This window comes from Miscanthus floridulus, chromosome 18 (assembly GCF_019320115.1).
Source record: "Miscanthus floridulus cultivar M001 chromosome 18, ASM1932011v1, whole genome shotgun sequence".
Lineage (NCBI taxonomy): Eukaryota > Viridiplantae > Streptophyta > Magnoliopsida > Poales > Poaceae > Miscanthus > Miscanthus floridulus.
The window spans coordinates 108545988-108616226 of NC_089597.1; the positions used below are offsets into that span (position 1 = coordinate 108545988).

The window sequence follows — 70239 nt, forward strand, 5'->3', positions numbered from 1 at the left end:
TCCAAATTAAATCAAGTACTTGGGTTCACTAGCTCATGAACAAATTCATATACTAACCACTAGATCAACTAAGCATTCAAGCAATAGTGGTAGGCTATGAATTTAAACATTTCATTTGTTATGCATGATCCTATAAAGCATGTACTATATGCACTAATCGCATACTAGTAAGGGATGAAATGATCATGCACATTACAATGATCCTTTGCTATGTTGGAGTAGAGGATAGTTGCATAGATTCCAATTTATTACTCCAATAGCAATGTGAAGTCCAATTATAAGCTTGGTGAAGACCAATAGATACAATTTTGAATTCCATTCTTCACCCATATGAAATGAATACCACTTATGATCAAGTGCACTATCTTGTTGTGGTTAACTTGCTTCATCTTTTGATCAATGCTTGCATGAGAGAACTATTTGGAATACCACTTGAATTGCCATGACTAGCTCTCTTTTGGGTGTTGCTTGCTTTTCTTGATCAACCCTTTTGATTGCTTCAACTAAGCATCTCAAATGTCCCTCGGATCACCACTTACATGTTAGCCTTCTAAGTACCACACTTGGTTTACCTACACATAGACGGCAAGCCCCTACACTTAGAGAGAAGTGACATCTCTCCAAAGAACCATTCTTGATACTCACTTAAAATAACTTGATTGATTGATCCAAGTGATGGACTTAACTTGATGAGTAACCTTGATTCCTTATTTTAAGTTCTTTTTTTCTACCAAATGATTTCTAATAGTCACTATAACTTAAACTTTATCTTCATCTTGAGTTTGATCTTGATCTTTCAATTTGAGTACCAAATATGTGCAAAGTACTCTCCACAATCAAATGGCCTTGTACTCTTTGCTTGTCATGCTTCTAGATCATCTCAAAACTAAACTTAGGTGCCTCAATCACTTATAAATATGATTCCAACTTGAGGACCTTTCAATCAAAGTGACTCCAAATAAATCCAATAATTGTCACTTTTCTGGCAGATTCTGTATTCTTCAAAGAAAAATGCATATCTCCCAAAGCACTTATCCAAATACCACAAAATTTGGTGGAGATGTGATTCACTAAGTTATCTAGAAGCTATGAAATTTTGAGATTTATTTGAATTCTATATTGCTACCAGATTTCAATTCTTCCACCACTGTTACATGCTGAAACCTGCTGCACTATAGCTAACAAGATCCTCTCCAAAACTGAAGCATCTCTTATCCAATTCTCATAAAATTTGTACATAATCTTATACCATAAGTCTAGAGCATGTACACCAATTTTTATGTCAATCCAATAAGTTTTGATCACTCAAACATGGCTAAGATCATAGCTCACTTAGATTTTCAATATAGGACAGATTTGAATCACTTGAGCTATACTTCATCAAATGTGAATCAAACTTGAAACCAACTTGTTTGAATATTTTCACAAGATATAAATCCATTCAATCCACTTACTAAAGGTAGTCTCATGAACATATCCATTCATATCAATCCAAACTTGATCACTAAGCATTTAATCCATTCAATCATCATATAGCAAGCAACATTGTATATTTATCCAATTCAATCAACTCATATGTAGCCAAATGAAATGATCAACAAGAGATATACCTTGGTTAGCTTATGATCATCCAATTAGCAAGCTTTAACTCAAGTATTTTTGCAAGCCATCAAATAATCCAATAAATCACCACAACTTGAATATGACACTTGTATGTTGATAGCACTTTGGATTTCACTCAATTTTCACTTGGCATTGGGTTTGGATGTGCACTAAACTTCATAACTTGACTCAACATATGATGATCAATAAGAAATCAATTGAATCAAGTCTCCAATGTCGATGGTACCTACAATCAATCATCTACTTTTTGATGGTACCCAAACTAGTTTTGATCCTCTCAAGTTAGGAGCAACATACTTAGGCAAAGCATTAATATGAATAGCGTGGTGTTTTGCAATAGCAACCATAGAGGTACCATTACCATCCTTCCTAAGCATAGAATCATCATTAATTGAAATAGACTTAGGAGTGTTACCTAGGGGACATGAATGTGCCATGTGTCCCCTTTTCCGGCATGAGTAGCAAACTCTCTTTGATTGAGCCTTCTCTTCCTTGCTCATGTGTTGCTTCTCATTGCCTTGCCTCTTCTCTTTTGCTTGAATATTCTTATCAAGCTTGGTAGAACACTTTGAGGCAAAGTGTCACATATCTTTGCACTTGAAGCACTTGATGTGAGCATAATCTTTCTTTTCATCTTGATTCTTGCTCATCATCTTGGCATCTTGATTAGGACTTGGATGACTTGCTCTGTCTTTACCACCTGTTCTTGTCTTCTTCTTCTTCATCCCCAAATCACCATCTTGATGGTTGATCTTGACTTAAACTTGGAGTTTAGCTTTTGGCTCAACTTGAGGCTTTAGTTGAGGCTTCATTTGTTGCTTCACCATTGCTTGGTTGGGCACATAGAGGTGAGATGACCCCATGTGCGGCACTTGAAGCACTTGACATGCTTTAGCCTCTCTTCTTCCTTCATCAATTTGAGCTTCTCTTCATTGGGGCAACCATTTGCAAGATGTCTCACTTCATAGCATTTGAAGCACATGAAATGAGAGAGCTTCTCTTGTTCTTGCTTCTTCATCTCTCTTTTATATCTTCTCTTGCCCCATCTCTTTCCCTTGATCTTGCTCTTGTTGAAGCCAATGCCACTCATGTCATTGTGGCTTTCTTGATGGTTGACTTTGCTAGTCTTGAAGACGACACCACTCTTGTCATCAAAGTTTCTTTGAGTCTTCAACATATGCTCAAAGGTTACTTGAGAGTTGTAGCACCTCTCTAACTTGTTGCTCAAATTCTTCACTTCATTTTTGAGCTTATTGTTCTCCTTCAAAAGGTTAGTCTCACAAGACATAGAAGTAGAACAAGCATCTATATGTGAAGAACATGGCATTTCTAATAAATCATCACAAGAGGTGGATACATGCTTCTTGCCTACATCACAAGGGTTAGCAATAATATGTGATTGATCAATTTACCCATGTGATGAGCTCTCACTAGTTTTAGTTTTTCCATTGGAAAGCTCCTTAGTGAGAAAAGCATAGTCTTGTACCAAGTTATCATGAGTAACACTAAGTTCCTCATGAGCCAATTTTAGCTCCTCATGTGAACAAGTAGTAACATAAAGTAGATGCTTTTGTTGTTCACATGTGTTTTTTAGAAAAGAGTTTTCATTTTTCAATTTCTCGGTTTTAGCCATCTCTTTTCTAAAGCTCTGATCATGCAACCATATCTATCTAGAAGCTCCTCATATGAATCAAGATCAATCACATTTGCATTAGATACCTTAGTGTCACCTTATGACATGAAGCAATGTGATGTAGTTGGAGAGCTTGAAGAAACATCATTATCATAGCCCGAGCATGATCCATCATTATCACCATCAAGTGTGCATGGAGTAACATCATCATTGGCATCACTTGTGGCATCATCATCAATCTTGTCAAGTGATCTTGTGGTATGATCAACATCATCATCACTTGACCATGAGGTGGAGCAATCTTCCACAATCACCAAATTGTGGTCAAGCTCAACACACTCATGCACCTCATCCTTGGGTTCCTCCTTCTTGAACTTGCCATCATCCCATGTGGAGGAATCACCGAAGGTGTACTTGATTGATTCCCATATCTCACGAGCGGTTCCCACATAGTTTATCCTTTTCATTAAATCAAAGCTCAAAGCATCCATTAGATAACAACAAGTATGTGCATCAAGTTCATAGAGAACTCTTTGAGCTTTGGTGAGATTTCTCTGATCCAAGACATGGGTGAGACCACTAGTGACAATCCACCAAAACTTAGGTCCCTTTGCACGAAAATGATCAAGCATGTGATTTTTCCAAAGTGCAAAGTTTGTGCCATCAAAAATATGTGTCTCACAAACATCTATCCCACTAGATGCCATCCTCTCGGGTCGGTAAAGACCACAAATAAGAGACCTTACTCCGATACCACTTGTAGGGTCTAGATGGTGGACTAGAGGGGGGTGAATAGTCCTTTCTTAAATTTAATCGCGCCGGCTAACCGAAACAAATGTGGAATTAAAACTATTGGTCTAGCCAAGACTACACCCCTATATCGAAGTTCACAAGCACCTTATAAAGATCCTAATTAGACAACAAAGGTGCTGGGCTAGCTAGAGCTCACGTAACCAATTTTAGAAGCAAGGTCACACAAACCTATGCCACTAGTACTTCAAGCAATGAGGGAGCTCCTACACATGCTAATAAGCTAAAGCACAAAGCCCCTAGGCGCACTAGCAATGCTTAATAATAAGGCAACCAATGCCCAATTAGAGAGCACAAATACTTAGCTACACAAACTAAGCAATGTGACTAACAAGGTTACACATACCAAATTAGCCACGTAAGGGAGCTACTTCTATGCTACACAAGCAAGAAGGTAACTAGTGAGCTACACAAGCTAACTAATTACAAGAGCAACTACACAAGCACAATGTATATGAAATGTAAATACATGCTTGTGCAACGAGGATGCAAACCAAGGGGAATACAAGGATGACACGACAATTTTTATCTCGAGGTTCATGTGCTTGCCAACACGCTAGTCCTTGTTGAGACAAGCTCCAAGGTTGTCACCGGTCCTCTTGCTAGTGGTGACCCACAAGTCACACTCTCCCACGTGGAGTGCTTACCACAAGCTCTAGCACTTGACTCGGCCGGACCACCTGTCGCCCTTCGCGTCTCGCTCTACTAGAGTTGCTCTTCATGGCTCCCACGGGGCGAGCACAATGCCCCTCACAAAGCTCTTCTCTGGAGCACCGCACAAGCCATCTAGGAGGTGGCAACCTCCAAGAGTAACAAGCACCACCGGCTGGCAATTCAATCACCTAGTGTCACTCGATGCAACCTCACAATGCAATCGCACTAGAATCGCTCACTCACTCGATCGGATGAACACTATCAAGCTAGAGTGAGTTAGAGGGCTCCCAAGCACCACCACATAAGTCATCAAGGCTCTAGTGTGCTCAGCTATCGGCCAAAGGCCGACCAACACTTCTATTTATAGCTCCACGGGCTAAAATAGTCGTTACCCCTTTACTGGGCATTTTTTGGGACGACCGGATGCATAGGTCATGTGCACCGGACACGTGTGGCGACCGGACACGTCCGGTCACTGCTTGACCGCCACGTGTCCCATTCAAATGAAGTAACTATTGCCGCCCAACGGCCCTCTCTGACACGCTCTGACGCGATGCATCAGACGCACCGTTAGAAAACGACTAGAGGCGGGAGACGTAGTATCTAGTCGACTCCAGAGAGCTCCTAGAGCCGCTCTAGGTCGACCAGACACGTATGGTCACTCCCAGCGTTCGATCAATTATTGCGCTGAAAACCTAAGACTTGCTGGTTCACACCGGACACATCCAGTCGCTCTCTGCAATCCTACTTTGGGCTATATCACTTTGACCTGACATTGAACAGTAACTCGTTAGCGTCCAGTCACTCCACTGAGCTAAAGTCCGGTCACCTCGGCAACTCTGCCCGCGCCTGGCTAGAATACCGGACACGTCTGGTATTGATATCAGACGTGTCTGGTCACGTCAGGAACATTGCACCTAACACAGTATCGGACGCGTCCGGTACTCATATCAGACGCGTCTGGTCACCCCGTGACCAGCGCATTCAACTCCTTTTCTTCACCAACTTCTTCTCCTTTGCAAATGTGCCAACACCACCAAGTGTACAACATCTTGTGCACGTGTGTTAGCTTTTCACAAATATTTTCAAGGAGTTAACCACTCAACTTGCCGCACCACTCGATCCTAGCAATGATGCAAAGTTAGATCACTCGAGTGACACTAGATGACCGATATGTAAACAAGTTTGCCCCTCTTGATAGTACGGCCATCTATCCTAAACCCGGTCATAAACTTCTCTACACACCTATGACCGGTGAAATGAAATGCCCTAGGTTATACCTTTGCCTTGCACATTCCATTCCATCTCCTCCATTGTTGATGCAACACAAGCACCAACCAATCACCAAATGATATGTGTAAGGAAAATGGACCCTAGGCCCATTTACTTTGGATTTTAGTGTTTGATGACCAACGCAACCAAATTAGACTAATAAATTTGCAAGTGATTGTTTTGTAGTTCAATAGGATGCAAGACGTGACTTGGACAAAGGCAACATGATGATCCGATGATCAACACCTTAAGCAAGACCTTAGGAGCACAAGAGAAGACCCAAGATATCAAGCAAAGTCCAAGCACGAAGATAGGAACCAAGCCACACGCAAGATCGCGAAGAAACAAGCTCACAGAAGTGACCAGACAATGGACCGGACGCTGGAGGAAAGTGACCGGACACTCCGATCAGTGACTCGACTACAGTAGGCGTCAGCAGCAGCGACCGGACGCTGAATAAGCAAAACAATCGGATGCACCGATGGCACTATTCATCAGTCCGACAACACATTCAGCATTGATTGGACGCTGGAGGCAAACTGACCGGACATGGGACAACAACGTCCGATCGAGTACAGAGAGGTTCCAGAGCGGCGAAAATGCGACCGGACGCATCCGGTGGCATGTGACCAGACGCTGTAGCGTCCGATTAGTTGATCGCGGCTCTAACGGTTGGGACGATCGGACGTGTCCGGTCAGGACGTGATTAGGGTCCGGTCAATAGCAGAAAAGCGGGATTTTGTCCCCAACGGCTACTTTCTCAGTGAGGCTTATAAATACAACCCCCAACCGGCCAAATAAGCAAGTGGAGCTGATGAAACATACCAAGGGTGTTGATACACCATTTTAGTGATCTCCACATGCATAGTGCTTAGTGATTTATTAGGTGATTAGCATAGGTGCTTTACGAAGTGCTTAGGTTGATTAGACCACCGCTTATGCGCTTGCTCTAGGTTTATGCCTAGTGTTTAGTGAGGTTTGCATACCTCTTACCACTTGATGCTTGCGCGCACCATTGTTGTACATCGGAGGGGCTTGTAGTCTTGTGAGATCACACCAACAGTGTTTGTGGTGTGGCCGCCACCGTGTACCGGAGGGAACAAGGCCCACGGTGTTTTGGCCGGAAGCTTGATAGTGAATACGGTGGGGAGCATCCGGGAGAGGCTTGCCGGAAGGCACGTCGGAGACCCACTTGCGCGTGGGGAAGGCCCGAGGCTATCCACGGAGTTACTCGACCGGGAGCTTGGCCCTTGCGAGGGATTCCTTGCGAGGGGCTCCAACGAGGATTAGGGGGAAGCTTGCGCGCTTCTTGATACCTCGGTAAAAATTCCGGAGTCATCGACGGGAGTTTGCATATGTCTTCCTTGCTCTTTAGCTTCCGCATTTACATTGATTGTATTACTCCTTTTGCGGTAGAGATAGCAACACACTAGCAAAATCATAGTTGCACATTTAGATAGTTTATCTTTTGCATAGGTTTTGCGAAAAAGAGGCCATAGTTTAGAAGTAGATTTTTAAGTCGCCTAATTCACCCCCCTCTTAGGCGTCACGGTCCCCTTCAATATGATCCACTTCATATCATCACGTGACCGTATTGGTTCATCGATCTTGACTTCACTTGCTTTTCACCGTTGCCTTCGCAAGTCTTGCTCAAGCTTCACCGCCACACGGTCCATCACTCCAAAGCCTCCGACTTGCCCTTCACGCTTGCAACCGGTCCATCAAGCCAAGTCATGTCTTGATCTTCTCCACCTTGATCACATGACTCAATGTCATGTCTCATGTGCAATAAGCTCCTTCATCATCACATGTGTGAGCTTTACAACATCTTTGAGCCATCATCACCGTCATGGCATATGTTGCTCACACACATGTACCTGTGGACTAATCACATGTGTATCTCACTTAAACACATTAGTCCACCTAAGGTTGTCACTCAATTACCAAAACCAAACAAGGACCTTTCAAACGACGATCTCGTCGTGGCAATCACCGAAGTCATTGCAGGAAACATGACGCCGACCGAAAATCATCTGATTTCGCCGGAAGATTTATTGGACGAAACCCTAATCAACTAGATAGAAAACTACGGGGGGAAAAGGATGGGTCCCGTCCCCTTCTTGTCTCCGACAGACGCACCGGAGAGGAAGGAGATGGGCCCTAGATGTGGCGGCGGCGGAGTGAGGAGCGGTGGCGGCTCTGTACGAGGCCCTAGACACACAGTCGATTAAGTTTGAGGACCTAAACGGACGATTTACAAAATTAGGGACCGAAATAACACATCCAAACAAGTTTGAGGATTTAAACGGACAAATTCCAAGCTTAGGGACCGGATGACATAGACAAACAAGTCTAAGGGCGGCTAGAGAATTTTACTCTATACAAATTATTAAAAAAAAAACCAACACCAACCCATGGAATGAACCCATTCGATCCGAACAAATAAAAAAGAGAGTCCAGTCCAACAACAACCCAACCCAATTTTCTATTAAATCCAACTCAATTATCCCATTGAATCCCCTAAAAAAAAACTATCCCATTGAAAATATAAGCCAATTCTCACCCGTCCAATATATACTCACTTGAAAACCTAACCCACTATCAGTCCTAATTAACATACCATCAACACGTAACACGTTTCATCAGTTCCATATTTTCATCGTTGTAACACAAAATTTACCTATCGTCCATTGAATCATGGATACCCTGCGTGTGACACCAACACTTCAACAGTTTTATAGACTTCATTCAGTCCCCTAATTGTTTTTTTTAATAAACAGTCCTCTCATTGTTGGTACAAGTACAAACTGCTCTAGTCTTCTTCAGTTCTTCTCCATCCAGCTCGCTCTTGGGTTGACTCCAGCACGGTACTCCACGAGACGAACTGGGAGATGGCACATGTGGATGCCTCAATCTGAATACTGGTACCCAGCGGCAAAGGTCAACCAAATTATAGCTTTTCTTTTTATCTTTTTTTTTCTTTCTTAAAATAATCGTATTCTACGCTGTTGTGTCCAAGTGTAAACATAAAGTCCGGTGTCGGTGTATGCTACATAGCTTCAAGTTTATCTTTTTTTTTTTCTTTCTTAAAATAATCGTATTCTACGCTGTTGTGTCCAAGTGTAAACATAAAGTCCGGTGTCGGTGTATGCTACATAGCTTCAAGTTTGTCAAGCATGCTCCAATCTCATCAGAAGTACAAAGCCTTTGTATCTGCAAGCGAGTAGCATCCTAATTGTTTCGAGTTTTCGACAAGCATTGCCCCTGGCTCCCTGCAGTTTAAAGGTACTTTTTTCGATGAAATTTCAGCAAAGTCGGCAATGATTTCCTGCACGAATCCATGAAGTTTTCAGCAGTGCATATCCGAACACAAGCGTTAAATTTTTTTCTCGAATACGTAAAAATTTTATGTATAATTGTATTAAGTAGAAGAGTTTAAGCATTAAAATTCAATATAAGCAGCCACGGAACATGACTAAATTTTTGACATATCTCGATAACAGCCCTCGGACAGTATCATCATGCGTTCGCGGGCAAAACAGGATCAACTAGTGACATGACCCGGACACATCAATACATATGGTAGCTTGCTAGACACAGGAGCGAACCGAGCTCACCGAAACACAGGCACATAGCGTCATAGCCTAAACAACCTATACATTGCCACGCGCACCTCATTTCCAGGCCGGGTACGAGTTGTCCTGCCGATTGTTCCTGAACGCGCAGCACCCGACGGAGTAGACGACGATGAGGAATATCAGGAAGATGATGTTGACAGTGGCGATCTTCTTCCAGTCGTTCTTCAGGTTGGCGAGCACGCCTGCCTTGCAGGCCATGCAGTCGTAGCAGAGCACGGTCTGGTCGTTCGACCATGTGGTGCAGTCGGGGTCATCAGTTGTAGTGTTGAAGCCAGCGGGCTTGATCCAGACAGTCTCGCTCTGGTAGGTGAAGTTGCAACCTGTTGGTGGCTTGCAGCATCCAGACTGGACATAAGATAGGTTTATTAGCTGCATAGAAATCAGTTTCTTTATGGAATGAAAATGTGTAAAGTTCAAGCAAAATGTTTCAACTGGGTGGAGTATAATATTGCTCATGGCTGTGAAGTGATCATATGGCAAGGTTAACAGGCTATGTTGGATTTAGTAAATTACAAGAATGAAAACATCAATGATATATTATTCAGCTACACATTCGCAAGGGAATTGTCAATGGAGGGACATTGCAGGAAAGACATAGAAATTACTAAATTAGAATTCCAAATGTCGGCTAACAGCTCAGACAAAAACACTATCATACAGAGCAACATTTCCAAGGTTGCAGACAAAACTCAAAGAACTCCTATATTTAGTGAACATTTGGCTCATGAAGTCAAGGCTGAAGTAGACACATTTCAATTATTTAAACAAGATGATGGTCTGCATGTAAAAGCACACCTGCTGCACAAACCAATAGTATGATACCCCTACGTTGTAGTGCAACAGCTTACAATATAACCATAAATGGCAGAACACCATATAAGAGGTATTGTAACTAGCAGTACACCATACAGTTGCAGATAGTAATCAGTACATGTACTTATGAAGGCCAAATTAAGTGTAGCACCAGTGGACTGCAATTAAACACAGGGAGGGGTCTACATATTATGGTACTGATAAGGAAGGTCAATCAAAATTCAAAAGTCATCATCATTTATTGGTAATTCACAAAAGATAACATGGCAATCTAAAGCAAACATCCTTCAGAAAAGGAAGACTAAATTCAGCAAGTCATCATATCTCATTAATAGACAAATGCCAGATGTATAAAATTTCAGAAGAGAGCTTTTTACCATCCTCAGAGATATAAAAAAGAGGTACTACAATTATAACTTGGAGTTTGGTATCCAAGTCGAGTTTACAATCAGTACAAGGACCATACAAATTTCTTCAGAAGAACAACGTGCGCCCCAGATGCAAAAGAACAAATGACCATTCACCAAGGCAGTGATTTTTATGGAACTATATCACATTGCTCTTGCTTCATCAGAAAATGTATTACATGGACGTGCGATGAAATTCAGTCGCATAGATTTACCAGAAACATCAATGAAATTCAGTCGCATAGATTTACCAGAAACATCAATTTATTAGTCACTATCTAAAGACTTGATTGATCTTTACCAACCAACTGGTATAGCCATGCAATACAATCAGAATTTGCTATCTGAATCTATAGCCAAATAACTACAGCCACACTCAATGATAATTGAAGAGGAACTAGGGAATTAATCGACAACGCAGCATATGAGTAGTGGGGGTACAGTTTGCCCAAACTGAAATGCCCATGGCATAGATTCATCAAGAAACATCAACTCATTGGTCACTGCCATGAAAACTTTTATATTCTTTACCAACAAATTGGCATAACGGCCCAATGCACTCAGAAACTGCTTCATGTATCTAAAGGCAAGCAACTGCAGCCACGCTCAAAGATAATGCAAGTGGAACTGACAAATTAATTAACAATGCAGCATATGAATCATGGGGGTACATGTTCAAACTTGTGAAAAATGGAATCTAAACTATTCTTGTAGGGGTCCTAGGCAAAATTCACCGAACAGTACCAACTCCATGTGCACTAACAGATATGCCAGTCGCCCATCATTATAACCTTGTAAACTCTAACAGAAGAACTTGAAATCAACGTTCACACGTTTCTCCGCAAATGACGCGAAATCTACAGGATTATGATGATTGATGAGATCTATGATAAATCGAATGAATCTACCAAAAAAAACCTAATCATTAGAGGCAAACTGTTTAAGATAAACTTCCTCCACCGAAAGTGGAATGCAGAACAGGATCAGCAATTCGGTACAAATTCAACAATCCAGGAATACTTAGAACGTGGAGAACTAGGCAATCGGTGTATGTACCTGGATCGGGGAGAGGTTGCTGTTGACGAACTGGGCGACCGTCTCCTTCCTGGACGCGAGCTTCTGGCAGACCTTACCGTCCTGGAGGCAGCTGCGGATCTTGGCCCAGTTCTGCGAGTTCTCGACCCTCCTCTGCAGCCAGGTGGAGTAGTCCCCGAGGCGGTACTCCTTGTACCCCCTGCCGGAGACGACCCACCCGGCGCCGCGGTTGGTTACGACGAACGCGAAGACGGTGAAGGCGAAGAGGAGCAGGATGAGGAGGAGGAGCGCGAGGAGGTAGAGCCAGAGGAGGCAGGAGGCGCGGCAGAGCGCCCCCGCGAGGCCCGCGAGGGAGAGCACGAGGAGGAGCACCCCCAGCGCGATGACGGGCCGCTCCAGGAACCGCTCGCAGTCGGTGGTGGACGCGCGGTGGCTGAGCCACGCGCCGCCCCCCAGCGCGACGACCGCGAGGACCAGCACGCCCGCGTTCAGGAGGCCCAGCAGGCCGTTGCTGCACCGCACCATGGCGGCCGCCGCCGCTGCTCGCGTTCGGCTCTTGGGGTGGGGCCTGGGTGGGGTGGGGTTTGGGAGTTGGTCCGCGGCGAGGAAGGCGTGCGCCTGTGCGGCGATGACGGTGGGTGGTTTTTATGAGATGGTGGTTTCGGTTTCTCTAGGAGATTTCGAATTTTGAACTTGGAAAGGAGGCTCCCTTTTTGGCTTTCTTCCTTTTTGTCCGGTTCTCTTTGAGGGAGATTTCTGCAGGAGGTGGGGCTATTGGATGGAAAGCTTGTGGATTGCTTTGCATGGATATGGATCCAATTATATAAGGGGGTGTTTAGTTCCTTCAAATTTCAGAATTTGACACTATGCAAAAAGAAGATTCTCCGTCACATCAAACTTGTGGTACATGCATGGAGTACTAAATGTTGACGAAATCAAAAACTAATTGCACAGTTTGGTTGTACTTTGCGAGACGAACATTTTGAACCTAATTAGTCAACAATTGGACAATTATTACCAAATAAAAACAAAATGGTACTGTAGCAACTCGGCGCAAATAAACGTGGCCTAAGAGTAGTTTGTATAAGATTGAAAAAGGAACTTTCCAAGCTATCCCCAAGGGCCTAGGCATGAAAATAATGTATAAACAAATTTTATTGGCAAAAAAAAAGATGAATGTATAAAATTTTTAGTTAGGGAGTACTATTATTGGACCGCAGCTGTACATTGCCTGCGTTGCAATTGTAGGTTACTGAGATGTAGTAAATTTATTCAATTTGACAAGTAATTCGAGTGCAAAATTGCCAGGAGCCGAAGTAGCAATGATGAATTTCTTCTTGCGATGAGCCGATGAATGAGGTACTGAAGAGAAATGAATTCCATATTGGCGCATTCGTGATGGAAACTCGCAAGCCAAAAGTAGAAATGGATATGAATCGGAGCGCCGGAGGCGACAGGTCATGAGGGGTTTGGTCTTTCTTCAGCTGACGAGACATTTTTGGCACTTTTTGTTGCCTTCACGCTTCAGCATCCACCGGTCATCGCTTCACAACAAGCTGTAATCGCTAGTTCAGCATGTGCAAAGGTTCATTATTCTTGTTTTACTTGTTCTTGCAATGCCGTGACTACGAAGCTCTGTAATCATAAGCTACAGTTACACTAAAATTTAGTATAACCCTATAGTGTGTTTGTTTCCTTCCCATAAAAATTTAGCCCTATTACATCGAATATTCGGACACATGCATGGAGTATTAAATATAGACTAATTATGAAATTAGATGCACAGACTGAGACGAATTTTTTAAAGCCTAATTAGTCTATGATTCGATAATGTGGTGCTACAACAAATATATGCTAATGATAGATTAATTAGGCTTAATAAATTCGTCTCGTGGATTACCGATGACTTCTATAATTTGTTTTATTATTACTATCCGAACGCTCGATGTGACATCCTCATATGACACCTGATGTGACACCCCTAAACTTTAGTCCCTGGATTCGTGTTTAGTTCCCCCTACTAAAATTTAGTCCCTGACACGTCAGATGTTTAGACACTAATTTGGAGTATTAAACGTAGACTAATTACAAAACTAATTGCACAGATTGAGACCAATTTACGAAACGAATCTATTAAGCCTAATTAGGCTCATGTTTAGTCTTTCTAATTAGTATCCGAATACCCGATGTGATATCTCCTAAACTTTAGTATTCGCCAATTGTCATCGGTCATCACTCATCCGTGCCATGGCCCATACATGGGCATGTGAATCAACAGCCGATGCACGGAATCCTTTTCTCTCTGCAACCGTAACACACTTCGTTGTGTTCCAATTTTTTACATTTTGGCTCTTTTTTGAAAAAAAAAAATTATGTTTAATCCCCTAGGCGACGTAAACTGATCTTTGACCCTAGGGGTCGGCGCCATTGCCTACGGCACCGAGGTCACCGAGATGCCTGGCCGGGCAAAACGGGGCATCCAAGTGGCGCTGACGTGGTAGGTAGGTCGGCGCCACAGACCCTGGCGTCGAGGTCGGAGCCACAGATCTCGACGCCGACCTCGGAGCCATGGGTCTCGGCGCCGACCTCGGAGCCCAGGTCCATGGCGCCGAGCTCGGATTCAAGACCCACGCCAAGGTTTCCCTGGTCGAGGCTCCTTTCATTTCTTCCTCCTTGTTCTCGGGTTTTGCTGTCCCCAAACCGCCCAATCTCTTGAATCGAGCAATTTGACCTTGGAAAGTTGGATTTGATCCATATATCTAAGAAAGGAAGGTATGTTCTCTCCCCTCCTCATTTTTACGCATTGTTGGGTATATATTACGTGTATTTTGCAACCCTAAATACGTTAGTACTTATTGTTTGAAGCGATTATTAATTTTTTGTATTATGTAACAGTAGGATGCCAAGGCGTGGTAAAGCTAGTAAACAAAGGTAATCTCTGTCAATCGTGTTATATTATTAGTTCATTTATGTGCAACAAATGGAAAACCCTAGGTTTATGGTTTAATGGTCATTACTTTCGGTTCTTAGAACGAAATTGGTTCATTTGTAGTTATAGCTGGATGACCGAAAATGCCTTCGACCCATTGCCTCTGCCTAGTGGTATTCCAGTGCCCATGTACTTTTGCGGTGATCCTTGCAAGGTAGCGAAGTCCGATGAAGAGGACACGTATAGGCAGAGGTATTGGATGTGTGCCAATTTTGCCTTTGAGCCTACACTTCATCAGCGTCGTATTAACAAGATGGTGGAAAATTGATGTTGTGTAATAATTATTTTGTGTCATATGAAGTCATACATAGTTTATTTGGTGTGTAACATTTAAATGTATTGCAGACCTCTCCATTGCTCTGTGATTTTGAGCAGTGGATCGACACTGAGATCAAGCCAGAAGACAAGGAGTGGATATAGAAACTCTTGCGGTGGGAGGTAGAGGACAAGGAGTTGATCGAGAGGAGACGCAAAGAGGTGGCTGTAGAAAAGAAGCATAAGGAAGAGGAGGAAAGGAGGCGTGTTGCTGCGTACAGGGAGAGAGAGAAGAAGCTTGAGCGTGCGCGCCGAGCGAAAGCAGCGATGGAGGAGAATCTCGATGCCCTGAGGAAGGAAAAGTGGCCTCATTGCACTCAGTAGTCTCCATGACTTGCAAGTTGTATGGTTTATTTATGAACAATGTTGTATAATCTTGGACTTTTCATTATTTTGTCATGTAATGCACTTTAATTATGGACGTACTTAGGCCATTTACTGCGTTATTTAGTTTGTCGACATGCACTTCTATTATCATTGTGTTGTGTAATATGCCCTAGTATTGGACTTTTTATTGTGTTGTTGTTTTCATTATTTGTGGTCATAATATTTATTTTTATATTGCGGAGGTAGTGAAACGAGTTCACGTACTACAAATAAAACATAACGAACTAGTGTGTTACATAATTCGACATGCACAACATATGAAATAGCATATGAGAACATGTGCCAAACTAGGGTACAGAGGTCATCAACTAAACCTAACATACCTTACGTGATTGAAGCGAACAACAAGCACAAAGAAATGGCATGTGAGAATATGTACCAAACAAGGGCACATAGGTCCTTCGGCTAAACCTAACATGCCTTAGGTAATTAAAGGAATCAACAAACATATGGATGTGGCATGTGAATAAGATAGGTTCCTCCTAGTAGTGTGGCCACATAGCAAATTGTGTTGCACCTTCTCCATAGTATCCTCCTATTGTCAGTGCTAATAACATGAGCAGCAGCCATGAACTGGACGTAGGGACATTCTGCCTGAACCAATATAAACCTTGTATCTTTAAGTACACCATATGGGTCAGACGCGCAATAACACAAATTTACTCGTTGATGTTTACTCGAAACACCGACAATTGGCGAGCCAGGTAGGGGCATTTGCGCGTTTCGACATTAACATCAGGCCGTGGATGGCTAGCCATGGAATTAGCTAGGTCCCAGGCGCACACGTGCGCTTCGGGGACCTAGACTTCATCGTCACGGTGGAGGGAGAACTGGCGCGGGCACCCATCATCGTTCAACCCTTCCACTCCGCTGGCCTCGACGCGATCACCAAGATGCTCGAGGAGCTGTGGCTTACCAGGGGAGAGCCGTTCTCCCCGGAATTCATCATCCGGAGCGCCCCGATGGTGCTCCTGTTCGATCTCTACAACACCGCGGAGACCGTTGGCCACCTTGTGGCCCAGCGCATGATCCCATCCCCCGTGAACAACGAGTTCATGGGGGTGATTGAACACATTGTGGACTCTTTCCACGACCTCCTCACAGAGGAGCTGGAGTCACCCTCTGCTCTAACTCTAGCAGGGAGAGCCATCACCCCTCTCGTGAATGCTTCATATTGGGTACCCCCGAGGGACACGTCGAAAGCATCCCCCAAGGAGGAGGCTACCCCGGCGAACGACCTCGACAACGAGGCCGAGGGGGAGATAGCGGCCCCACCTCACATGAGGGTGGAGCAGCTGAAAGCCCGACATTGGGAGATCGAGGAAGCACGACTCCAGCTTGAGCAGGAATGTGTGGAGCTCGATCGGGAGATCGAGCCCACGAAGATGGTGGGCACGCACGCGCCATGGCCCGCGATGTTAACCGGAGGATCATCACCGACGATAAAGCCCTCCCTCGCTTTGCCCGAGCAAGCCAGAACATCGCCATTGTGGCGACCTTGCTTTATGGTCTTCCAGTGGCCGCGACGCCCAAGGATCGTCAGGCCCACCATGAGATTCAAACGTTGCTCGAGTGTGCGGTGGCGCAGCAGGCCGAGAGCTCATTGTCTCGACGGCGCGAGCTCAATGCCAGCCAGCGCATGCTCTCGGAGCGCCCTAGCAGGGACGCTTCTGTCCACCAGGAGCCACAAGGCCATGGCCTACGCACCGCGGTCCCAGTGCGTCAGCGTCTCGGCCGCAACCGTGATGCACACAACACCCTCGACGTTCGTAGGCATACCTATGATGGCTCAAGAGAGGGAGCCAGCCGCGGCTATCATCCTCATCATGGTGGACGCTACGACAGCGTCGAGGACCGAAGCCCGAGCCCCGACCTGCCGAGGCCTCAGGCCTTCGGCCGACACATCCTCAATGTTGCCTTCCCGACAAGGTACCGACCACCAACCAACTTCCCGAAGTACTCTAGGGAGACAAACCCCGGACTATGGCTCAAGGATTATCGGCTTGCCTGCCAAGCCGGTGGAGCAGATAATGATGACTTCATTATCCACAACCTTCCATTGTTCTTGGCCGATTCAGCACGAACATGGTTGGAACACCTTCTGTCCAACAGAATCCAAAGTTGGGCGGACCTGAAGATCTTTGTGGGAAACTTCCAGGGCACATACAAGCGCCTTGGAAACCCATGGGACCTCAAGAACTGTCGTTAGAAGGCCGGAGAAACCCTCTATGGGTACATCCGGCGCTTCTCTTGGCAATGAACGAGCCGCCTAACGTCGCCGACACCGACGTTATAGGAGCTTTCCTGTCTAGACCACCTGCGAGTCTCTGGTTCACAAGCTAGGACGTAAGGGCCTGTGAACCACCAAGGAACTCCTGGACATCGCCACCAGCCATGCCTCAGGCGAAGAAGCGGTCAGAGCAATCTTTGATCGCCTCAATGGCAAGGCGAGGCGAGACGAGGACACCGGTGAAGGCGCCTCCAATCGTCCTGCCAAAAAGAGGAATAGGAAGCAACGGCGCGAGGGCTCGCTCGTGGCCACCGCTGACCGCAGGGGTGGTCGGAAGCCCGCGAAGGGCACTCCGAACCATTTTGAAAAACTACTCGAGGGGCCAAGGCCGAACCATGCCTTCCTAGTCAAGCATCTATATAAGGACTGCAGCCTCATGAGGCGGTTCTTGTCCGGAGGCTCCAACAAAGGGCAGCACAGAAAGGACCCTGACCCCACCATGGACGACATCGAGGAGAAAAATAGCGGCTTTCCAACTTTGGATGGCTGCCTCATGATCTTTGGAGGATCAGAGGCCTACGACTCCAAGCGCCACCAAAAGGTCACACGCCATGAGGTCTATACGACTGAACCAGCCATGCCTACCTTCCTCCGGTGGTCAGAGTCTGCTATTACCTTCAATCGGACCGACCACATAGAGAACGTCCCATAGCCTAGGAGATACCCACTCGTGGTCGACCCAATCATCGGCATGAAGCGGCTCACCAAGGTACTGATGGATGGAGGCAGTGGCCTCAACATCATGTATGCCGAGACACTCAACGCTATGGGCGTCGACCGAGCATGCATCCGACCAACCGGAGCGCCCTTCCATGGCATCGTGCCTGGGAAACATGCCATGCCGCTTGTGCAGATTGATCTGCCCGTCACCTTTGGGGGTCCGTCCAACTATAGGACGAAGACCCTCACCTTCGAAGTGGTTGGGTTCCACAGAACTTGTTGGGTTCATAAACTAGGGGTCCCTCGGGGACCGACTTCCATGCCAAGGCGTGACCTGAGAGTCTAAAAATAATAGGGCAAAGGGCAGTCCAGCAACCGACTGGAAGGCCTGGCCCAAGAAGAGCAACGTCCGCTCGTCAGCTACTTCAGCCCACCTATCCGGCCGCCTCTGGACGGCCTCTCCGGTCGGAAGGCCTGCCCCAAGCCCTACTTCCGACTCTGACCCCACGTCTCTCCGACTGGGGTATGTAAGAACCCTGCTCGCCGCTCTTCTCCGACCGGCGCAACCAAAGCCGACTAGGGCCATCCGACCAGGGACGCCGGCTCAGAAGGGACCAGGGATGAACGGAGAAAGTAGCACGCGAGTCAAACCACGGTATAGGGACCATACCCTGTACACCTGTGGGAACAGTGTTCCACAACCACCCTGACACAAACAGTATTGTAGGCGCCGACATTTATCCCAACAGTATTGTAGGCGCCATTGGACTCCCGTACGACAAAAAGCCCCTCACATGCCTCTGGGCATCAATAGTGTTGTAGGCGCCGGGATTCGCCATACCCGGTAAACGTGGTGAGACTCCTCACATGCCTCTATGCATCCAGCAGTATTTTGCAGGTACCGACACCAACCCTTCCTGAAGAAGACAACGCAACCTCCCACGTGCACCTGACATTCTACAGTGACATCAATAGTGTTGTGGGCGCCTACCATTATCCAATCCTCATCGGCGTGGGCAACAAGGCTTAAAAGCATATGTACCCTCTCCCTCTCACCTGTAAAGCCATCCCCTTCATCTATAAAAGGGGATGCACTCCCTCCAACATGGGTACGGATTGATCCAAGCTCAGTTCCTTTAGATTCATCAGTCCAATAGCTCACAACCACAGAACTGCCAGGTTCGGACCTCAAGCACACGCTTGAACACTTAGCTCATAGCGGAGTTCCCGTCGCTCTCGGCCCTTCCGACCGGAGCCAACCGGGCCTCTGGTACCCCCCATCTTTCTCCTTCTCGTTTGTAACCCCACTGTAGACTTCAAGCACCTAGGCTCAGGAATAAAGTCACCGACCGACCCAAACTAGACGTAGGGCATGTTGCCTGAACCAGTATAAATCCTGTGTCATTGAGTGCTAGGCCACCTCCGATCACAACGTACAGCAAAACTACAAATATTCACTAGTTGGTCACTTTCTGTACCGACAGTTGGCGCCGTCCGTGGGGAAGACGCTGTATGTTCAACACTTTTTTGGTCATCGGATGGCCCATTTTTCCGCTACCCCCGCCGTGGCGGGCTCGAGCAATACGATTCGCTTCGGCTCGTTGGAGTTTCCTACACTCTCGCCCACCAGGATGCGGGTTCCACCCGTCTTCGAGCCATCCCAGGCCTTCCTCTTCGGAAGCCTGGACTTCGTCGCCGACCGACTCGGCGTACTACACCTCCGCGAGAAGGCTCATGACCCGACACCCATTGGAGGGACGTCCTCCATCGACTCCGGGACACGCGACTTCAACAACGTGGCATCAGCGCTTCATTCTGAGCAAACTCTCTGCTCAAACCCCACTGTAAGTAATATGCATACTACTATTCGCTCTTTATTTACTATCTCCCACCAATCACCCAGAGGGAATGTACCACCCATGCCACAAACATCGTATGATCGGTTCCCCTACGGCCTCGTGTCCTCCGCGGATGCATATGCTTGGGGGCTCCAAAGGATGCTGGCACCATCCCCCTCACATCTGAGTTCGTGGGAATGGCAGGCTGCGTTCCTACCATTTCCCACGAACTCCCAGATGGTGAGGGCGAGAGCGACAGTTTCAGCATCGGTGACATGGCACCCCGCCACCGTCCGTCCCGGGAGTGCGCTATGGCGGACGCTCTGGGACAGCCACCGGTGGTTGCAGAGTCTGCGCAAACTCACACCCCTCTGGACCCACGTGCGGGGGCCCTCGCGTCTACGCAAGCACACGCCGAGGAATAACGACAACGACGGCAGAACTAGTCGCCACCTGCGCCGGCGTCGTCAGTACAGCCCGTTGCGCCGCATGAGCATGGCCCAGCGGGCGGCGCCTGGGGTCACACCCGCCAGGTCCAACACGACATCATGAACGAGGGGAACGATCTCCCTCAATTTGTCCGGGCTAGCCAGAACATTGCCACTGCGGCAATGCTTCTACGCGGCGTTCCTGACCCCGCCGACCCCTAGGAGCGGGCAGTCTACCGGAACCTCCGGGTTCTAGTAGAAGCCGCCGCCGTCCAACAGGCGAAAAGCTCCACATCGTGACTCCGACCCGCACCCTCTCTCCCCACCGAGGGGACGAGGACGCACCAGATGGATCGCTCTATTCGCTCGCCGCCACAGCCATCAGGCCTGGCTCGGGGTGCGGCAGTCGCGCCACGGTCCAACCTGGCGCCTACTCCACACCAACCGTCGGTACATGAGCGGCCCGATCCACACTAGGACGCTTGCAGCATCATCGGCAACCGGCGTCGGGCTCGACACGATAACGATGTCCACCATACGGCAGCAGGCGACACGGACCCCGGCCAAACCATCGAGAGAAGCGGTGAAACGCGCCCTAGGCACGGTCGTCGGCCAGACGACCGGAGCCCCAGCCCTGAGGGCTCGGGGCCACAGGCTTTTAGCCGGCGTATCCGGAGAGCACCGTTCCCGCAGCGTTTTCGGCCGCCCACCAACGCCACCAAATACACTGGGGAGACCAACCCAGGCATTTGGCTCGAAGACTTCCGGCTCGCCTATCGGGTCGGAGGAGTGGATGATGACTATTTCATCATTCAATACCTTCCCATTTGCGTGGGGGAACATGTTCGGGCATGGCTTGAATTCCTTCCGCACGACAGCATCCGCGACTGGACGGACCTCAAGAGGGTCTTCGTCGGGAATTTCTAGGGGAGGTACATCCACATGGGAAACTCCTGGGACCTCAAGGGCTATCAACAGGAGCCCAACGAGTCCCTACGGGATTACATCCGTAGGTTCTCCCAACAATGCAACTCCCTCCCCAATGTCGTCGACGTAGACGTCATCAGCGCGTTCCTCTTCGGGACGAATTGCGAGTCCCTGATCCACAAGCTTGGCTGCTTGAAACCCCGTACCACCCACGACCTGCTCGACGTCGCCACCAACCACGCCTCTGGCGAGGAGGCGGTCAGAGCGGTCTTCAGCGGAGGCCGGGACAAGGTCAAAGCCAAGCGCATGGACCCGAACGAAGGCCCCTCCACGCAGAGGGGTAAGAAAAGCAAAAAAAATCGATGTCGATCGAACAGCCCCGCGCTGGTCACTGCGGCTGATCGCGCGGCCAAGCAGCCCAATAGGGACTACCGGACCACTTCAACAAACTCATGGATGGTCTGTGCCCCAACCACGCCTACCCTATCAAACACCTCTGCAAGGAGTGCGAGCTCCTCAAACGTTTCCTCTGACATGCCGGTGGGTCAAAGGAGGGAGACAGCAAGGAGCCGGCAGCCAAGAAGGGAGGCGCAGCAGGCAAGGACGAAGATGGTTTCCCCAAACCTAAAGAGTGCATCATGATCTTCGGCGGGTCCGATGCCATCTGGACTAAACGCTAGCATAAGGTACGCTATAGGGAGGCATGCACCGCCGAGACGACCGTCCCCTCCTACCTCAGCTGGTCAGAATCCCCGATCACCTTTGATGAGAGGGACCATCCCTCCCACGTCGTGAAACCAGGATGCTACCCGCTCGTCGTCGACCCCATTGCTCACAAGAAGCGCCTCACCAAGGTGCTGATGGACGGAGGAAGCGGTCTCAATATCTTATACGTCGACACCCTCGATGCCATGCGCATCCCCCGATCGGAGCTCCGCCTGGCGGGCTCCCCTTCCACGGGGTAATCCCGGGAGCACAGGCATACCCGCTCGGACAGATCGATCTACCCGTCACGTTCGGTAGCCGAGCCAACTTCCGCTCGGAGGTCCTCACCATCGAAGTGGTGGACTTTCTAGGGTCCTACCACGCCATCTTGGGGCGGCCATGCTACGCAAGATTCATGGCAATCCCCAACTACACCTACCTCAAGCTGAAGATGCTAGGACCAAACGGTGTCATCACCGTGAGTAGCGCCTTCTCGCACGCCTTCGCGTGCGACCACGAGCACTACGAGCTCGCCACCGCGGTCGTCAACTCATCCGAGCTCCTGCAGCTCGAGGAGTCGTCAACCCCAGTAGTCCCAGACTGCAACAAACCGACCTCCTCGACGGCCTTCCGCCCGCTCGAGGAAACCAAGGCGGTGGGTGTCGACCCCACCGACCCAACCAAAATGGTGTGAATCGGGACCCAGCTCCCGGCCAAATAGGAATGCGAGCTCATCGACTTCCTGCACGACAATCGCGATGTCTTCGCATGGCAGCCTTCTGACATGCTGGGGATACCACGGGAGGTCACCGAGCACGCACTACGGCTTATCCCGGGCTCAAAGCCCACCAAGCAATGCCTGCGTCGTTTCGACGACGAGAGGCGTAGGGCCATAGGCAAAGAGATCGCCAAGCTCCTGGCAGCCGGATTCATCAAGGAGGTTTTCCACTCCGACTGGCTCGCCAATCCCGTCCTTGTCAGAAAAAGACCGAGAAGTGGAGAATGTGCATTGATTATACTAGACTCAACAAGGCGTGCCCAAAGGATCACTTTCCCTTGCCGTGCATAGACCACATAATCGACTCCACCTCGAGTTGCGAGATCCTCTCCTTTCTAGACGCCTACTCAGGCTATCACCAGATCGCGATGAAAGAGTCCGATCAACTCGCAACCACGTTCATCACCCCGTATGGTTCGTACTGCTACGTGACCATGCCTTTTGGCTTAAAGAACGTCGGTGCCACCTACCAAAGGTGCATGCAACAATGCTTCGCCGACCAAATCGACCCGCTCGATCAGCCTGATTAGGCCGAACGGCCGAAACCAACAATCATCGTCTATGTTGATGACATAGTGGTCAAAACAGCTCGAGCGTGCGATCTGATCGCAAACTTAGCCACGACATTCGTGAACCTCCAAAGGTTCAACATCAAGCTGAATCCCGAAAATGTATTTTTAGGGTTCCGAAGGGGAAGCTGCTCGGATACATTGTATCCGAGCGCGGCATCGAGGCCAACCCCAAAAAGATCGCATCTATCTCCAACATGGGTCCCATACGCAATGTCAAGGGCATGCAGAGGCTCACCGGTTGCCTGGCTGCCCTAAGCCGCTTCATCTCCCGGCACGGCGAACGGGGGATGCCACTCTACAAGCTCCTCAAAAAGACAGACACCTTCATCTGGACTGAGGAAGCCCAGCAGGCTCTCAAAAGCCTCAAAACGTCCCTGACATCGGCCCCAATCCTCGTCGCTCCCGAACGGGGAGAACCCCTCCTCCTTTACGTCGCGGCAAGTAACCATGTGGTGAGTGCCGCCCTGGTTGTCGAGAGGGAGGAACCGGGACACCAGCTCAAGGTACAGCGACCCGTATACTTCATCGGAGAAGTACTTACCGACCCCAAAGGTCCGGTACCCCCAGGTGCAGAAACTCCTATACGCCGTGCTGACGACGACCATGAAACTCCTACACTACTTCACCGACCATGAAGTTACGGTCGTCACTTTGTACTCGGTCGGAGACATCATCCGCAACCGCAACAACGCGAGACGAATCTCCAAATGGGCACTTGAACTCATGGGCCATGACATCAGGTATACCCCCCGCACCGCTATTAAGTCTCAAGCTCTCACGGACTTTGTCACCGAATGGACGGAGGTCCAACTACCAACCCCGGACGTGACCCACGAATACTGGACAATGTACTTCGACGGGTCCGTAATGACGCCCGGCTCGGGAGCTAGAGTGGTTCTGATCTCCCCGGGCGGGAGTAGGCTCTGCTATGCCATCCGCCTCCACTTTTCGGCTTCAAACAACGCCGCAGAATACGAGGCCCTTATCAACGGACTGCGCATCGCCATTGAGCTCAGAGTTACGCGACTCTACGTCCGCGGCGACTCAGAACTAGTCATTGATCAGGTCATGAAGGAGTCCTCCTGCAAAAGTCCCCTCATGACAGCATACTGCCAAGAGGTGCGCAAGCTCAAGGACAAATTCCAGGGGATTGAACTGCATCACGTCCCTTGAAGGGACAACGATGCCGCCGATTTCCTCGTGAAACTGGCCACCAGGCGGGATCCATCCCCAAGCGGAGTCTTCATCAACGACATCCACGAGCCATCCGCCCGCATCCTGGAAGGTCCGACCCGAACACACCCCGACACCAAGCCGGCGCTCGGGGGCTCCGACCCCGATGCCCAGCTAGCGCCCGGGGGCTCTGACCCCAGTACCTCTATGTCACCCGCGAACGTCGCCGTACTGGCACTCGATCAAACTGAATGGCGAGTACCGCTACTCTCCTACCTCCTCGAGGAGGTTCTCCTGCCCAAAAAGACTGAAGCCCGACGGATCGCTCGACGCGCAAAGACCTTCGTCACGCTTGGTGACGAGCTCTACAAACGGAGCCCATCAGGAGTACTCATGAAGTGTATCCCCACCAACCAAGGGAGGTAGCCCCTCCTCGAGGTCCATGCTGGCATTTGCGGGCATCACGCGGCCCCAAGGTCGCTGGTCGAAAAGCCTTCCACTAAGGTTTTTACTGGCCCACCACGGTACGAGATGCGGAGGAGGTCGTCCACAGGTGTGAAGGATGCCAGTTCTACGCTCGGCAAACCCATTTGCCGACACAAGAGCTCCAAACCATCCCCATCACCTGGCCGTTCGCGGTTTGGGGCCTCAACATGGTAGGACCGCTCAAAAAGGCCCTAGGCGGTTTCACTCACCTACTCGTAGCGGTCGACAGATTCACCAAGTGGATAGAGGCCAAACCCATCACCAACATCCGGTCGGAGGAGGTAGTCAAATTCTTCCTCGACATCATCTACCGGTTCGGTGTTCCTAACTGTATCATCACTGACCATAGGACTAACTTCACCAGAAAAAAGTTCCTAGACTTCAGCGATGAATACGATATCAGGATCGACTGGGCTTTGGTCGGACATCCACAAACTAATGGTCAGGTCGAACATGCCAATGGCATGGTCCTCTAAGGACTTAAGTCACGCATCTTCAACCGACTCAACAAGTACGCTAGGCGATGGGTAGCAGAGGTTCCAGCGATCCTTTGGAGCCTAAGAATGACCCCAAACCGATCCACGGGATTTACACCCTTCTTCCTAGCCTACGGAGCTGAGGTAGTGTTGCCCTCCGACCTCGACCACGGCGCACCAAGAGTGAAGGCTTTCGACCACAACCGAGCCGCGGAGGCTCAACAAGACGCGGTCGACCTACTCAAAGAGGCCCACGGAACGACCGCCATCCGCTCTGCTCGCTACCAACAAACCCTCTGCAGATACCACGAAAGGAAGATCAGGGGAAGGATACCCGAAGTCGGCGATCTCATACTCCAGAGGACCCAATCAACGAAGGAAAAACACAAGCTCTCTCCACCATGAGAAGGGCCCTATACGGTGATCGAAGTAATCCGACCGGGCACCTACCGACTGGAGGACAACAACGGCAATGCTCTCACCAACACTTGGAACATTGAACAGCTACGTCATTTTTCCCCTAAATTTGGTCTAAACCGTTTTTAATTAAAACATGCTCCCATAAGAGCACCCCTACCCGAAACACTTTTAGCCCGGGTCGCTCAGGGGCTCCATAAGGGTACAATATTGAATATTACCTCTCTTTGTTTTTTACTATCACACGATAAAACAACTTTGTCCCTAAACGGAAACACATTCCATGTCTTTGATTACCCTATGTAACTCTGTTCTTACTCCCAACCGAACGCACCCCGCCTTTCCCTACGGATACGAGCAGTCGAGCCCCGCAGGCCATGCCCCGGACTCCCGAGGTCGCACCCTACGGGACAAACGGGTAGGTACAAGAGAGAGAGGATAAGAATGAAGATTATGCTAGGATATAAATAGAGAACGGATATCGTGGTTCTGTCACAAGGACATTACTGATGTATTCATTAATACAAAAAACTGTTCACACGGGGACTCACCCACAAACTTAACTTTTACATTTTCTACTACCACAAATACCACTGCGCCACCAGGGATCCACTCGGTTTCGCTCCCTCGGCTTTGGCAGTCGCAACGGGTACCTCAAGGGCGTCGCACCCATAGATGCTCAGTAGAAGAACATGGAGCTCCTGACCTTCTCATGTAGTCGAGGTAGCTACCAAGGTATGGCCACTGTGGCTAAAAAGAAATATCATCAAACTTTATTAACTGGCCAACCTAAGACATAGGTAGGAAGCAAAGGGATGCCCCATGTGGTCCATGCCGACTCCATCACGAACGACGAGCACGAGTCTCGGTCGAATGTTTCCGACTGAAGCTCTCCAAGCCCCGTCACTCCAGTCGTCAAGGTAAACACTATCAAACCCCCTCTATTTCATTACAATCATTTCATACATCCATACGCGCATTCATTCCATACAAAAAGGGAATAATTGATCATGTCGCTGCGTCAAGGTATAAGTACACCTTTTTCTGAAATAGTCACCGCGTCAGACCTCTTCTTCACGCTAAGCCTAGCGGCAAGGTTTGTGGAAACAAATAATTGATCATGTCTGGTTGGATTGCAAAAATCTACGCCTCGGCAGCTACGGCGTCTTTGCTCACTAGCGTGATCGAAGTTCTCCTTTTACACCTCGAGCACTACAGTCTTAACGAACAGAAGGGTCAGAATACGTGAGCCCTTTTTCACATACAAAAAGGGAAGGAAACAAGTCCAATCAAACAAAACGAAGTTACGAATTTGTTTTTATGATGCATAAGGGTCGGCAATTATCCACAGATTACAATAATGTTCAACCGAATTCATCCGACCTATATGACTAACTACCCCCTCCGGGGGAGAACTATATCTTCAACTCTGTCCGCCAGGTCCCGTGCAAGAGGAGCCACCGCCGTCTCTATCTCATCCAGCTTGGAGGCTTCATAGCCAGGTGCAAAACTGAGGCTCATCATCTCCAAGTCGATGCTGTCTGTGTAATGCGAACGAGCAATCACAAAGGCTTGGGTGATCCCAGCGCAAAGAGCTTCCCTCTCGAGCTGGCGCACCTACGCCATGATATTTATGGCATGGGCCGCGAGCGAGCTGGTCCCCTCCGACAGCACCACCTCCAGGTCGTCGCAGACCACTCCGAGGGCAGCGCTCAGGAGATCGTGCTCGTCGCTCTCCGCTTGAAGGTTCCTCCGTGCCTCAGTGAGCTTCATGGCTAGCTCGGTGGAGACGCTCCCGGCCTACAGCCTCCTGGTCATCACGGTTCCAAGCTCAGCCTAGAGGGAGCCAATCCTCTGTTGTGCCTCGTCATGCTCTCGAACGGCCTGGTCGCAGGCCATGCCATGCTCCGAGCAGGGCCTCCCCATAGTTTAGAGCAGCTTGTCTCACTCCTTGCGTAGCCGGGTGACCGCCTCAGCATCTTGACTCACCCTCCGCTCTAGGACTACGAGCTTCTCCTCGGCTACTAACTTTAGGTCCTGTTCCTTCTCAGCCTCGGCCAGGAGGTCGAGGATCCGCTGGCAGGCCGCAGCGTCCCTCTAAAGCAGCTCATCTAGCTCCTTCCTAACTCTAGCGGTGGCCTCCTCATCTTGCCGCACCCTCACCGATAGGTCATAGAATGCCTTCTCGGTTTCCTCCTCATGCCGACGGGCCTCAGCCTCCCACAGCCAGAGACTGGCCACCTCCTCGGCCAAGGGAGTCAGCTCGGCCACCCTTTGTTGGGCGGCAGCAAGCTAGGCGCTCACATCCCCGTGCAGCCAGGCCTCTTCGACGAGGTGGTCCTAGTTCTCCTTCTGCTCGCGAAGGAACCGAGATTTCTCCCGGCTACGAGTGATAAGGGACGGAAAAAAGATAAATCTCAGAACATAAAAACACATGAAGAAAGAACAAAGCAAGAGGAAAGATTAAGTGAATACCCAGCCAGTGTGAACGATGACATCACGCAGGGCACCCCTGGCCTAGTTTAGAGCTTCCAGCATGGCCAAAATCCCCTCATTGAGACTCTCCCGCTCCATGCTGTTAGAAGCATCATCGAGGGAGAAGAGTGTCGATGTCGGGTCTTGCGGATCTATCCACTAGAGCAGAGGCTCACCCCGCATGGGTGAGTGGCTGCCTCCCGACTTCAGGGCTAGAGGTGACTCCTCGCCGGTCCTCTCCACCACTGCCACGACGCTCGGGGGGGCCCTCGGCCGTGTCCCTCTCCGTCCAGCTTATGTCGAGCACCGTCATTTGGGACACCGGAGGTGCGGGTCGCATCGCTGCCTCAGGCACCACCACGGTGTTATCCGATTGTGGCCCGCCTGTCACGGCCGCCGCCACCTCCGCCTGCGTGGGTGGGGTCTCGACCGGTGGCATTGCACCCACAGCGATCGGTGCCACAAGCGCGGTCAGCATCTCCGAGGGTGCTCCTTCAGCCCCACCTCCCACTTGTCTCGCTGAGGGCACGGGCGCCACCGCGGCAGCCGACGAGGCTGTAACACCAGCTTTGTTCCCGCCCAAAATGGGAGCGACATCAGCCGATGGCCACGGCCTCGCCTGGAGGGCGACGCTCTTCTTAGGCGCCAACGCCAAAAAGTTGCCCCATCTCAAGATGCTGTAAGAAATAAAAGGCATAAGTCACGCTGAAAACAAAGAAAAATAGAGAAAAATAGAGAAAATAGAGGAGTTGATGACTTACATTGGCGTTGTTGGGTGAATGATATGTTTGGGGGACGAACCCCTAGGTCCCTGCTCCACCTTATCGGGACAAGGCCGTTTTGAGCCCATCCCCTGCTCCCGGGCAGAGGGGCTCGCCTCCCTTGCATCCGATGGCGCGGCAGCTGAGCCACCCCCTCCATCGGCATCTCGGGCACGGTGGTAGATCCGCCCACCCCTACCGGCTCTTGGGGTGCGACAGCGGAGCCACCTCCCTCCACTGGCACCTCGGGCGTGGTAGATCCGCCCACCCCTGCTGGCTCTTGAGGCACGATGGCAGGGCCACCACCCTCCATTGGCACCTCAGGTACGGCGGCAGATCCGCCTGCCCCTGCTGGTTCTGAGGGCAGGCCGACGGTCCGACCCATCTCTATCGGCCTCACAGACGCGCTTCCCCCTCCATGAAACCGGAAAGGCCCCGACCCCTACAAGGATGAGCGGGTACCTATCAGCATGTCCTTGCTCTCTAGCCTATCACACTTGGTGTCATCGACTACCTCCTCATCATCCTTGTCATCATCATCGTCACTATCAGTTTCCTCCCCTTGCTCTCATGCCAGCAGCTTCTGCTACTTCTTCTTCCTCTTGTCCTCCTTCGCCTTCCTCTGCCGCTTGGCCTTGGCGTGGTTCGCCGCCCTCACGGCTGGGTCCCTTGGCAACAGAACTAGATGATCCCTAAGGATGAGGTCCCTCGGCTGGTCCCCCGATCTCAATGTCAGTATCAAAGGGTCAGGAGTTCAATTGAAGAGAAGGCATGAGGAAGGAAAAACTTACCAGGACGATGTACCCTGGTTCCGGCCGCATCAGGGGATAACCCGGCACCGGATACACAAAATCAAGGGAGGCGCCCGTGCTGTCCCGAGGAGACTCCATCACCTCCATGATGTGTCGCGCCACTTCAGAGGGGGAGAGGGCCCCCTCGGCAAGCGCCGTCCTGTCGAACGATGCCTCAGGTGCCATCGCGTATAGGGGAAGCGCCCACCTCATCAGTGGCGCCACCGTCCTTGCGTGTTAGGCGCCAATGATGTCTGACCCCTTCAAGCCCCTCTCCTTCAGGATTTGGATGGCGATGTCCTAGATCTTCTTCTTATCCTTCTCCGGGACACCCCACTTCCTCCACGAGTCTGGGACCTCTTCGACTAGGCGCCCGGTGAACTCTGGCATGGGGGTGAAAGGTCCTTGTTTGGTTTTAGTAATTGAGTGACAACTTAGATGGACTAATTGTGTTTATGTGAGACACACAGGTGATTAGTCCACATGTACATGTGTGTGAGCAACATATGCCATGAAGGTGAAAATGGCTTGGAGATGTTGCAAAGCTCACACATGTGATGATGAAGTAGCTTAAATGCACATGAGACATGACATTGAGTCATGTGATCAAGGTGGAGAAGATCAAGACATGACTTGGCTTGATGGACCGGTTGCAAGCGTGAAGGGCAAGTCGAAGGCTTTGGAGTGATGGACTGCGTGGCGGTGAAGCTTGAGCATGACTTGGCGCCGATGGACGATGGCAACGGTGAAGAGCAAGTGAAGTCAAGATCGATGAACCAATATGATCACGTGATGATATGAAGTGGATCATATCATTGTTGATCGTGTTGGTGCATGTGTTGCATCGACATTGGAGGAGATGGAATGGAATGCGCAAGGCAAAGGTATAACCTAGGGCATTTCATTTCACCGGTCATAGGTGTGTAGAGAAGTATATGACCGGATTTAGGATAGATGGCCGTACTATCAAGAGGAGCAAACTTGTTTGCATAACGGTCATCTAGTGCCACTCGAGTGATCTAACTTTGCATCGTCGCTAGGATCGAGTGGCGTGGCAAGTTGAGTGGCTAACATCCTTTGGGAAATGATTGTGAAAAGCTAACACACATACACATGGTGGTGTACACTTGGTGGTGTTGGCACATTTACAAAGGAGATGGAGTTGGAGTTGATGTGGATCAACTTGGTGAAGAAACTCCACTGGCGCCCTACACAGAAAAGACAGGGTCTCAGAATGCATCGGACGTTGGCACTGGAAGTGATCGGACGCGCCCGGTCACTGGCAGGGCACGTCCGGTCAGGCTGACGCATGGTGACAAAGGAGCTGGAGTGTGACCGGACGCTGGGCTGCGTCCGATCAAGTGCGACCGGACACGTCCGGTCAAGGTCGGTACCTTACTGTAAACGATCGGACGCTGAGGTCCAGCGTCCGGTCAGTTGAAGTTGTTGCGTCCGGCCAGGTCAAGTGACCGTTGGAATCAGGACACGTGGCCGTCTGCGGGCGATCGGACACTGAGGTCCAGCGTCCGGTCAACTCGACCGGAGCGTCCGGTCAACCCGACAGTTGCCCGGTAAAAGGGGTAACGGCTAGTTTAGCCCTTGCGGGTATAAATAGAAGTGGCCTTCGGCCATGGCTGGTGCTGAGCACCTAAGGGGACTTAGTGTCCATGCTTGTGAGTGCTTGGGAGCCCTCCATCACACATATGCTTGATAGTGATCATTCGATTGTGTGAGTGAGCGATTCTAGTGCGAGTGCATCGTGAGGTTGCATCGAGTGGCACTAGGTGATCGAGTTGTAAGCCGGTGGTGCTTGTTATTCTTGGAGGTTGCCACCTCCTAGACGGCTTGGTGGTGGTCTCCGTCGAAGCCCGCAAGAAGCTTGTGCGGAGCTCTAGAGAAGTGCTTGTGAGGGGCATTGTGCTCGCCCCACGGGAGCCACGAAGAGCAACTCTAGTAAAGCATGTCATTGAGCTACCCTCACTCAAGGGGTAGGTTCTTGCGGCGCCCGACGTGCGGGCTTAGCGGGTGATGCTAATTAGCCTCCCAACCACCAAGTGAGCGGTCGACACAACGGAGACTAGCATGTTGGCAAACACGTGAACCTCGGGAGAAAAATCATCGTGTCAACCTTGTTCTTTCCGTTGGTTTGCATCCCCATTACACAAGCTTGCAATTACTTTTATACATATTAAGCTTGTGTAGTTACTCTTGTAATTAGATAGCTTGTGTAGCTTGCTAATTACCTTCTTGCTTGTGTAGCATAGAAGTAGCTCCCTTGCGTGGCTAATTTGGTTTTAGTAACCTTGTTAGTCACATTGCTTAGTTTGTGTAGCTAAGTATTTACGCTCTCTAATTAGGCATTGGTTGCCTTGTTATTGAGCATTGCTAGTGAGCTTAGTTAGCTTTGTGTTTTTGCTTACTAGCATGTGTAGGAGCTCCCTTGTTGCTTAAAGTACTAGTGGCATAGGTTTGTGTAACCTTGCTCCTAGAATTGTTTAGGATAGCTCTAGCTAGCCCGGCACCTTAGTTGCATAATTAGTATCTTTGCAAGGTGCTAGTGAACATATATAGAGGGGTGTAGTCTTGGCTAGACCGATAGTTTTAATTCCGTACTTGTTTCGGTTAGCCAACGTGATTAAGTTTCAAAAAGGACTATTCACCCCCCCTCTAGTCGCCATCTTGACCCTTTCAGGGGGCGGCTGCGTCATTCTTGAGATAGAACCAATGTGAATGCCACCCCTTGTTGGAGATTGACAAACGCATTGGCGGGAATTCGCCGACCCGGTTGTTCCAGAGTTGGATGCTGGCGCATCCCATCGGCGTGCTCAGCTCCTGCTCCTTCTCCCCTTTCTTTTGAAGGGTGACGGCAAAGAAGTACCGCCACAGATCAAAGTAGGGACTAATCCCCAGGAATCCCTCACACAGGGCGACGAATGCCGCCATGTGCTGGATTCCATTGGGATTGAGGTGCTGCAACTCAATTTGATAGTAGTGCAGCAACCCCTGGAGAAATTTGTGAGCAGGGGTCGCAAGCCCCCGCTCGTGGAAACGCACAAACGAGACGACGTAGCCATCGGGCAGTGACGACATGTCCTCCTCGCCGAGCAGCCGCCACTCCTCAGCGGCGGTCCGTGCGCAGAGAAGACCGCGGTGGACAAGGCCCTCCTTGCGCCGGAGGATGACATCAGAGAGGCACCACGGCTCCATTGGAAGATGGGGTGGGTGGATGCCAACTCGATGGCGGCTAAGACACGGATGCAGAGAGCTTAGGCGATTGGTGGCGGAGGTTGCAGATGCAAAGGCAAGGAGGCAAAGTATGAAACCCTGGGGGTGAACCTTTTGGTTTTATAAGGGCGACGGATGCGAGGAAACCAACCATCCGCCTAGATCTCCACGCCTGCCACGATCTGCCACAATGTCACGCCGCGGGATATGCGCATGCAATCCCTATCCTTTCTTTCGAAAAACCCGCTAGATGTTTTGCCTCCCCGGGCGGACCGGGACTCGTTATGAGTAAAAGGAATAACGGGACAAAAAACACATCTAACGCCCGTCTGGGCCTAGGAGTTCGATGATTGGCCCATCAACAGGCCCAATAGCCGCTCTAAGCACCCCTACAATAAGGGATGGAAACGGATGGGGCCCGCAAGCGGCCAGCACCTAGGCACACGAGCGCCACGGGCATCTCGGCCCATGATTGAGTCTCAGCCGGGCGGACCCTGGTCGGATCCCCACGAACGAGATGTCGGGACCCCAATCAAATTATCCAGATAACAATCCATGAAATCTTGCGACCGTACCCGCGAAGGGTCCGACCTCGGCAAAGAGAAATGACCATCTTCAGGACGCGCCATGGGCAACAACAGAGGGCTAGGGCTCTCAGAGTTCTCTCTCTTAGAAAAAACTCTGAAGGAATATTCTACTCCTCCATAGGCTCGGGGGCTACACCCAGCGGGTGCGCTCGCACGCACCCACTAGCAAGTCAAAAAATCCCCCAGGCGATTCTACTCGAATGGCCGGGGGCTCGAAGGCTACTGTCGGGGACCAATACTAGGGTACCCAAAGAGGAGGAGCTAATGATCATCGACGTTGATTCATCCACGCGATCAAGAGCGCGGTTACACCGCTTGTCGGGCTTCGCCTCGCCCGACGTCCGAGGGCTGGCTCTGCCTCGCTCGATGTCGGAGGGCTGGCTCTGCCCCTCTCGACCCCCGAGGGTAGGCTCCACCTCACCCGACATCCGAGGACTGACTCCGCCTCGCCCGACCCCTGAGGGCTGGCTCTGCCTCGCCCGAGGTCTGAGGACGGACTCCGCCTCGCCCAACCCCCGAGGGTTGGCTCCGCCTTGCCCGACGTCTGAGGATAGGCTCCGCTTTGCCCAATGTCCGAGGGTAGGTCCAGCCTCGCTCGACGTCCAGACTCCGCCTCGCCCGACATCTGAGGATAGGCTCCGCTTCGCCCGACGTCCGAGGACAGGTCCCGCCTCGCCCGACATCTAAGGACGGACTCTGCCTCGCCCGATGTCTCAGGGCTGGCTCCGCTTTGCCCGACGCCTATGACGACATTACCACAATACCGACCTAGGAACTAGGCGGAACAGATAAGACAAAGCGCTCAAAGTCAACCGCAATACCGAGGACTGTACCCTATACAGCTACGGGACAGTACCGTCAGGTCATATCAGAAGGGTATTTTATAACCTTCTAGGCATGTCAGACCCCAAACAGTGTTGTGGGCATCGACATTTGCCTTACAATGTTGTGGGCACCGTCATTTGCCCTCGGGCACGGATCCTTACGGAAGCTCACGACAACCACTACGGGCCAAAAGGAAACTCGCATCGCCCGCTATAACAGATGTGCGGTCACTTTGCGGTCAGCTCCCTGTATGGTCGCTGATCGACACGCTGGTCCGCCGTGCCGCAAGCCGGGGCGAGATGGGACGTGACGACCCGCTGACAATGCCAGGACATGGCATCATTAGCGGACAAAAGCCCAGCATAGCCCTGTCAGGATCAGCAGACGTGCGCCCAGCGTAGGGCTATCCCTGTCGTCTCCTGCCATGTCAGCGGGACCCACATAGAGGAAAAGGAAGACCCGACGTCCTTGGTGGACTTCCTTTGCCTTTGGTTTTATTATTTTCTCCCATCTGTAATCCCTACTCTCCCTTGGCCTATAAAAGAGAAAGCAAGGCACCCCACTACGGGGATCAATTCATCACACCACACATCACGCCACACAGTTGAGTAGCAACCAAGCTCTCAGCATCCATTCGACCTTTCCATTAGAGACTTAGGACATGTTCCTCTCTCGCCCGTTTGTAACCCATATTACGAACTTTTCAGTGCTAATAACATGAGCAGCAGCCACAAACTAGACGTAGAGACATTCTGCCCGAACCAGTATAAATCTTGTGTCTTTTAGTACACCATCCAGGTTAGACGTACAATAACACAAATTTACTCATTGGTGCTTACTCGAAACACCGACACTTCAGTTATCATAGTCCTCTAGTCGATCGGCGCGACCCATAGGCAGATTCCTCGGGGAGTCTCGTCTTTACTAGAAAGCAGTTGAGGTAGCTTGTGATACGATGAGACCATAAAGAGACTATTAGTGTGCTGCTGCTACCTTTACTAGAAACACCGGCCGTAGTTGTGCCATCCTTGGAGGGACCAGCGGGTTGTGTTTACTGAATCATGGTTAAATCTACCCCACCCTATAATACACCAGTTAGAATAAATCTACAGCCACACAACAAATGTCTGCTCTACAGTCATGACCTATGCTACATCCACACCCATGAATGCACCCAGAAAATATAACACCATCAAAACGGATGCACCAGATTATCTCTTAGTCATTCTCTCTCATTACTCATCCACATCCGACGGCTCATGTTTAGTGTGTCTGCCCTTCGTCGCCCACCCGCGAACCTCCCACGTGCATGCGCCCTACAGCCACGGTTCGATCCCTAACTCCCTCAGGTTGTTTTTTACGTCTCTTTTTTGCTCGAACGAGTGCGGAACCTCATCCACCTCGCCGGCTCCTCCTCTCCCCCACGCCCAGTGATTAGCGTTCAGAATTAGTTTGATCTTCAAATCTTCAGTGTTTTTTGTATTATCGTCCAAGATTTGCAAGCAGTACGGTCACTAAACAATTAGCACAAAGACAAAACTATAATGCTGCAAATCTTCAGGATTCTTACTAAGCAACATACAATTGGACACAATGTCATTTTTTTGAAATCTGACAAGTGGAAAGTTTGCAAAGGTGAGTGATAATACATGTAGAATTTGTCAGACCATGATGCATCCTAATATAGAACAAAAGGGAAGTTAACAGGCTCAAAACTATATGTGAATCCTGCTGCACAGATATTGTATCAAATTCGACAAAAGGAGCTATGTGATGCATGAAGTAATTAAGGATCCCAATGGCTAATACTTAATTGTCTTGTTTCTGAATCATTTTGAAATTCCTACAGCTACCTTTGCTCCAAACTACAAATTGTGTTGCACAGAGGGTAAACAACACCACAAAAAGGGGAGAAAAAAGAACAGAAGAGAGGAGCACGACAAACCGTGTCCCAAATCTGGACGTCACGGATGGGCCTCTCAATATCCAGTAATTTTGCACCACATCTTCTGGGTGAACTAATCTGCACACACGACATGAAAAATGAACTAATTACTCGCAAGATCAAAGCGAAACAGTACTACATTTCCTTTATGGATGAAACAATGGAGGAAGCAAGACCCAATGGAGGAAGCAACTCCAGACATAATATCAAGTGCTAAATTCTAGAGTTGCAGAAATTTCTAAAATTTATAGTTTCATGTACAGCTAAAATCTCTGTACGGGTAAGTGTATTCAGTCACAGGCATTGCGTCAGACACCATGAGCGCAGCAACTTAAGAACAACCGTTGTATTGAGATGTTATTACCAGACGAACATGGCCTAATAACACAGCAACTGAAACACCATCTTGCATCATCTAGAACACTAATTACCTGTACTGCATCTAGCATGCAAGAAAAAGCACAATAAGGTTATGACTATGAGATTATCCGAGCAATAAATTAAGCGCGCAATCACAAATGTCAACTCAGAAGTCCTTGTCGATGCTGAAGATATGGTTTGCAGCAGCGCCGCCGCTAAGGATGGACATTACGGATGCCTTTTGGTACTCCCCGACGCGTTTCTCAAAGAAGCTGGTCTTGCCCTGTAGTGAGATGAGCTCCATCCAGTCGAAGGGGTTGGCGACGTCGTACATCTTCTTGTGCCCCAGCGCCATGAGTAGGCGGTTGGCGACGAACTCGATGTACTGGCTCATGAGCCAGCCATTCATTCCGACCAGCGCGACGGGGAGCGCGTCGCAGACGAACTCACGCTCGATGTCCACGGCGTCGGCGATGATCTCGCGGAGGCGGGACTCATCGAGCTTGCCGCGGCTGTGGGCAGCTGGCTCTCGGCGGCTGGAACCTGGCCCGGCACTCGGCCTACCTCGCGCGGCCCTGCGCCCGCGTGTGGCGTGCGGCCAGCCCCTCGCATCTCCCTGTGCCAGTGGCGGCATCCCCTCCCACCGGCGGTGGCGGCTCCCTTGTGCGGGCGGTTAGGGTTTGAACGCTAATCACTGGGCATGGGGGAGAGGAGGAGCCGGCGAGGTGGATGAGGTTCCACACTCGTTCGAGCAAAAAAGAGACGCAAAAAACAACCTGAGGGAGTTAGGGATCCAACCGTGGCGGCAGGGCGCATGCGCGTGGGAGGTCCGTACGAGGGCGACGGAGGGAACATGAGTCGGATGAATAACGAGAGAGAATGGCTAAGAGATAATCTGGTGTATTCGTTTGGATGATGTTATATTTTCTGGGTGCATTCATAGGTGTGGATGTAGCATAGGTCATGACTGTAGAGCTCTACATTTGTTGTGTGGCTATAGATTTATTCTAACTGATGTATTATAGGGTGGGTAGATAGATTGATAAGATCAGTGTTTTCTGAAATACATCCTTTACATGTATCACTATTTCTATGTGAAAAAAGGTAAGAAAGCTTAGAAGTTGTTATAAATTACTGTAATAAGGTATTTCAATGTATATCTTGCCTCCGACTTAAAGTAACATGGTGCATGGAGTGGTTCCGTGACACTTCACATAGAAAAGCATATATAGATGCTATGTACATGATGACGTGTCTATATATAATGTAAACATGATGTATGCAAAAAATGATTAATATTGACCGTCAGCCTCAAACCCATTGTGGTCACTGCTTTTTCTAGTATCTGCATCAACTGAACCTGCGTTTATATCGGAATAAAATCTTTACTAACATGTCAGTTGCAGAGGCAAACAGAGAAATACACTAAAAATAAACATATACTTGATAGAGAAAGTAGCCAATAAAGCATAAGGTATTTCTTTAACTTTAAAATTGGATAAACCATGCTAGTTGTCAGCACCTTTTTTGTATCATAAATAAATTGAACAAAAGGGTGGCACACTGTAGATTGCATAATTTTTTTTCTGGCATAGTTCATCTAATATACACATAAGCATGCATTTGCTTGAGATTATAAGCATGTGTTTGGTTTGGGAGCCAAATGGAATGGGTTGGGTCCATCCCACTTCTCTGGATTGGAATCAACCCATCTCTTGTTTGGCTACAGAGATGGGTTCAACCTAGTTTTCTGTTTGGTTGGAGGATACAGTGGGTTCGAGTGGTTCCATTCCTTGTTTGGTTAGAGGGATGAGGGTTGGCAGGGAATATGATCACCTCTTTGGTGAGATTACCACACATTGCAAATATCTTCACTTCCAATCAAGTTCAAAGCATATTCATGAAAGAAAAATAATATGCAATGACACGAACAGAATCCCATGCATCAGGTTCAAGCCTTACTTATAAAGCAAGTTCAAGGCATTACATAAGTCCAAGCCTTACATGATAATAATTAGATGTAGCCTTACTTAAATAAAGCAAGTTCAAGGCATTACATAAGTTCAAGCCTTACATGATATTAGTTGTATCATCCTTCCAAATTTTGTTGTTTAGATATTCTAGTCTAATCCTATCCCTTTCCTCCATAGGCCCATAGGTAATACCAATCCTTCTTGCATCACGCTTACGTTTTCTAGTCAGAATAATCAAGGCCATCATTGACAATAACATGTATACAGCAGCTGCAAAAGTTACAATCTTGGTCCTCTTATCCATCTACAATACAAGAATGATTTTTAAACCAATAATGCAGCCATGACATTGGTTCTGTTCAAAATCGCTTAGCAAATAAGTTAAAATTTGTAGACCACACAAGATGAAACATGGGTTCCAATTTCTACCAAATACAGAGATGAGTTCACATGCTAGGGTTTCTTACCTTGGCTGCAGGGGACAAGATGGCAGGCCATGGAGGCCCAACCGTGAAGGGCGACGCCTGCAGGGGAGGGAGGACCGGCTGGAGGGGAGGGAGGACCGTGCAGTGGAGGTGATGGGAGAGGGGCGGCGTCGGATCCCGGCAACGGAAGAACAGAGGACGGCGGGGGAGCGAGGACCGGCGATGGGAGGCACAAACGGGAGCAGGGAGGGAGGCCAAGACGGCTGGCGCTGCCGGATCTGGAAGGGCCAGCGGTGAGCGGCGACCGGCTTCTGCGCTTCGCCTCGCAGAAACGAAGCCATGGGGTGAGGATAGCGTGCGGAGGTGACCAACACCAAGCGCATGTGATACGGGTCCGTGTGGTCCGCTCATTTTAGAGGAATCCATCCAACCCGCATCTGGACAACATATTCTCTACTGGGCCGAACCCAACCCACTTCATTTTTCATCCAAACACAGGTTGACCTAGGTCGAACCCACTTCAACCCAGTTAAACCCTCAATCCAAACACTACCTAATCTGCCGCCAATGCTCCCTACCACTCGCCATCTTCCTACAAGGCATTACGGCCGCACCGTCGTGCCAAGTGTCGTTGCTACTGACCCGTGTGGCCTGGGCCCTGTTCTGCGATGTGCTCGCCCCTGTCTCGCCAGCATGTTATGCCGAGTATGACGAGGGCATATGACAGGCTGACGCCCCGTGAAGCTTCGCAGACTTTCGAGGCGATGGATGGATTGTTGATGTGGCCGATCGAAGTTCTGGACACAGGCCAAATGAGGTGCTAGATACCATGGTGCAAAGTTCGTCTTATAAGACTGTCTCCAACAACCATGACCCAAAATACAAGACCCATTCATCCTTTGGGTAGTGCTACAGGCAAAGGGTTCAATATCTTTTTTGGTCTTCTCCAACAACAAGACCCAAAAGACAACCCTTTCTACAAATGGGTCTCTAGGAGAGAGGATACTTAGATTTGGGTTATGCCTCTCCTGGCACCCAAAATGAATCTTCCATATAGGTACTCTGTTGGAGGCTATAGGTATTGTGTTGGAAATTCATTTTGGGTTTGGGTTCCGCAATGGGTCGCCTGTTGGAGACAGCCTAAAAGATTGGATGGAAGAAAAGAATTGTATGCACATTGATATGTCAGTTCATTGATTCATGATATAAGAGGTGTTCTTAATCAATCATGTATATTTCTAGAGAGAAATATAATTTTGACACCTCTAATGACATGTTACTAAAAGTTGAGATTGCATCTTATTAATTTGTTGCATAAATAGTGGCACATATTAGTCTATGTAAAGGTTTAGATAATTTGAGAGTAAGGAAAAGCTAAAGCTTATTGCTTAATTAAGCTAATGGGAAAGTTACATAGACGTCTGATTAGAGAAAGCTAAAATGCTCATGAAAACCTTAGTCCTTTGATAAGTTACTTGGATATTAGGAGGAATCATGAAAGGAACAATCAATATACAAAGTGAAGGCTTAGAGCCTTCAGTCAATAAAGGCTACAATAGGTGAACTAAGATGGCTCAAATGACAACAGTTTTGAATCAGGATTTTTTATTTATGATTGAAGATGAAAAATGCATTTGCAGGGAAGTGGATGAAAAACATTACGAAGCTCGAATCAGCTTTAGAGGAATACATGTTAAATCAAATTGACACTGTTTGGTCATTTGGGAGATTTTGTCAAGCTAAACTCTGAACTATAAGCTAGAAGCTATGATGTTTAGAAATTTCAAATCCATGTTAGCCAAACATGAGAACCTATCATTAGGCTGTGTTTGGATGGAGGGACAAGGTGGGATGGAACGGGACGGTCCTGGGATGACTAATCTTTGGTTGGGAGTCTCCCGGGAACGAGGACGTCCCACTCGAGAATATTCGCATGAGATTCGGGTTCACTCTGTCCCCTTAGATTTCTCGGATGGGGCCATCCCAAGTGGGATGAGGCGCTCGCTGGCCGGTGTGGAAGAAGAGAGGAGGAGGTGCGTAGAGGAAAGGCAAGGTCCGACCGCGGCTAGCCTCAGGCACCGCCGCCGCTGCGCGGGTGAGCTCCGGCTGCACGGGCGAGTTACTGCCCCGCCAGTGCTGAAGAAGAGGTCGAGGGTTTCCACAGGAGCGGCCACCAGTGCTGAAGAAGAAGGCGGCAAGGCTCTAGTCACAGCCACGGGCGAGGGATCCAGTCGCCGGAGGGCGGCGGCACGAGGGTTTCGTGCGAGCGGCATCAGCGGTGCGAGGCTCCACGCGCAGGCGACGACGCGAGGCTCGGGCGTGGGCGGCGGCGTGAAGTGCTGCACGCGGGCGGGCCTAGCGCTAGGAGGCAGGAGCTCCATCCCGTCAAGCTCACGAGACCTCTGTCTCTATGCGGTTGGGGACGATGGAGATAAGGGAGAAGAAAGAAAAAGAAAAAACTAACAAGTGGGCCCCATATGTCAGTAGCTCATCCCACTTTTATTGTCTCTCAACCAAACAAAAAATGGGTTGGTCCTAAGCTTCCTCAACCAAACAAAAAATGGACTCATCCCATCCCACAAAACAGAAGGAGGACCATCCCACTCCACATTGTCTCTCAACCAAACGCTACCTTAATGGCTGAATGGACCATGACGTCTAAGAGGAGGGGTGAATTAGGCAACTTAATTCTTATTCTAACTATGACATCTAATTCCAACCTAAGCAAAACTTATTTAAAGATAAACTATACAAATGTGCAACAATTTTATCAATGACAAATTTATGGTACCCAGGTCTGATGTAATAAAATTGTCTCCATCCATTCCCACCCACGTCCATACACCTAACCAAACACTACCGAATGACCACATAACCTATAACACCTCTGGTGTTATGAGCTTGCTTAGCACCTAGGTTAATGCCTAAGAGAAATTAGCAAAACAAGTTTTTGGGTTTAAAAATTTAAAGCACACATGGAATTATAAACGAATCTTGTGTGACTCGCTTTCATGAATAAAACAAACAAATAAGTGTCGCTAGTCAACTTGTTTTGGTGCTTAACAACTTTTAAATAATCTTGTGGACAAAAGTTGTTTAGGGCTTGTTTTGGACAAGTATAAAGAAAGTGTTTAAAAATGCCTGATAGCAAATAAATAATGAATGGTTTGTTTATTTGATTAAGCATGAAAAACATTTTTTATAAATAAAAATAAAATATAACTTGTAATTGTACTTAAATAAAATTTGAAGTGCAAGTTTAGTAGATGAAAATGCAACTGTTGATTTGGTGGATAGATGTTGTTCCATGGTATTTTTGATAGCTCAAGAATTGAAAGTGGAATATAATTTCAGCTTCTGGAACTAAACGATTTAAGTCTGGAAACCTAACAACGATGTCGTTTTGGCATTGAAATTTTGATTAAATTTCTTAAACACTAGGTCTATGTTTTCATAGTGTTGGTTGCATAAAGATGAGTACTTGAGTACAGTACAGATTGTAGTCATGATGGGAGTCACGTTGCACTCATAAAAAATTGCCCCTAACCTCCTTAGATCGCGCTGTGAACCGTGTCGTTGGCGTTCTGTTCGTGGAACCGGCACCTATAGCGAGCGATCTCAGCCGTTCATCCCACCTACTCGAGCTGCTGCTGCCGCGTACTACCTTTGCCCTGTTCTTTCTCTCTCTCGCTATGCTGCTGTTCATGTCCTTGCCATGATGCCTGTCTGATGTCTCGTGCGTCATTAAGTCGAGGCCGAGCTGTTGTCCTCGCCTCTGCTCTCTCTCTCACTCTCTTGGTCTCTGCCTCTGTCTGTCTCTGCTTGTCTCTGCCTACCTCTACTGATTCGAGCACCCGCCATGGCTACGTCCACCATCGCCCAGCCCTTCGCATGTGCGTGCGAGCGCGTGCGAGCCCCCATGGCTCGTGCTGGACCGTAGCCCCATAGCGCAGCCCCTCCCAAGTGGTGCCATGCCGCCACACCGCGCTTTCCATCTAGCCGCTCCCATCGCCCAACCACCGCACGCGCAAGCGCGCCCGAGCCCCGTGTTGCCCTGCACCGCGTCCCTGCTATGGCCATGCCATCGCCGCCCCCGCCATCGTCCGCGCTGGGCCACAGCCACCACCACCCCTGCTGCTGATGCCCGCCGCAAGGCTCGAGCTCACCACCGGTCGGCGCCTTCCCGCGCTCGACCACCTGCCTTACCACCCCGCACCACCACCTCGCCGTCGGCCCGCCCTCGCCGTAGAGCCGCCTGGTCCCAAGGGTCGACGCACGTGGTCGTGGCTCCACGCTCTAGCTCTGGCTGAGCCACGTCCACCAACGGGTGCGCCCGGCAGCGGGCAAGCCGTGGTGCCACCTCCCCACCGCCGTCGACAACCTCATGGCCAGTTTTTGGACTACCGGTCACCCCCTGCTCATGCTCTGTTTGTGAGGAGGGAGAGAAGGTGAGAAAGTGAAATAGAAGCTTTTCCAGGGATCCCTATGTAAAACCGTGACTCACATGAATAGTGTTTTGTACTACAGGTTTATTTGAGGAAAACTCAGGGGCCTCTTTGCAAATGTAGCACCATCGCCTTGCCCTAGCCGCGTGGGCCGGCTTGCTAGGCCGCTCATGTCCCGCCTTCGCGTTGGGCCATGCTCGCGGCGCCGTGGGCCACGGCCTAGGCCGCCGGTCGCGTACCTCGTCTAGGCCGGCCTTGTGCCGCCCACGCCTGTTACGCCGCACGTTGGGCCGGCCTGTCGCCATCGCGCCTGCACCGCACGTGGGCCGAGCTGGGCCAGAGTTGGCCCAAGCGGTCCTCTTCCTTTTCTTAGTCTTTTTCTTTTACCAAAACAGGGATCTTACAAAATTCATAGTAAATCATAGAAAAATCATAAAAATGCCAAACTAATTTTGTTAGTCTCCTGAAATCATGATCTATCAATTAGCGTATTTGGTTCATCTAGTTTTAAAATATTTCTAGGGTTGCTCTAATTATTTTAAAATATTTAATATTGTTAAAATGTGAACTCATCGGAATTTTTGTGAGAAGATGGTGATAGTGTTGACTCTAGAAGTTTTACAGTAAATTACTAATATTATTAGCTACTCACTGTAATTTTTGTAGCTCCATAATAATTAGTTTGCTAGATAGATAATGATGCCCTATTTCGAATAAACATTAAATCGATAGAATGGAATAAAGAAACAACTTGGGTTTGTATAACTAAAACACTTGTTGGGAAATGACACCTTTCTCGACGATGTTGATACGTAGGTTAGTACGTTAGTCATTAGAGCTAGCTTGTTAGTTCGTAGTATGTACTCTGTTTTAAGAGTTGTTGTTGCCTTGTTAATTAATTGTGCATCATCTCTGCATCACATTGCATACCATAATAAGGACGTCGATGGACCACGGAGTCATCCGGAGTTGCTGGTGAGATGGTACTTTTGGAGATCGTGTCGCCAAGATGGAATACTAACTTTTGGTTATATGTTACCCAGGCAAGCCCCGATACATAACCCCTACTTTTTTGCACTTTATATTATATTTGTGCATTAGGTTTTAAGGAGTTGAATGAAACCCACTTGCATATATATATATATATATATATTTACTTATTTATTTATTTATTTATTTATTTATCGTATGAGTCTTACTAGTATGACAGGATCGTGTAGATTGCTATGCTACAGGACTCCGGTAGAAGTCGAGTGATTGTCTGTCACTCGCGAGAGATAGGAAATATATTATTGTTGTTACTATATTATTATCATCTAGAATATATATATGAATGATAATTGGAGACCAGACAGAATGGTACTTTGGATCTAGACTTAGTTTGGCATTCGAGCAAGGCTCGGATTGCTTTGTTCCGCCTGTGTCGGTTAAGGACCGGCCGTTGCATTGGGTTCTAGGCAGGTCACAGACTTATTATCCTGAACACATACTTGTGTATGGGCGTGGGAAGACTCATTGCTCTCTTATCATGGGTTCTGGCTCTTTCTAGACCGACTGATTGGAGGTGGGGATGGTGGAGGTCTAAGCACCGCACTAAGTCTAGGACTCAGGAGCGGGGGCTTGGAGTCCAAGTTTGGATGGGAACCTGGACCCCATGACAGGAGAGTGGTGGGTTGGTCTTGCTTGTGCCTGGGATACAAGCGGGGCGTCTATTTTAGGGTATCCAGCTGGGCACATTGATTCACGAATCATCGGCGATCCGGTACGACTTGTCTACAGTCTAGCAACTTAGTAAGAACTGGAAGATGAAAGATGGTAAAATGATTCTGATTGCTTACCACCAGCTTAAAAGTAGCACACATGCTTACATAGAATGGTTAGTTAATAAACTAATGCTGACTGCTAATAAAATTGAATATAAGGATGCATGTTTAGTATTGCTCCTGCAGATGCAATAAACCCACAAGCCAGATAGTCTTGCATATCCTTGGAGTCTTTTCTTTTCTCCTGTCGGGTAAGTCTTTCTGAGTATAATTGAGTACTCAGGGTTTCATTTCCCCTGTTGCAGGTGATAGGCGGATGCTAGAGCTGACCCTTGTGTGGATTCCTCCTGGTGGGCTCAGAGAGGATTCCTTTACGCTGCGATCATAGTCTTTATTTATAACTCTCACTAAATGTTTTTATAAATAGAAGTTTTATAATATGTTGTCACAGTTTATATATCAATGTTTCATCATGTCATGAATAGATAATTAGTTCCGCTGTAACTCTGATCACATGTTTATCTTCCGCTGTTAAATTAAATTGTTCATAACTCTGATAATATGTTCATATTTTGCTATTATAAATAATAAATATTATACTCTAATGCTACATGGAAAGTAATGTAAGAAATGATTTAAGAATGTTGTAAGCTTTATTCTCTCATTTGTGATCCTGATAGAAAAATGTAGATTTTCGGGTTCTCCCTTAGGGTGTGGTCGACGGAATTGCTTAATTTAGTATCCTCCCTTGAGTACTTAGTGTCTAATGGAAGACAAGTACTCCTGGGAGGCATTAGATTAGGCGGTTCTGCCACATAACCAACCCACAGGAAGGAGACTAACTATACTTTACCTTCAACCTACAAAAAACAAGATTAATAACGCGATCAATTAAGGCATGTCTGAATCCCTTTCGGATGATGAAAATCTAGATAAAAATAATCCACAGGCAACCAAACGGTAGAGATTATGAAGGAGATAATAAAAAATCTAGGGTTTGGTTTCTCACAACCCCAGAGTCCGCAACTGGCCTGCTAATTTCAGATTCGACCCCCTCCCAACTTGAAAAGACAATGCTTTGCCCATCTTATTCGCATCTAGCAGCATCAGCCGCCGTAGCCACGCTTTGGCAAACTGCATCACCGCCTCTGCCCGGGTTGCGTGCTACTATGCCCGACCACACAAATGATGCCACCACCGCTACTATTCTGGCCATCTCGCCCTCGCAAGCCGCGTAGGAGCTACGACAACTATGGCCACCATGATGTGCTAGGAGTCGCCACGACACCGCTGCGTCTGCATCCCTAGTAGCAAGCTCCTGGCGGATCCCGCCACCATGGCCTTCAGGCCTCAATGGCTCGGATTGACATAGTTGCACACCCTCATTGGCTTGTACCCATACTCCTATTCCTCTTGCCGGCGTGGACCACGTAAATAGACGAGGGACAATAGTGAAAGAGGTAGCAGGGGAGTACGGAGATAGACAAGGGAGAAAGACATTTATCTTTCTCTTTGCGTTGTCATTTTTTTACTACATCTAAACAACATTTTATACAAACTAATATAATTACCAAGATTAAGCTATTCAAGACTAAACTCTTATCAACATAGCAGGGCTACAACTATCCAAGATTAAACTACATAACATCAGGCTAATTTCTCTGAACATCAGTTCTATGTAGTCAATCATAAACTGAGAAGGAACAAAAATACAGGTCCTCATCGAGAACATGAGGACCCAAAAGAGATATACAAATAGAGAACAAGTAGAGAAATCAAGTTAAAATAGAGTGAAGGGACCTGTTTGTACCATGAATACCATCCATGAAATGATGATGGATCTAGGATGAAAGTTCAAAGGACTGAAGTCGTCATCATCAACCTCCAGCTTTTCCTCCGCAAAGCAGCCATGGCAAAAATTATTAGAGGGGATATAGGGGGGCTCCATGGGATCAGTGGTGGTAGGGGGGCTTGAGCCCCCCTGCCCCACCTCTAGATCTGTCCCACGGGGGCTCGGGGGTGCCAGTTAGTACCACCAGTACCACCCACGGGTGGGGGCTGCTGGTGCATGGGCTCGAATCTGAGCTTTCCTAACTCTTGGATCTTCGGTACTGGGGCTACGACGGTTGCCAGAGCGACTACAAGCTAGGTGGCTCACGAGGGGAGCACCCTCGCTACTGAGGCAACCACCACCTCCCGGGGATTTCTTGTACCTTATCAGCTTCCTCTCCGCGGGCGTCCTCCTGAGCCTAACCAACCAGGTTGCGCCTAGTATTGCATTGATGTCATCGGTGGTCGAACCAAACCCGCCCGTCACCAGCGTGAGAAACCTCCCCTTTATTCTCGCGGCGAAGGCATAGATGGTGGCGAGGTGGCCACAGGCTACCATGGTACGAGCTCATTTAGCACCGAGATTTAGGACTAAGAAAATTTCTGAAACAAATTTCTCGGATTTTAAAATTCAACTTATATTTAAAAGTGTCACTTTTGGCGTATTATAATGAACAACGGGTTAATTAGTTCCTAGATATTTTATTTCTACGAGTTAATATGACGTATGGACTAGTGCGTAAAAATGCCTGATAGAAAATAAATAGCGAAAGGCTTGTTTATTTGATTAAGCAGGAAAAACAATTTTTATAAACAAAATTTGTCGAAAGTAAAAATTGGCTAAAAAATAAAACCTTAGGGTTTTAGTTATGCTTGTTAATGCATAAAGTTGATTAGAAAATGAATAATTGGAAGCTAAAATAATATAAAATATAAATAGGAAAAATCATATCAGCGGCAAGAAATGAACATCGTGAATATGTTGGTACGTTTGTTTGAGTGTCAATGTGATGTTGTGGGTTTACAAATAATGACAAGGGTACCGCGGGCCATTCAGCTCGCCTACCTCGCCGGTACGACGCGCACGTTAATGAATGATCTCTCGCGTCCTTGCTCTGCCGCTAGACGCCGGTAGTGCGTTCCCCTTGCTCAGAATCAGTCAATTCCGATTGATGAGCGTCGCGCCACGTTGCCGGGCCCGTCACCGTGTTTGTGATTTTTGTTGGCCACCACCGATGGAGCCGGTCTTAATTGCTCGTGCCACGTTGCCCTGCCCCTGCGTGCGCCAGGCCCAACATCCCTTGTCTTGCTCGATCCTCATAGACCCCATTCTCGTCCTTCCGGTCGTGGTTGCACGTGCTGCTGCTCCATACTCTCGGCTTCTTGTGGACGCCCGCTCGCTCTCACGCTCACCTCTACTCTCTCTCTCTCTCTCTCTCTCTCTCTCTCTCTCTCTCTCTCTCTCTGCTTGCTTCTGCCGCTGGAGGCCGCAGTCGCCGCATGGAGCTTCGCCTCGTGCGAACACCTACCGACTGCGCCATCGTCGCCCGACCCTCCTCGCGCGCACTATCGAGCACCCTGCAACTTCCACGGTGCCATCCCCTCCTCTACTTGCCTCGCGCTAGCGCCCCACCGCTGAGCCGTTTCATCTCCTCCCCACGTGTGAGCCCCTGGTCCACTCTGGACAGCTGCCCCACATCGCATGCCGTACCCGCAGCGTCGCCCCCCACGCGAGCACCGGTGCCCCTCCTCACTCCTCCGCTCGTGCTGCCGGCATCGGCCCCTCCCTGCACTAGGTGCCCTGCTGTCTCCAAGCCCGCTGGCAGACCACCCTTTTCGGTCGGCGCGCTGCCTTCTGTGCGCCCGAGCCCGCGCTGCTGCCGCACGCCACTGGTGCTCCCAACTCCCTGCTCGCTACACCACAACGCCGTCTCCAAATCGCGCCATGGTTGCGCCCGCCGTCGTCGGTTTCCCTGCAAGAGCGGGCCCCTCGGCCGCGCTAGGCCTACTGCTCCACAGCGCCGTCACTCTCAAGCGCCTCCTCCGTCGTCGTGCCGCCTTTCCTGCCATGGCCGCGCGTGGCTGGCTTGGTGCCTCCTGGGCCGCGCGCGCTTGCGGCTGAATCGGGCTGCCGGCCTGCTGCCGTCCGCGCCTAGGCCGCGCGTCTGTGTGGGCCGTCGGCCTCCACTTGATCGTCGCGCGCCCGTCCCTGCCTGGCATGCCCACTCGCCTGGGCTGCCTTGGCCGCTGGTCTAGTCCACGCTGGGCTGCTGGGCCAGTTTAGTGCCGCCGGACCCTTTTTCATTTTGAGGTATTTTCTAATTTAATGCTGAAGCAAACTTGTAAAATTCGTAGTAAATCATAGAAAAATCATAAAAAAGCTAAACCAATTTTGTCAGTCTCCTAAAATCATGATTTATCTATTAGCGTAATTGGTTCATATAGTCTTAAAATATTTTCTGGGTTGCTCTAATTATTTTAATATGTTTAGTATTGCTAAAATATGAACTTATAGAAATTTTCGTGAGAAATCGGTGATAGTGTTGACTCTAAGAACTTTATAGTAAATTAGTAACATTATTAGGTGCTCACTATAATTTTTATAGCACCAGAATAACTAGTTTGCTTGATAGATAATGATGTCCTATTTCGAATAATGATTAAATCGATAGAATAAAATAAAGAAACACCTTAGAATTTTATAACTAAAACATTTGTTGGGAAATAACGTCTTATTCGACAACATGAATATGTAGCCTAAGTATGGTCATCGTTAGAACCAGCTCGTTAACTTTAGAGGCGTAAATCGTATTTCTACGAGTCACGATTGCAGTTGATTAATTACTTGTTGTATTGCATCGCATTGCATACAGTAATAGGGACGTCGATGAATCACGGAGTCATCGGGAAGTTGCTGGAGAAATGGTGCTTTTGGAGATCGGTCGCTATGATGGAATGCTAACTTCTGATTAAATCTTACCCAGGCAAGCCCCGGTGCATAACCCCTACTTTTTTGCACTTTAAATTATATTTGTGCATTAAGTTTTAAGGAGTTGAATAAAACCCACTTGCATATATATATCCTTATCCCATGACTCTTACTAGTATGACAGGATCGTGTAGATTGCTATGCTACATGACTCCGATAGAAGTCGAGTGATTGTCTGTCACTCGCGAGAGATAGAAAATATATTACTGCTGTATTATTATCACTTGGAAAATATAAATGGTCGAAAGGAAAATGGTGACTGGGCAAGGATATGGTTTGGGTATTGGTGGGTGTAAGAAGTTATGTCCTATGGCCATGGGGCATAGCTTGGTTATACTACTTTTCCTGTCTATGTCGGTTAAGGACCGGTCGTTGCATAAGATGCTAGGCAAGTCACAAATTTATTATCCTGAGCACATACTTGTGTATGGGTGCTTGGAAGACTTGTTACTCTCTTGTCTTGGGTTCCGGCTCTTTCCGGACCGACTGTCATGGTGGTTTTTGGGTTAGGAGGTCCTTGCACTGTACTGAGTCTGGGACTCAGGGGTGGGGGCTTGAAGTCCTAGTTTAGACGGGGACCTGAACCCCATGACAGGAGGATAGTGGGTTGGTCTTGCTTGTGCACGGGGTACAAGCGGGCCGTGTGTTTTTGGGGTACCCAGCTGGGCACATTGATTCGCGAATCACCGCCGTGTCGGTACGACTTGTCTTAACTCTAGCACCGTAGTAAGAACTGGAAGATAAAAGATGGAAAAAGAAAATCTGATTGCTTACCACCTGCTTGAAAGTTGCACAGGTGCTTACATAGAATGGTTGGTTAATGAACTAATGCGGCTGTTAATAAAAATCGAATATAAGGATGCACATTTAGTAATGCTTCCTGCAGATGCAATAAACCCATAATCCAGATAGCCTTGCATATTCTTGGAGTCTTTTCTTTTCTTCTGTCGGGTAAGTCTTGCTGAGTACAATTGAGTACTCAGGGTTTTATTTCCCACTGTTGCAGGTGACAAGTGGATGCTAGAGCTGACTCTTGTGTGTGGATTCCTCCTGGTGGGCTCAGAGAGGATTTCCTTTACGCTACGATCATAGTCTTTATTTATAACTCTCACTAAATGTTTTTATAAATGAAAGTTTTATAATTTGTTGTTATAGTTTACATATCAATGATTCATCATGTCATGATTAGATAATTATTTCCACTGTAATTCTGATCACATGTTTATATTCCGCTGTTCAACTAAATTGTTTATAACTCTGATAATATGATTATATTCCGCTGTTATAACAATAAATAGTATACTCTGATGTTGTATTAAAAATGATGTAAGAAATGGTTAAGAATGATGTAAGCTTTATTCTCTCATTTGTGACCCTGATGGAAAAATATGGATTTTCAGGTTTTCTCCTGGAGTGTGCCCGACGGGACCACATAATTTGGTGTCCTCCCTTGGGTGCTTAGTGTCTAATGGAAGACGAGCACTCCTGGGAGTCATTAGATTAGGCGGTTCTGCCACACTCCTTCTCGTGGGGCGCATGTTGATATCGTCCCGCCATTGCTATTCTAGCGAAGAAGCTTTGCCTAGCGACATTTTCCATTATTCAACCCTAATCGGTGTAAGTGTAAGGTCAAGCTCCATCAACAGGAGCCGGGGATGAGAGGGGGAAGGAGGCGGGGCTGTAAGGAAAATGGACCCTTGGCCCCTTTAATTTGGATTTTGGTGTTTGATGATCAACATGACCATTTGGACTAACATTATTTGGTAATGTTTTCTGATATAGTTCAAAGGGTGCAGAAGTGGCTTGGACTTTGGCAAAGTGGTGATCCGGATGATCAACACCTCAAGCAAGACAATAGAAATAGGGAGGACCAGTTCATAAATTTGTGAATTAAAGAACAATGAACACTACTAATTTTACTGTTTAACTAGTGCAAAAATCGCATTGACAAGGGTGGCCCTGGCCCACTTTGGTCATAACAAAGCTCTGCCAGTGCCACCATCGTCTTCTCTCCTGGCTCTCCAACACTCTTCAGCCTATTCGGGAGGCCGTATCGTATCGTGGATTATTTACTGCTGGCTGGTTTGGTGTGAGAGAAAAACACTGTTCCCGACTGGAAATTTACGATCGTTTACGAGCAATCGAACAGGCTGCTTGCCTCCCCCTACGGCTTTGAGGGGCTCCGAGGAGCCCGAGAACACTTCCTCATTGTTGGTGTCTCATTTTTGTGCTCATTCAAGGCCCCCTTTGTGTCTACCCCATTCTCCTTTTCTATCTCTAGTGGCTCCTCGTCACTCGCCACTACCATGCTAGCCCGGCTTTGTTGGGCTATCACCTTGACGCCTCTGCTCTTGCCCCATCCAACCGCCTTTCCCCGCTGCCTGACTAGCAGCACCATTGTCGCCTCTCCCATGCTGCCCCAAGCCCATGGCCACAACGCCTGCAATAATCTCAAGGCTGGCCTACCACCCATAGATCATTTCCTTTCTAAGCCCGCCGCGGTACATGAACCATAAACCGCCAGAGACCTCGTCAGAAATGAAGAAGATGGCACAAGGAAGAGCTAGTACGTAGCATTTGTTGATCGGTGAAAAAAGTCAAGAGTGTTGCTTGAGCATATTTTGCATATTTGGAATCATGAAGGCTGTTGATACTATTTTCAATAAACTTAGTTAATCTTAAAATAGTATAACATTGACCTGATTTATAATTAACTTTTTTTCTACATCAGAGTTCGGATAGAGAGAGAATAGACATGAAAGCTGTTCTGGTGTGGGCCGTGTGGACTAGCCAACGTCACCTGAGAGCCCAATGGACAGTACAGACCGACTTGGCAGCATGTTTGTTTCGTCGTAAACGATTGTGGATTATTTACTGCTGGCTGGTTTGATGTAAGAGAAAAATACTATTTTAACTTATAATCTACGGTCATATAGGAGCTAAGCGAACAGGCTGTTGATTTCTGAAGTCGCAGGCCAGGCCGCAAGGAACGCAAGTCCATGCCTCGGGCCATATTGCAGTATTCGTACGTACATACATACAAGGAGTATTGGTATAGCGAACCAGCCTATATGCAAACTCTGCTGCACCTGGTAGCTAGCTGGTAGGTAGTACACGGCGGTAACACACCCACCCGTCGCAACAGCCCTGCTGCGACAACGAATAGATGACGCGTTATTTCCGGCGGGCCGTCACGGCCGGCCGCTCACGCCGGCGTGAGCCCGTGCTTGAGCGCCGCCTTCCACACGACGTCGATCCGGTCCACGTCGATGGCGCCCACCTCGTGGTGATCCCACCCTTCCAGGCAGTGCACCACGCCGCCGGCGTGGCACGCGTGCACCACCCCGCGCTCCATCGTGTACTCGCAGGAGCCGAGGCCCTGCACGTCCTTGGGCAGCCTCATGGCGGCCAGCTTGCCGTAGGTGCAGTCCCGGCGGAAGCCGATGATGGGCGGCACCACGAACTGGTGGAAGTGCGTGCTCGGCGGCGCCCACCGCTGCTCCCGCGGCGACAGCCACTTGCCCACGATCCATGTCTGCCATGCATTGCAGACACGGTGCACCGGTGTCAGTACGTATCACACATGCCATGAAAGAACGCTTTCAGCTAGTACTCCTACGTACCTTGCAGCCCTGCGCCGCCTGATACTTGGTGACCTGCACGAGGTACTGCTGGAACTCTGACGGCGCCTCCCTCTGGATCTTCAGGAACCTCTCCGTCGAAAGCGTCAGCATCTGAAACAAAGGGCATTCCATCTTTGCTACTTATTTGTTTTGTTTCAGAGCAGCATTATTATGAATTGTAATCCAAGTTCAGTCGTCGATTGCATGCATACAAGTACTTGTTTCAGAATGCACACGTACGTACCAAGACCCTGATCTTCTTCCTGCAGAGGTAGAGCGCGATGGCCCTGCCGAGCTTGGACGTGGCGCCGGTGAGGAACACCTCCCTCACGTTGCTGGGGATCTCGTTGAGGATCACAGCCGCCGTCAGGGTGTTGCCGTGCACCACCCTCACCCTCAGGTTCGGGTGCTTGCTCACGAACAGCGTGCCGCCGCCGTTGAGAGCCTCGTTCTGCAGGTAAAGGGAGAAGGTTGAATACAACGTTGGATGGTTAGTTCTGGTCCATTTTTTCTTATCCTCTGCTTGTGCATGCCCAGATATTACTGTTCTGAAATCAACAGATGCTGGAGACGATCGACCTTGTTCAGTGCAGCAAGGCTGATGACTTTGACGCCCATCTTGTCTGCCCTCAGGATGGCGAGCTCGATCTGGCGGTTGATGCCCTTCTTCGCCGACGGGATGAAGTACTGCAGTGCGACAGCGAAAACAAAGAGAGACGCATCATGCAATCAGTTTCCTGGTCATCAACACAACAGGAAGTGTATAGGATCGATCGGATTCAATCAGTTCGGACTGGCGGTGGTGACCTGGAAGCCATATCTGGGGACGCTCCACGTCTGGTGGAGCCGGCCTCGGAGGAAGTAGAAGCTGACGGTGAAGGTCTTGGAGAAGAACCACTGGAGGAGCATGAAGCCGAAGGCGACGGGCCAGAGCGGGAGCAGCACCGGGTGCGTGGCCCACGGCAGCGAGCTGCAGGACCGGAACGCGAACGGCACATGCATCGACGACACCACGTCCACGACGTGCGCCAGGAACACGAAGTCCGGCACCCGGTCGTTCATGCCTATTCGCAAGCAACCAGTCATCAGTTTTTTGTTTCTTCATTATAAATTACTACTACCAGTGAAATCGATTTTCAAATTAACCAATAACGGTGAATTACTAGATGATCCCATGCATGCATGATGGGTAGCAGCAGCATCGATCAAGACATCAACTAGCACCAAATCTGGAGTAGTACCTTGGTCGACCTGTTTCTGAAGCTCCCACGATTCGGAGTTGATGGTCCCTCCGAGGGCGTCGTACAGAGGCATAAACAGGCAGAAATTGCAGTCCTTCTCCCTGTGGTGCAGGCTTAAATACCTGCAAGTTAATCACCACAGCACATAGAAAGGACGGCATTGATCAGCCATCTAACACTAATAACACAAAAAAAAGTTTTCAAATTTACAGCGGTTGCGGCATGCAAGACCGTTGCCCAGTTCATGCACGAATGCAATCATCCGTTTATGCTGCATGCCTCCTTGTTCTCATACATAAGGTCTTTTTGGATCTTGATCTTGAGCAACAATGCGAAGGACACAACTCATATATATAGGAGGACCAGTGGTAACCCGGCCCATCCCCTCCCGGGCCGGCTACCTCCCGGTGCTGTACGAGGATAATTGATTGCCGTTGCTGATGCCGACCCCGTTTGGGCCTGCCCTGCCCGCGCGGCACTTGTGGTGCACATACACGGCCGGTCGGCGGTCGGCACCGCCATAAAGGCGAGCCAGCCGGCTACGGCTACAGGAACAGGACGGGCGCACCTCATGCACATGGCCGGCGCCCGGCGGCTCGCCGGCCCTGCCTGCCTGCAGGCTGCAGCTAGGATAGGCTCCAGCTAACGATGCCGGTGGGGAAGCTTCGGGGTCACCCGTACCCATATCCGTTAATTATCCATCCTCGATTACCCGTAAGGGTAATGTCCATTGGGTGTGGATTATCCAATGGGTAAGAGACTTTTGCTGGGATCGTTTCTTCCTTCCCCCGTCGACAGGTAACTCTCGTTTGCCAGCAGGAGCATCGCCCTCCGCCGGCACGGCTGCGACCACAGCCCCGGTCGGTGCTGCAGCCTGTAGGCGCTCGTTCGCTCCCGTGTGCAGTCACCGCAGATTGGTTGGAGGGCATCGGCGGGTCGAGCTACACGTCTGCTGGGGCACGGGCACCGAGGTGAAGTGGCCATGACCGCCATGAGTATGACGAGGGAGCGAGCTTCTGCATGCTGCCGCCGCCCATGGCCGAGCATGTGGACAGCAGGCCGTGCTTGGTGTACGCGCCTCCTGCATGTGCGGTTGTGAAGTGGCCATGGACGACCTCTACAGTCACACGTCCCTCTCTCACCTTCCGCTTCTAGGCAGAGGCGATGAGCTCCGCTGAGCTCTGCAGCCAGAGCATATATAGATTAAATGGTTAATACCTCTATTATCCTACCCATACCCACAATCAAATGGATAATCCATACCCTTCCCAAACCCCAAACAGCATGGGTACGGGTTTGGGTACGGACACTGGTTATCCAGTGGCATCGTTAGCTCCAGCAGAATCAAGAGGGACATGTGCCGCATAGGCGGCACGGACAGTAATGCAAGCCAGCACCGGCGCCGCGGCCGGCGGCACATGCGTACGGCCCTGTCGTCGCCGGGAGCTTTGATGATTCCCACCGATCGGATGGCTGCTGCTGCCTGCTGGTCATCTGTGCGAGTGCGTATGTGGGCCCCGCGCGCGGCATCCTGCTCGATCTGTGTGGTCTTTGACGTACTGTGAGTGAGGGGTGGACCGTGGAGTTAACAGGACATCCATTTGGGATTGCGAGTGCAGCCGAGCAGGTGTGCAGCGAGATGAACAGGAACATTCTCATCAGAACACAGCGCCCAGGCAGCGGCTATGACCCGATCCGACGAGATCTGAACGTACGTAGGAGTACTCAATCAGTGGTTTATGTTTGATTATTCTGGTCATTATCCATGCATGATGGCTGGCAGTGGCAATGCTGTGCCGCCTGTGCGTTTGTGTGTGTGGGCAGGGCACCTAGACAATGCAAAAGGGTTCAAATAAATGATATCAAAATCGGCCAGGCCGTGTCAGCGGTGGACTCGCTCGAGAAACGCCATGCATGCAGCATGCATAGACGATAGTAGGAGTGGTACTGCATGTCCCCACATGACCACATGCTCAAAGTCTCGTGAACTAGCACAGTAACTTTTAAGTCGGTGGCATGTAGTACGTACGTAACAACACGATTGTTTTAGCTTGCAAGATGCGTGCGCGCTGCAGCACACGCAATGGAAAGTGCGTGCGTGCGTGCGTGCACTCTGGCCTGGTCTAAATGCAGGCATGTCTGACTGTCTGAGGTTCGGCTGTTTGGGAGTAGTAGCTAGTAGCTCGCGGTATTGATTACTGGAGTAAGCTAGCTCAACCCATGAATTGGGTGGTTGGAAGGAAAGTTGGCATGCATGCAACATCATCTCATCTCATCTCATGAATCTCGTCTCCTCTGGCACTGGTTGACTGGCTCATGCATGGGTCCTGTTACCGGTTTTAATATGTACTCGGTCCTCCGTAGCGTACGTCTTTTGTGTGTTGGTCGTCGTTGTACGGCGCTGCCAATCACGACCAGCTAGCATCATGCGCACTGGCACCTCAAACACAGTCGCATGCACTTGCACCGGGTACTACTGGCTAGACATTCTGCACTGCACGAGGGTACGTACTTGTGCAAAAGCCAGCCTATACAGCACTAGCTATTATAGGTGTACGTGTACAGCTACTACGCATGTGGTACAAGACAGGCAGACAGACAAGGAAGCTAGCTGCCTAGCTACGCATGTAGTAGGTCAGTCCAGCTAGTGTTTGCAATCATGCACCGTGGAATGGAAAACAACACAGGCTCTCGTTGCTCTACGGATTTCCCTACGTACGCGCCGTACGTTTGGACCCATGTACATACTCGACTCCTCATCATCATGTTATACGTACGTATACGTACTACTAGGATCAGATCATATCATATTATAGGCAGATATAGATGTCACGACAGAAACAAAAGACAACATGCTGTACGTACGCTAAGCCAGCCTTAGGTGAGTACAGTGGGTGGGTGGGTGGGTGGGTGGCTTACGTGGCGGTGTAGATGAGGTATCTGAGCGGCGGGAAGGCAGCGAAGGCCTTGTGGGAGATGACCTCCACGTTGCTGTACCCCATGCACCGGAGGTAGTCGAAGAGGAGGACGTAGCCGTAGACCAGGCTCACGGACCCGGCGCCCGCCAGGAACGCGCCCGCCAGCGGGGCCCCCATCGCCAGCGTCAGGAGCAGCGCCTCCAGCGGCGTGCCGAACCCGGCTGCGGTAGTGCACACGCATTAATTCACACAAACAGATTTATTTTTTTTTCTCTTGGTCTTTTTCATTCATCATCAAAGAAAAGAATGGTGGCACGGCCACGTACCCGTGAGCGGCTGCGTGACGGGAGACGAGTGGTGCTTTGCGTGGTACTGTCTGAAGAGCGGGCCCCGGTGCAGCGCCCTGTGGGCCCAGTAGAAGACTGGCTCCGAGACGGTCACGTGCAGGAGCAAGGCCAGGCCCCACCCGCGCGGGTCCCACACCCGGAGCTCCGACACGCCCGGGAACGCCGGGCTGCCCATCGCCGTCGCCGCGATTAGGGTTTGCAGGATCACCATGTTATCCCTGCGTACGGTCAGTCAGCTCCAGCCCCACCAACAAGAAGTCATTACGTACGTACCACATTTATTAGACATTGTAATTACTGCCTGGAATGAGCAAAGCAAGCAGCTGATGAGGATTGAAAATAGTTACTGCACATTTACTGCCCCGGCGTGACTGATGCCCCCCCCCCCCCCCCCCACCGCCGGCCCGTCGTCCTTTATAAAGAAAGTGAGCAGGCGGGAACTATGCGCTCACGCCACATATGGACGCCCGGCCTGATCCGCCCGTGCACTAGTACTAGTGCTAGCACTAATTTCTTACTATTTCTGTTCGGCCAATTAACTCTCAGACACCCGTTTTTGTTCTTCAAGCTTGAAACCAAAATCAAAAGACGAAAAGGACATGAACTTGACTCTATGATTGTACGGCGTACTTCGATTTGAATCTACAGCCATGTCAACATACGTCATGTTCTCAGTAAAATTAATTCTTTCATGTACAACCGTGCTCCAGGTAAACGTGAGGTTCAACTTTCAATCGTCTTATTATATGGAAAACAAAACTTTGAAGTGATTTTTTTTTTGGAACGTTCATTAGCAGGAGCTCTGTCTTGCTAGCGAGCTCGGTCAGGGTCAGGGTCATGACCCATGACCATGAGCAGGCATGCCGGCAGGAAGCCGGCCGGCAGCAAGCGGAGGGAGAGTACCACGTCGTATATGCTCTGCACATATGCATGCTTACCAGTCCCACTCGGCGTCGATCTGGCGGAAGTCGACGCCGTCCTTGACGACGCGGCGGCGGCGGGTGAAGAAGAGCATGTTGCCGTAGGAGAACCAGAGCTGGAAGGTGAGCGAGCGGAGCGCCAGGAGGAGCAGCAGGTGGAGGCACCACGACGACCCCAGCGGCAGGCTCCCCGTCTCCCTCCACGCCTGCGCCACCTTCGCCACCAGAGGCCCGTACAGCAGATACTGCACATGCACACGCGGCCGTCGAAACAAACAAGCAAGCAAACCAAGATCAGTAATCTGCTGCGTACATCGTCTATCATCATACCGATAGATGATGATAAGCAAGGGCTAGCGTCAAGCTAACAGCAATGGCGGCGCAGCGGATGAATCGGCCGGTATGATTAGACAGACAGGCAGTGCTTGCTTGCCTTGTAGGAGCCGAGGCTTGCCCATGGCCAGGAGGCCAGCGGAGCACCCATGCCCAGGAAGAGCGCTGCTGCCGCTAGCTCTGAGGTGGGGTGCTCGTGGCCGTGAGCGAGTGTGGCCGGGGAGAGAGTCTGTGGCTCTGTCCTGGGAGGCTGGGACTCTGGGAGGCTGGGACGGCGTTGTCTGTCGCCTCGAATGTGTCTTTTTACGCCACCCCGTCCCTATTTATAGAGGACCAGTTGCAAAAATGGCAGAGCTACTTATTAATTAAAAAAGGGACAGTTGCTGTTGCCCCCTATTCCCACTAACCCAGGGTTTCAGTTGTTTATGTTTCTAGTATATCAAGAAACGTTCCTTGGGAAACTAGAAGCTACAGTAGGATCATGTTGATTCTTGCTTCTAGTTATAAAAAACAACAACGATGGATCAGTTTTTAGTCTGATTCAGATGATTTTTGTAGAGTTTCTTATGATTCTTATCTTAACAAGAAAAAAAACAGGGGGAAAAGAACCTGCCACATGGTCTTAATTTGGCAGTCAGCTGCTCAAGCGCTGAGCTCTAGCGTGCTTTTCAATTAATTGATTAATAAATAATACTGTCTCCGTCCCTAAAAAAATGTAATTTAGGGTCTCTTTGGCACGGCTTATGTCGGCTTCATCTATTTTGCGTAAATCGAGGCACTGTAATATGAAGCCGTTTTGTAAGTCGAGGTTAAAATGAACTAGAAGCCGAGAAAAATCAGTTTTTCTGGCTTCACCGGCTTTGGCTTCATCGGTGAAGCCGTTTTGAATGAGCCGTGCCAAAGAAGACTTTACAGTGTCACGTTTTAGTTTGATATAAATAAATACCATCTAATTAATTACGAAATATATTTTTATAATAAATTAATTTAAAGATATAACGGTAAATATTATTTACTAAAAACTTAATTAAATATGAATCTTTTTGTGGCACGCAATACATAATTGCATCCTTTTCAGAACGGAGTCAGTAGCACGATGAACATTTCTACTTTTAACTTTTTCAAGCTTGTTGACGTGTGCGGGTGGCAGTAATTTTGAAAGTAGTAAAAGCCTAATAAACTTAGCTATAAGCCAACCCAGATCATCAATAGACAAGTGGTACAACGATACATCATGTTCGGTCGACCATATCAGTCATATTTATTAGTTATGATATAATATTTTTGTCTCACAATATAACAACATCAGTCGGTTTATAAGCCACCAACAGGCTGTATTCTCTTCTACTGTTCTCAATGTGATTTTTTACTATGTGGGGCCACCAACTCTCCCTTTCCCTTCGTCTCCTCGCCGCACCTTTCTTCGCGTCGAGGGCCGACACCCATCCTAACGGCGTAAGGGGGGGGCGATGGCTGTGGCGCGCCCAGGCAGAGCCGCGGTGGGTCAGCTCGCGCTGGCGAGCGGCGGAGGCGTGGCTGTGGCGAGCGCACGTGGCGAGCGAGCGGCGGAGGCGAGCACGCGCGGACGTGACCAGGACCGCAGGGGTCGGCGAGGCGGAGGTCTAGTGGGCTGGCACGCGGAGGTCGCGGCTGCGGGAGATCACTGGCGACAGCGAGCTCAGGCCGTCCACGGGTGAGCGAAGGGCGGCGTAAGGACGCCGGTGGTCGGTGAGTTACGGGCGCGTTGTGGACGACGACGATGGCGTGAACATGAACAATGGCGTGGTCGCCGGACCAGCTCCCTGAGCTGTTTCTAGCGAGGTAGATGGAAGGACGTGCTAGTGGCAGGACCCACGACCTACGCAACTGTGCAAGCGTTCGGCGCTGCATGTTGCGCTAAGCTGAGCTTTTCTCCCTCTTTCTCTCTCTCTTTCCAACTAAGATTTTGCTTACATGTGTTGGCTATAAGCAGTGACGTGACCTTATTGTGCTTGGGACTAGATCTAGGGACTGTTTAGTTCGCCTAATAGCTACTAAATTTAGTAGTTTTTAGTTACTTTAGTAACTTTTTAATCAAACGCTATGACTAAAAGCTACTAAAAGGATTTTACCGTTTAGTAGCTATTAAAGCTCACTAGCTCGAACCAACACCCCCTTATTTCCACCGGACCCTTTGTGCTCATACTAAATCTAGTCTGATCATTTTTAGAAGTTTTATAAAATTAACCACCGAATTTGTGCCACCGCGGAGCCACCTGAGCCGCCGAAAAAACAAACCCCCCCGAAAAAAATAAAAATAAAAAACTACCCGAAACGTATAGATTAACCATTCCTGTAGTAGCCCTACTCGTAAGGATGGAAGGGGAAAAAGACAGAGAGCTCGCCGTGCAAAATAATTTCTCCTTGCAGTACTGCTCATCCAACGTTGTTGTAACCGTTCAGCCCATTTCTGCCAAAGGGTCCAGCTAGGCGTAAAGGAGTTTCCGTGGATGTAGTACTTCGTGTCACGCGTTGTGGTCCATCTGGGATTCTCGTTCGGTGAGGCATCACTAGTAGAGAACAGACCTTTGATCCTCGGTCAAAATGAGCTCTAGTCTCGGAATTTTTTGCCCCCGGGACTAGAAATACCTTTAGTCCCGGTTGGTGGCTCCAACCGGGACTAAAGGTCCCTGCCCAACGGCTACTGCGTCAGACAGAGGTGGCAGGGACCTTTAGTCCCGGTTGGAGCCACCAACCGGGACTAAAGGTGTACTTTTACTCCTGGTTGGTGGCTCCAACCGGGAGTAAAGGTCTACTCCCGGGCCGTGGCTGCGCCCGGAGTTGGAAAGTTACCTTTAGTCCCGGTTGGATCTATCAACCGGGACTAAATGTTCTTCCTTTATAAATCGGCCGTCTCCTCCTTCCTCCCCGAGCCCGAGCTCAGCACATTTTGAAGCTCACTGCAGTAGTGTTCTTGCTTTCTCCCTCCCTCCATTGTTCCTCCATCCATTCTTCGATTCCTCCGTCGATTCTTCAGTTGTAAAGGTTACCAATCTCATACTCTTATTTTTTACCATTTTCTTATGCCATTTTATTCACTATATATATTTATGGTTCTTTATTGTGGTTTTTTTTCATTTGTAAGCAATTTGAGCTCAAAATCACTTTAAGCTTGCATATTTACATGAAAGAAGGTTAAAGTATATATAAATATAAAGTTAGAAAATAGTTAGAAAATTATAGCAAATCCTTACTAGTTGAACTTGCGGACCGTGTTCAGGTCGGCGAGGATGTTCTCTGCCGAGCGGTAACGGACGTCAAGGAGGAGCTTTAATTCTACGAGGGAGAGCGATAACGGTCGTGGAAGACCGTGTTCCCTTCCTCGTAGAATCGGAGCTCTTCCTTGACCAAGTACGGTGCCGTCCGGTGGAGAAATCCTCGCCGAGCTGATCACGTAAGCAAGGTCAACTAGTACGGATGGTTATTTATTCACATGTCCCGATATCGTCGTAGTAGTCTGTCAATCACCGTACCTAAACGTAGTATATATAAATAAAAACTTAGAAAATAGTTAGAAAATTATAGAAAATCCGTACTAGTTGAACTTGCGGACCGTGTTCAGCTCGGCAAGCATGTTCTCTGTCGAGCGGTAACGGACATCAAGGAGGAGCTTTGATTCTACGAGGGAGAGCGACAACGGTCGTGGGAGACCGTGTTCCCTTCCTCATAGAATCGGAGCTCTTCCTTGACCAAGTACGGTGCTGTCCGGTGGAGAAATGCTCGCCGAGATGATCACGTAAGCAAGGTCAACTAGTACGGATGGTTATTGATTCACACGTCCCGATTTTACTGTCCTAGGCCCGATCTCAAAGCAGAGGCCCTATTGGAATGAGTTTGTACAGTACAAGACTTCGGAAGAGGGTGTGAGTCGGGTGATAAAGAACCAACGTAATGCCCAACAGAAGACATACCACCATACCTTGGGATCAGGTGGCTACCCGACTGCCATTAAGAAGTGGAACAAAATGGAAGCAGACCTTCTTGCCAAGGGTATCAGACCAGAATCACTCGAGTGGGGAGAACGTGCAAAGAATTGGTTTTTCGCTCATGGGGGAACACTAGACCAGGAGACAGGGAAGTGCGTTTATGGCGCAAGACTGCAAGAAGCAGCAGAAAGATTGTTTTATGCTCAGAGAGCTACTGCTAGTGGTGCGTTCAGGCCCAACAGAGATAAGGATGAGCTGACATACGCCATCGGGACTATTGAACATGGTGGCCGAACTAGAGGCAAAGGAAGTGTCTCGTGGGAGCATGGATTCCCTCAGGACAGACCTTCCTACAGAAGTCGCCAGAGAAAGAAGGAAGAAGAGGCACAACGGCTCCAGAGGTTGGAGGAAGCGGTGCGTGAAGCACAGGAGCGGGAAAAAAACCTTGAAGCGAGAATGCAGGAGGAAATCAAAAGGCAAGTGCAAATAGCAGTGAGTGCAAGCAAGCAGGCATCAGAGCCAGAAATCAACATTAGCCAATCTGTTCAGTTGAAAAGCAGCTGCGCTTCCACGGAGATACCAAATCAAGGGGACATAGGACTGCGCTTCCCTGTGGATGACGTCACTGAACCTTGTACAACGTGTGAGCTACACATTCCGAAGGAGAATTCCACAATCAAGGTGGCTATCGGTCTTGTTAATCCTATCGACCGAACCAAGACACCAAGGATTCATGGGAATATAATCCAAGAAGGATATGCCACCATCTCGGTAGATAAAGCTAAAAAAGGTTTTAGTGATTTGCCTCTTGACATTCCTGGAGGTGATGGTGAGAAGACTCTAGGAGAAGCGGAGAAGACATTCATTCTATGGCGCAAGCGCTACATCATCATTCCAGGGATGTCGGCTCCACCTCCTCCTGAACTACCTCACCATAGGTACGTGCGGATAAAAACACTACATCATTAATTTGTATTGGCTTAAATAATTAACAATCTGCTCATAATAATATGTCATTCCTTTTTTTGTAGCAGATCCTCCCCCAACCTAAATCCAATTGTTCAATCGCCAGATCATCATAGTGCTCTGTACGATGACATTGTGTTGGAAGACGAGGCTGCATCCACACCCTCTCCAAGGAGGTCTCCAATGCCGCAGCCGCCACCTCCAAGGAGGTCTCCAACGCCGCTGCCAACACCTCCAAGGAGGTCTCCAACGCCTCCCCCGCCCCCGCCTACCAAGAAGCCTAGCAAGAGGCCAGCCCCTCAAACGAAGAACCAGTCCCCGCCTGCAAAGAAAGCCACCGTGAAACCAAGGGCTATTCCCAAAATAATATCTGAAGAGAAGGAAGAAGGAACTGATGCATATAAAAAAGACATGTCTAGATTCTATGACAAACTTAAAATGAATCAAGAAGCAAGGAGAAACCCAGAGAAACCGTACTTCTTCGTAGCTCCGGATATTTTAAGAAAAAAAGTGACTTCTTACCAGCATCAACAGCGGGAATCTCGTAAGCCGTCCAAATCAACGTTATCAGACTATGACCGCACTCTCACCAAGTCAATTGAGGCGGCACAGAAAAAGAAGCGGGCAGGGAAAGGAGTTGCCCAACTCGGACAACAAGCGCACCAATCAATCCCCCCGCTAGTTGTTGGTAATGAATATGGTTCGAATTTAGGATTAATGCATCAGGCAAACATACCTCCGGATGTCGATTTGGATCACCTTGGTGAATTTCTTGATGAGACTGGTCTCAACCTTTACCAGATGTTTGGTGATGGAAACATTGAGAGTGCGGCGGAGGTTGATATTTGGAAGAAAAAATTTGTACTAGGCCAGAGTCTATACAACCCTCAAGCCTTATCTGATCTGGGGACGCAAATGTACCTGCTAAATAAGTGGTACATGCAGGCGTCTACCAGTGGAGACTTCTGCGTTGGTGTCAGAATTAGAGACGAACATTGGTTCCGTGGCGATGATGTTATGTATGTTGACTTTGCAGAATTTCATCAACTATGCCACCTGACCTCTCTGGACAAAGTTATCATTAGCTGCTATTGCCTGTAAGTAATAATTCTTTCGATCTATTATTAAACTCATCATATGTGTGTATATGCATATAAATTATCCTAACAAGTACTATATATATGCAGATTTACAATGACAGAGCTCAGAAAGGAAGGATGCAATGAAATTGGTTTTGTTGATCCCCATATAGTATTCAAAGACCCAATTACTCCAATGACTAATTGGAAGTCTGAGTCAGAGAGTAACCTCATGAACTTCTTAGTGAACCAACGCCACAAGAAGGATATACTCTTTCCCTATAACTTCAAGTGAGTGTTAATCATGTCGATCATAGCCTTAATGGCTCATATGTTGATTCTAGTTAATTAATGAGTGTTATGCGTTATATCCTATAAACACATGCAGCAATCACTGGATATTGATGGACATCGATCTGGTGAAAAGTCACTTGATAATCTATGACTCGATGAGAAAACCACAACAAGACTACCAAGATATGATAGATATTATCCAGAGGTAATTTCGGGATCTCTAGCAACTATATATACACACAAACATGATGATTAACTATATCTGATGACGTGACAAATTTTTTATTGGACAGTGTTTGGAAAACCTTTATTGAGAAGCAACACATGGAAAAATGCAAAGCGCCACTGAATGTAATCCCATTGAAAGTAAGTCCCCTGAATCGCATCATCTTTATTAATTAAACATATAGCTTTCACCGGATCACCAAATTGGATGACAAATCTTTTTCTCGTAAAGTGGTGTCTGAGGCAGGAACAGGGGAACAACTACTGTGGTTACTATGTTTGCAAGTTTATCAAGGTGGTCTCCCAAAGAACTCCTACAGAGAGACTCAAAGTACGTTAAAAATACACTATATATTCATTTAATTATTATTATTGATTGTGTTACTATGTCTTTATATATATATATGTACATATATTAATTTATTTTCCTTTAATTCAAACCTGTAGACTCGATGGTTGGAGGAAAAGGTCATACGGCAAGACCAAATCAAAGCAATTCAAGAGTCTATAGCCGGATTTTTTAATGAGCAGGTCATCGATTCCAAGGGCGAGTTCTACTTCGACCCAACACTGCCATTGAAGCCAAGCTAGAGGATGAGAAGAAACTTGTTATGTCACAACAACTATAATGCAATCTTTTGTAATATATGCACATGAAATAATATAATGTAAAATACACATATGCATGCATGCATGTAAATATATATATGATGCATGCATATATATATATATATATATATATATATATATATATATATATATATATATATATATATATATATATATATATTTCTATGCTTGAATTGTGTGATTTAATACGTTCATTGTGCTTGAACCGAAACATACTATATGCGCGTATAAATGTATAATTAGCAGCGTACAATACGACTTCGAAAACCTATTTTGAAAAGAAAACAAAAAAATGAAAAGAAAAGAAAAAAGAAAAAAACATTTAGTCCCGGTTCGTATTACCAACCGGGACTAAAGGTGCCGGCCATCGTGGCATGTCAGGAGGCACCTTTAGTCCCGGTTGGTGTTACCCACCGGGACTAAAGGTCCTCCTTTAGTCCCGGTTTCTGACCCGGGACTAAAGGACCCCCCTTTAGTCCCGGATGCTTGCTCCCGGGTGGGGAACCGGGACTAGAGGGGGTTCCCCACCGGGAGTAAAGCCCGTCTCTGTACTAGTGCATGGTGTATTGGTGTTCCAGACCTCTTCCAGTTGCTGCAATATTCCGCGCATCACACCGTTGTCTCTAGATTGATTGCGACTGCTAACTATAACCAGCGATCAGGAATATATACTTCGTTCGTTCTAAATTAAGATATTTATCTTTTCTAGATATATAGTTTATATTGTATACTTAAGTACATAGCAAATACTATATACTAAAAAGGTTAAAACATATGAACTGGATGGCCTCACTCAGTCACTCTCACCTGGATGCAAAACTCTGACCATTTGTGTTTCTTGCTATTCTTTGGCGGATTTGGGATGCCACGAATGCTGAGATCTTCAGAAGTGAGCCTGCTTCAAGCCGCCGTATCATTACTAGAGTATGTGATGATCTTGTTGTTCGGCAAAATCGACTGAAATAGAGTCGATCGTGATGTAACTAATCTTAGGCACGCGCTTGTTCTGGTCATCTTGTATCTCTCCAGATTGGAGTTTCTGTTTCTAATAAAGTCAGGTTTATCGTCCCGTTAGTTTCGCTGAAATTTGGCTTATGCTGATCTGTTGTGAGAGGAAAACACTGTTTCATTCGCTAAAAAATACTGATGAAGTAGTGCTGAACAACTTGACCGAGTCTGAGAAGCACTGATGAAGTAAAGTACTGTTCGTGTACCAATATACAGGCCTTGTTTAGTTGGGCGAAATTTGGGAATTTGGCTACTGTAGCACTTTCGTTTTTATTTGGCAATTAGTATTCAATTATGAACTAATTAGACTCAAAACGTTTGTCTCGTGATTTCCAACCAAACTGTGCAATTAATTTTTTTTTCGTCTACATTTAATGCTCCATGCACATATCGCAAGATTCAATATGATAGCTACTGTAGCACTTTTTGAGAAAACTTTTTGAAACTAAACACGGCCATAATGCCCGTTCCATTTCCATGGGCCTGCCCGGTTCATTCTTCCATTAATGTTCTCGTACACACTGAGACTGAGTCTGAGACTCAGATTGGCCTGCGTTGCGTAGCATGATGCAGTTGTACTGTGCCTGGCACACAGTCGCAGGGTTTCACTTTACTTCACTTTGACTGATCAGTCTAGTGATTGTTGGGTGGTCTTGGCAGCACAACGGAAACCTACCTCACGATGCAGTACGTGTGAGTAATCAATCAGTAAAGACTTTTAACCGAGAGATCGAGTGGCTCGCTGAGGCTATTACCACGCTGTCAGTATGACGTACGGTATGAGGGGGGGCCGGGGGGGCGTCTGTGCAACTTCACTACTACTAGTACTTCACTATGACGGTATGAGGGGCCGAGGTAAAAGTGTAAAACTGTCATGCGTTGCAGTGGCATTCAAGCTGGTTTATGCCCCCTGCCCCCTGCCGATGGAGCTGCGTAGCCTGGGCGTTGGCCAGCGGCTGAGCGATAGCTCCTGCAGCGGCAGCGGCCGCGGCCAATGCCGTCACCCCGGCGTGCCTACTGTCTACTGCCGACTAGGGACACCGGGCTGCCGACGCCCGCTGCCACGCTGCCACCGCGTCGTCCCGGGTTACCGACCTGAATAGCCCGGCCGGTAGCGCGCGGGAAAGCTCGGCGCGCGCGCGAGCGCGAGCCATCCCCGGCCCACGCGCAGTTTTCCACGCGTCGCATGTGCGGTTGGGGGTTGGATATTTTCCGGCGCTCTCGCTCAGGTCCTGCCGCCATGCCTGACTCCCTCAGCTCGTGCTCCAGTCAAAAAAAACACAGGCATCTGTCTCCCGCCACCGCCAGCCATTCATTTCGTGTACTGTGGCACTGTAGAGCTGTGTGCCTGTGTAGCATGTGTGGCTGAGGCACCTGTACTTGTACTTGCACCGGTACCAGCGGGTTGCAGGAGGGAAAGCGAGATGCGTGCACATGCGATGCGTTTGGCCTTTGCTGCGACTGTGAGATACTACTCCTACAGATGCTGTATCGCAACACGCAAGCCCGCGATATGGCGAACGAAGCAGGAAGCCAGGAAGCAGCGTTCGGCCGGGATGGTCTGCGCGTGTGCAGTGGTCGGGAGACACGGTTGTGGACCTGGTCAGCTGATCGATGAGCTCGGAGGCGGCAGAAACCCCGCGTGAAGCTTGAATTCGCTGGGGGCGGTGGCTTCTGGCGGCTAGGCCGATCAGCGATCGCCGCACCTGCCATCTCCCAACGAGTAACTGCTCTCCCCCCGGTCTGCCCGAATGCCGGCCACAGGTCTCCCGCGGGGCGGCGGTTCAGTTGTCAATGATTCAGATTAATGGTGCTCGCGAGTTTGGCATTCCTATTATATTCCTAATAAATAGGAATATACATGATTGCGGGCCAATGACAGGGACCCCTTTGAACAAGGTCAAAAGACATGCCGAAACCATAAATAATAATAACAAACATGGTCGCTATAATATACAGTAGCGTATACA

General features: G+C 48.8%; 3 protein-coding genes across 3 annotated transcripts; all 3 read right to left on the minus strand.

Moving 5' to 3' along the window:
- Positions 1-9426: 9426 nt before the first annotated feature.
- LOC136522240 (tetraspanin-8-like) lies at positions 9427-12457 on the minus strand. Its single transcript, XM_066516045.1, has 2 exons — positions 11907-12457; positions 9427-9975 (listed from the first exon to the last, which is right to left on the minus strand). Exons 1-2 carry the CDS (start codon positions 12408-12410, stop codon positions 9667-9669), a joined length of 813 nt encoding a protein of 270 aa, XP_066372142.1. The 5' UTR covers positions 12411-12457; the 3' UTR covers positions 9427-9666.
- A 25004-nt stretch (positions 12458-37461) lies between these two features.
- On the minus strand, positions 37462-37929 carry LOC136524353 (ribonucleoside-diphosphate reductase small chain B-like). Its single transcript, XM_066517757.1, has one exon. It carries the CDS (start codon positions 37927-37929, stop codon positions 37462-37464), a length of 468 nt encoding a protein of 155 aa, XP_066373854.1.
- A 15612-nt stretch (positions 37930-53541) lies between these two features.
- LOC136521567 (very-long-chain aldehyde decarbonylase GL1-3-like) lies at positions 53542-60380 on the minus strand. The gene is made up of 10 exons (XM_066515313.1): positions 60203-60380; positions 59788-60014; positions 58829-59067; positions 58504-58723; positions 55585-55706; positions 55151-55407; positions 54923-55030; positions 54588-54794; positions 54344-54454; positions 53542-54255 (listed from the first exon to the last, which is right to left on the minus strand). Exons 1-10 carry the CDS (start codon positions 60251-60253, stop codon positions 53926-53928), a joined length of 1872 nt encoding a protein of 623 aa, XP_066371410.1. The 5' UTR covers positions 60254-60380; the 3' UTR covers positions 53542-53925.
- Between the last annotated feature and the right edge of the window lie 9859 nt (positions 60381-70239).

Bases quoted from the DNA above. Each gene is read 5' to 3' on its own strand.
- LOC136522240 (XM_066516045.1), bottom strand. From the start codon at position 12,410: ATGGTGCGGTGCAGCAACGGCCTGCTGGGCCTCCTGAACGCGGGCGTG. The intron at 9,976-11,906 runs GTACATACACCG...TCTTATGTCCAG, and splicing joins GCAACCTCTCCCCGATCCAG to TCTGGATGCTGCAAGCCACC.
- LOC136524353 (XM_066517757.1), bottom strand. From the start codon at position 37,929: ATGCCGCCACTGGCACAGGGAGATGCGAGGGGCTGGCCGCACGCCACA.
- LOC136521567 (XM_066515313.1), bottom strand. From the start codon at position 60,253: ATGGGTGCTCCGCTGGCCTCCTGGCCATGGGCAAGCCTCGGCTCCTAC. The intron at 59,068-59,787 runs GTAAGCATGCAT...GACCGTACGCAG, and splicing joins ATCGACGCCGAGTGGGACTG to GGATAACATGGTGATCCTGC. The intron at 55,707-58,503 runs GTAAGCCACCCA...ATTAACTTGCAG, and splicing joins TACCTCATCTACACCGCCAC to GTATTTAAGCCTGCACCACA.